Here is a 72,089-nt window from a genome sequence, read left to right as displayed (position 1 = left end):
TCGTCCTCGGGACTATAGAATGAGAAAATTTTGGTTTCCTTTGGATATCCCACAAACAGGCACAATTCTGACCTACTAGCCAACATGCTAGTCTTTTTCCTTAGCACATGTGCTGGGCAACCCCAAATTGGGATGTGGCCTAGATTTACTTTACGGCCATTCTATCGTTCGTAAGGAGTACCAGGAACCGTTTTAGACAGAACTTGGTTCAGAATGTAAGCTGCTATTTCGAGGGCATATCCCCAAAAGGAAAGAGGGAGTGATGAGTAGCTCATCATCGATCTAACCATCTCTATTAGAGTTCGGTTCTCTCTGACACTCCGTTTTGTTGAGGTGTGCCAGGTGATGTAAGCTGAGAAGCGATACCTTCTTCTTGAAGAAAGTCATCGAACTCTCCAGACATTTACTCACCACCTCGATCAGATCGAAGGGTTTTGATCTGTTTGCCAGTTTGCTTTTCCACTAAAGCCCGAAAGACCTTAAATACGTTTGTGTTTGAGCAAATAGACAAAACTGTATCTTGAATAATCATTAGTGAAGGTATCGAAGTATTCGTATCCTCCCTGTGCATGTGTACTGAGCGGACCATATACACACTACTACAAACTGGGGATTCCACAACGGTACAGTACCGTTGTGGAATGGTTACAAGGTACACTGCTTGGTCTGTTAATGATTTTACTTTTTACACCAAAGAAAGAGACAACAAGCATCCCGTTCAAAATAGTGGTGTTACATTACTTGCTGAAGCATTACACGTTTCTTCGGCAAAGGATAAAAATCCAAAAAAAGCTTTCATGAACTATTATGGGTACATTGAAGATATTTGGGAACTTGATTATTGTGGGTTGCGAATCGCTTTGTTTAAGTGCAAATGGGCAGACAACAATCATGTTAAAGTTGATAAAGACAGAGTTACGATTGTCGATTTTCGACGTACAAGTTACGAGAATGATTCATTTATTTTGGCCTCACAAGCAACTCAAGTGTTTTACGTATCAGAACCCGTCAATCCAGATTTGTCATTAGTGGTTCACATGAAAGCGAGAAATATTGAAGAAGATGAAGACGACAACATGTCTAATATCCCCCCATTCACATCCGGCTTACCACTTGTTGATGAAGAGATCGAAGATTTTGATGATGATGATGTTTCTCATTTACATCGTTCGGATATCAATCCAATTTTAGTGTGAAAACAAAAAAAAAATATGTATTTTAAGTTTTAGATGATGACCGTGAAGTTTATTTTATGATATATACTTTATATAGTTGTTATATTATTGTTAATATCTTGTTGATAAATACTAATATGGCCGAAGCCAAGACTATAAACCGCCGCGGCCATAAATAAGTGATGCCGCAGCCAAGTAGTTACGCCCCAGCGAGCCTTACACTTGGCCGCGGCGAAATAAGCTCCAGAGCATATGTTTTTTTAGGAACACATTTTACCGCGGCTAAGTACGTAACACGCCGTGGCCATGATGTCTGGTCGCAGCCAACAACACACGTGGTCGTGGCAAAATAAGTTCCAGAATCTATGTTTTTTTAGGAACCCATTTCGCCACGGCCAGGTATAAACCACGCCGCGGCCAGAATTTTTGGCCGCAGCCAACAACACACGTGGCCGCGGTGAAATAAGTTCCAGAATCTATGTTTTTTTAGGAACCCATTTCGCCACGGTCAGGTATAAACCACGCCGCGGCCAGAATTTTTGGCTGCAGCCAACAACACACGTGGCCGCGGTGAAATAAGTTCCAGAATCTATGTTTTTTTAGGAACCCATTTCGCCGCGGCCAGGTATAAACCACGCCGCGGCCAGAATTTCTGGCCGCAACCAACAAGAAACGTGGCCGCGGAGAAATAAGTTCTTTTAGGAACCCATTTCGCCGCGGCTGTATATATTACTCGCCGCGGCTAACCTACCTGGTCACAACCAAAGTAAAGCTTGGCCGCGGCTATATGCTGCTTGGCTGCGACGATAATGTATGCTTTTGAAATTTTTTGAGTTTTTTAACTTACAAATAATCTAGTTATTACTTTTTATCTTAAGTAATATCAAACACTATCAATACATAAATTTTAAATACTCAAATCATCCATACAATACCATAACAATACCATAACAAGTCTTAAACACAAATTCATACAATACCATAACGAGTCTCAAACACAAATTAAAAACTACTGAAACAAGTATCAAACAATCTCGGAAGACACATAAAAACATAAATATTTAAGTCTCACACACATAAAAAAAAAACTTGAAAACAATAATTAAACTTAGAAGGTTTCAAAAAAACACATAAATTTTTTTTTACTTGTTGTCGTCGTTGTCATTCCTAGGTGGTTGTGGTGGTGGTGGTGGTGGACCGGGGTACTGAGGAGGTGCCATATGCGGTGGCCATTGCGGTGCTTGCGCCTGAAAGTATGTGTATTATGGATATGGAGGAAACCTGTATTGATTCTCATGATTGATGTCCCATCGACCTATCAGCTCATTCAATCCTTTGAAAGCCGCGGCGCCATATTGTCCTTGTTGGTACATGTAGTCTTGGGTGTGTTGATACCCGCCAACGAGATAGTGGTTACACCGAGCAATGTACTCTTAGGTGGCGGGATCATACCCCGGAGGTGGTTGTAAACACAACAGTGGCTCGTTGAGTGACGGTTCATCCTCCTCTTCTTCATCCTCTTCCGGCTCTTTGACAATGTATCTCTCGATCGTCTTGTCATTAATAGGCGCCCCACACTTCTTGCTTGTGTCGTGTTTTGCGCCTCCAACACCGGCATTCAGACACAAGCCGTAGATGATTGACGGATACGGCAACCCATTTTTGATATTCTTGTAGTCGATTCTCTTCATCCAATTGTAGATGAATCGACCGACGTTGATGGTGTTACCACGAATGACACAAAACAAAAGATGGACATGTTCCTCGTCGAGACGGGTGAAGTGCTTTATCGGAAAGAGACGGGAGCAAATGAAATAAATCCACGTTTTTGCGAGCTTGTAAATTAAACACCGTTATATTCAAAAGATGCAATAGACAAAATAAACACCGTTCTATTTAAAACATACAATAGACAAAATAATACACACAAAAAAGAAGAAAGTCTAACCTCGTCAATGATTTACGGAAAAGCTTTCTAACTCCTTTGTCCATGACCCAATTCTCTCACGGAGTAGTCAACAAACTCAACATTTCATCGAGATTAGGATTTCTCAACCATTGTCGGTAACCCTCATTCTCGAATTCGATGTCCGAGGTTCCTAGCAATGCGTTGATGGCTCCGACACTACAATCGATGTCTACACCACGAACCGTCAACACATCATCCTCGTGATCTGGTAAGTTCGCGTAGAATTCGTACATGAGAGTGACATTTGCTTTGTGCTCGGGTGTGGCACAAAATTTTCTCCAAGAGAAACCTTCGATGGTGTTGTTGATTTGAGCCCCTATAGGCGTGCTTGAGCTCACCTTCAACCCTCGTTCAAAGATCGGACTTCATTGAACGAGGATGTCGTAGCGATCTTCTGCGGCATTGCTAGTGAATACCCGACTATTATAATCCACTTCGGGTTCGGGTTCGGCTTGACGAGACCTATTTTTTGTGGGGGGCCTAGAAGAGCTAGGGGCGGCTTCTTTGTGACCGGCCCATTTTCACATAATTGAACAAATCATTTCAAACTCAAATTCAACAACATTTTCAAACAATAAATCATTTTCAACACAAAATTCAACTCAATTCAACACTAAATACATATAAAAACACATTATATTCAAATAAATAAAACATAAAACTCATCACAAACACAAATTCAAACTCAAATCCGAACTCAATTTAACCACAATATCAAAATACAACTCATTTTCAACCTTAAATAATATTATACCCAAAATCATAAATTACAACAAAAAAACCCAAAATAGACACTAGTACAAAAAATAGCAACAGGTGCGACTTTTTTCGCACCTGAAAGTCAATTGTCGCACCCAATGATACCTTTGGGTGCGACTTTAGGTGCGAATTTTTCGCACCCTAAAGTCCGCACCTAAAGGTCTTGGGTGCGAAAAGTCGCACCCAAAAGTCATGACTTTCGGGTGCGACATTTAGGTGCGACTTTTCGCACCCAAAATCGCACCTAACTTTACACAAAACATAGTTGAAAAGGCGGGGGAAAAACATCGGGTGCGAAAAATCGCACCAAAAAATTTGGCGGTAGAGCTTTGGGTGCGAAAAGTCGCACCCAAAAGTCATTCCCGCCATAAATTGGTGAGAGTTAATTTATTGTAATAGTATTTTAGACGTCGCTCTTTTAAAAAGCGACGTCAAATTTATGAAAAACATAATAAATATCAGTATTTTGGATGTCAGTTTATTTAAAAGTGACTTGAATTCCTATTTCGGGTTTGAAAAAAATAAGGCAAAGCATCAATTAAAAATATAATTTCTCAATATAAAAATATAAAAACAATAAGGCAAAGCATCAATTAAAAATATAAGTTCTCAATATAAAAAAATAATTAATTCATAATGCTTTAATTAACATGAAATAAATATCTCTTACATAGACGAAATAAAGAAATAAATCCCTGAAACTATAATGTATTCATTTGCAATAACATCATGCTCACATTTGCTGACATCGATAAGAACAGAGCTTCATCGTTCAGATGGAGAATCACAACGCAACCACCGATAAGACTAAAGCTCCTAACAATGATCTCCGACACCCTTTTAGATTGAGTTATTCCACACGCTGTTTAAGCCACAAACACACATACAAGCGATCACATAAAGACACACTCGAGTAACTCACATACATTAACTATTTTGTGGTCAATACACAATTAAGAAACAATTATCGAGTTAATGATCAAACATTTTTTATAAAAAAATATAAAAAGTCAGAAGCTATCTCAATAAATGCACTATAAGTCGTCATGGATTTGATCTCCCAGTTCATGATATTTCAAAAGCAAAAAAAAAAAAAAAAAGTCTAGGAACTTACTTACTTCATAATCAATACAACATATTACCATCATTCCCTTGTCATTGAGAGACAGAATACTTACTTAATTATATAATCGATTTGCCTCCACGGACTCGATTTGCCTCTGAGACTCGCTTTGTTGCTGCCTCAGCCTTGCGATCAGAGATCGGAGACTGCCGTGGTCGTGTTTGATCGGAGACTATCACAGACCCACACAAACAGAGCACACAAAGGCTAAGAACCGGATCTGTGTGTGGAGCAGAGAATCTACAATTTAAAAAAATTATTAGAGCACACAGTAAATACACACACACACACATACTCAAAGACATGAAAGAACATGAAATATCCAAATATCCAAATATCACAGACTTCAACCTGTAGGTGTGAGCAGTGATGGTTTGAAGCAACTGGGGAGGACTCTTGAGGCAGGTGAGGATCACAGACATGACTTCCTCGGGCAATTTTGCGTCGAAATCAAAGCCCAATTTAGCGGTGGCTTCAGATTCAGGACTGGGGTGCACGCCGAGTCCTTCATAAGCAGGGAAGGAAGTTCGAATCTTGTCGAGCATGTGGTCGGCCAGAGACTCGTAGGCCTTCCTTATGTTTCTTTCGCGGGTGGTCTCGATGAGGATGACTTCGTCCGCGGACTTGCTTCCGCTGAAGCTCACGACTTCGGTCAAACTCAAAAATCAAAATCAATTGTCCAAATATCCAAACACGATCCATTGTAAACACAATTTTGAGCATAATTGCAATCCGAGAATCATCAAAGCACGTCCAAATCAAAACCCCAAATTTCAAATGAACAAACCCTAATTTTCAGCCAAAAATTTCAAGGAAAAACCAAACAACAATTTCAATCCATGAATCCGAGTTCTAATCATCACAACCAAGCTTAAACAATCAATCATCAAAAGCCAATCAATATCACCAAACCAAGAATCCAAAAACCCTAAAATCAATTCCAAACCCTAATCCTAAAATCTATCTCAAGTTTAATTTCTTACCTAATCTTTGTGAGATTCACTCTTCTCGGGGGTAACTCTCTCTTCCTCCGGCGTTCTTTCTCGGGCGGCGGCCACAGTGAGCTCGCGGCGGTGGCGCTTTGCTCGGTCGAGGCGCGCGGTGGAGCTCGGTTGCCGCGCGAGGAACTGAGCTACGTGAAGACGAAGAAGATGAAATGAAGGAGATGTATCGGCCGATACTCTTCTCTCGGCTCTCTCTCTCTCTCTCTCCTTCTCTCGGTCTCTCTCTTTCGCTTTCTCTCTTCTTTCTTTTCTTTCTTTCCTTTCCTTTCTTTATTTCTTTTCTTTTCTTTTCTTCTTTTTTTTCCCTTTCCCGATTCTTTCTTTCTCTCGTGTCGGTGAAAACAAATAAGAGGGAACAAAATCCCGCTAAATTTTTAGACCAAATGTTTTGGACTTTTGGGTGCGACTTTGTCGCACCCAAAGGTATGATGAACTTTTGGGTGCGACTTTTCGCACCCAAATTTAAAAAAATCAGCGAAATTTTTTGTGCGACTTTAGTGACTTTTGGGTGCTAAAAGTCGCACCCGAAAGTAGTTTTGGATGCAACTTTTAGGTGCGAAAAGTCGCACCCAAAAGTCATCCGCACCGAAAAACTATATTTGTTGTAGTGAGAAAACCTTAATTTTGGCCAAATCTACACCCCCAATTTCATAAATTACAACCAAAATCCTAAATTAGTTTATAAATCACACAAAACATTCATGAAAATTAAGATTTTGATATGAAATTGAGTTAAAAACATAACTTGAGAAAGAAAGAAAGCAAAGACACGGCGAGATTTGGCGTCGGCAACGAGGGCGGCGAGATTTGGCGGCGGCGAGATGGCGGCAATGTTTCAAGGTGGGATTGGGAGGAGAAATTGCACAGAATCGGCCCAAATGAAGGGCTTAGGCGAGAAAAAGTGAAAAAAATGAAAAAGAAATCGAAATGAGGCTTTTATGGAGAAGCACTAAAATTTTTTACGACATTTTGCCGCGGCGAGTTCAAGCCTTGGCCGCGGCGAAATGTCGTAAAAAATTTCAATAACGAGTTATTCTCCCGTTGTGGAATCAACTCGCCGCGGCGACGATAAATTTCACCGCGGTGAGACCTCTGACTTTACACCTCTCCCACAACGGTATAGTAGAAGAGTTTGACCGCGGCGAGTTGATGCCTTGGCCGCGGCGAGATCCAACAACGGTTGACTGTCCCGTTGTGAAAAGTCCGAGATTCCACAACGGTACCACTGTTGTGGAATCCCGGGCTTTTCACAATGGTACAGTTGTACCGTTGTGGAATCGCAAACATTCCACAACGGTACAACTGTACCGTTGTGTAATATCCGTTGTGTAATCCAAGATTTGTAGTAGTGACATTAGAATGTACGAGTTCCAGCAATTCAGTCGCTCTTCGACCTTTAGCTAAGAAAGGTCGCTTAGTTATTTTTTCCTTCTATACAAGATTCACAAGTAGGTACTGAACCTATTGTAGAGGCTTGGAGTGGACCGTCCCTTACAAGTCTCTTAATCCTATCTAGACTGATATGACAAAGTCTTAAGTGCCAGAGATATGTTGATTTTATTAGATCAGAGAAATCAGAAACTTTGATCCTCTTTGGCTCCCTAACTAGATCATTATCTATTTCAGTGTCTAAAAGAGAAGGTTGTGTAGGATAAATGTAGAAAAGAGCATTCTTCATACATGCATCAGTGACGAAAGAATTATTGGAAAGAGAAATTCTAATTCCATTCTTAATCAACTTTAAACAATAATCTTGCTAAAAAAGTCGAACAACAGATATTAAGTTCTTCCCGAAGGAAGGAACAAAATAAACATTATTCAAATTTAAAGTTCGATCTTCAAAAGATCGCGTCACTGATCCCACGACCTTTGCTGACACCGAGCTCCCATCACCCCACTTGAAGCAGAAGTCACCTTCCTCTAAGCTTTTGGTTTTCTTGAAACCAGTCAAGGAACAACAAATATGGTTAGTAGCAGCGGAGTAAAGAATCCACGTTGATACATTATCAGCTACTAAGCATGCTTCGGTAATAAGTACATTACTATTTTCCTTTGCTTTGAGGTAGGCAGGACAATTCTTCGTCTCGGCCTTGTGAGGTCTCTTCTTAGATCTAGAGGTGGAGGCTTTGTGCTCAGTAGCATGTGCCTCTCCTTGGTTCCTCTTTCTCTCAGTGAGACCTTTAGCAGTGTGAAGCTCCTTCATTAGCTCGGTAACAGTGTACTCTAGCTTGTTCATGGAGTAGTTCAGCTTGAAAGTATCAAAAAACTCGGGGAGAGTTTCAAAGATCATATCTATTTTGGTCTCCCCGTCAATCTCAGATCTTAGGATTTTCATCTTATTTAGGTAACTAATGATCAGCATCATATGATCCCTGATAGGAGTCCCAGCCTTCATGCAACAGTTCATAAACTGTCGGACTGCTGGCTGTCTGCCCTGACGCCCTTGCCCTCCAAACATCTCATGAAGATTTTAGAGCATGTCGGCCGCTGTCTCTATATCATGATGTTGCTGTTGCAGCACATTTTTCATCGACGTCAAGATATAACACCTCGCAATCTCACCGGATCGGAGCCAGGCCACCAAGGCATCCTTTTCCTCTTGTGTCGAATCATCATTCGTTTGAGGAGGACACGGGGTGGTGAGTACCCATTTGTGCTTGTTAATGGTGAGGACGATGTTGAGGTTACGTTTCAATCTACGTAGTTCTCGCCTTCGAGTTTGTTGTCGGCCAGTCTCGGACCGACGAGGAAAAAGACACCACTTCGACCCGTGCGACCGGCGCGAGGCCTTTGACGGCGGAGCCTGGCCTCAGCCATTGGCCGGCCCGATCCAATGGCCGGCCCAAGTTCCAGCCGGCCCATGGCCGGCCCAAGGGTGTCACTCGGCCATTGGCCGAGTCAAAGCCTCAGCAGGCCAATGACCGGCCCAGTTCACTCGGCCATTGGCCGAGGCAAAGTTTCAGTCGGCCAATGGCTGACCCAAGGGTCTCACTCGGCCATTGGCCGAGGCAAAGCTTCAGCCGGCCAATGGCCGGCCCAGTTCACTCGGCCATTGGCCGAGGCAAAGTTTCAGTCAGCCAATGGCCGACCCAAGGGTCTCCCTCGGCTGTTGGCCGAGGCAAAGCTTCAGCCGGCCAATGGCCGACCCAAGGGTCTCACTCGGCCATTGGCCGAGGCAAAGCTTCAGCCGGCCAATGGCCGGCCCAATTCACTCGGCCATTGGCCGAGGCAAAGTTTCAGTCGGCCAATGGCCGACCCAAGGGTTTCACTCGGCCATTGGCCGGGGCAAAGCTTCAGCCAGCCAATGGCCGGCCCAGTTCACTCGGCCATTGGCCGAGGCAAAGTTTCAGTCGGCCAATGGCCGACCCAAGGGTCTCCCTCGGCCGTTGGCCGAGGCAAAGCTTCAGCCGGCCAATGGCCGGCCCAGTTCACTCGGCCATTGGCCGAGGCAAAGCTTCAGTCGGCCAATGGCCGACCCAACATGCTCACTCGGCCATTGGCCGGCCCAACCCTTCAGCCGGCCAATGGCCGACCCAACCTTGCTCCAGAGCCGGCCTTGCCTAGAGCCGGCCTTCCTCCAGCGCCGGCCTTGCTCCAGCGCCGGCCTTGCTCCAGAGCCGGCCTTGCCTAGAGTCGGCCTGCCTCCAGTGTCGGCCTTGCTCCAGCGCCGGCCTTGCTCCAGAGCCGGCCTTGCCTAGAGCCGGCCTTCCTCCAGCGCCGGCCTTGCTCCAGAGCCGGCCTTGCCTAGACCCGGCCTTCCTCCAGCGCCGGCCTTGCTCCAGAGCCGGCCTTGCCTAGAGCCGGCCTTCCTCCAGTGCCGGCCTTGCCCAGAGCCGGCCTCCCTCCATGGCCGAGTCAGAGCCGGCCTCCAAGCTCCAAGGCCGAGTCAGAGCCGGCCTCCCAGCCAAGGGGATGCCCAAAATGCCCCTTGGTCGCCTATAAATGCAAGGGTCTCTCCCTTGACCCAGGTAATCCCTTCTTGAGCACTGAAACGCTGCCGAACTCGTACCTCGCTCGTTTCTCTCAAGCTTTGGCCTCTAAACACCCCTAAAACCTCTATACTCCACCTCAATCCCACTAATGTTGAGCGTCGGAGAGGTAAACAGGGGCACCCCCCCTGTTTCCCCTTTGTAGTTCACGTATTCTCTACTCCTTTTCAGGTACTCTGACGAACTCAAGGGACATCCACAGCTAAGGGACGACTTGGGATACCAAGTCCGACACGCTCGAGTCAAGACGAGACCACTTGGTCCGGCCTTGGGTCTAACCGTCTTTGGCTCCTAAATAGTTGTCCGAAAAACAGCGACAACATTTTGGCGCTAGAAGGAGGGGATCTCTCGACCTTGGCAACACAGTCTTCTTCTCATTTCTACGACTCTCGAGAGATGAGTCGTAGCCCCGCCACCTCCGTGGGCGCCCGAGCGACTAGCTCGAGGCGCGACGTCCAAAGCTCTGCGCACCGTCTCGAAGGGCAACCTCATGATAATGAGAGCCAGCCCCGAGACCCGGCGAATGACCCCGAGGCCGCAGTCCGAGAGGACACGGCTCGAAGGCTCGCCGAACTCCTAGACCGCCCCGGCGTTACCAACGCGCTCATCGCCGACCTCCTCGACTCTAACAACGTCGATGACATCAACCACGAGACCAACCTCGACCACGCTATTCGCGAAAGTGGACACACGCGCACGCTTCCAAGGGGACACCCTCGGGCGGCCGCGTCGAAACGTCAACTTTTTGATGAGCACGCGCACGCGCCCTCAAGGGGACAAGCGACCACACCAAGGCTCCAAAGCTCACGCAATACCCGAGGACGCTCGGTCTCGAGGTCCTGGAAGGGACGCTCCAAGCTCACCGTCCGCGTCCAAAACCCTTGTGAAGGTGACAACGTCGATGGTCTCGGCCTCCGCCAAAGGTGTCGCCTGAATGACGCGCCCTTAACAAGGGTGATAGGGACGGCCTCCGGAGACTTGAGAGACCGCCTCAACTCTCAAAGAGAGAATCACGAGTTCGACTTGAGAGAAAAACTCGACGCTCAACGTGAGACCGCGATCGTCTTGGGGCAGCAACCACCCAACACTGATCAAGCACCCAACCAAAAGTGCGCAGCCACGCTTGTGATGCCGGCCGTTGATCCCGAGTCACGAAGGAAAAGGCGCCGGAAGGGTCAAGTCCCTAACGACCACCCTTCTCCAGCCCTGAAGCGATCCTTCGTCCCGCTCAACACAACGCCCGACCGGATCCTGCGCTTACGCCGCGATGAGCTGGGAAGCCCCGCTCCACTCACAAAGGACCCCGCGAAGCGAGATCGAAGTCGGTTCTGCGAATACCACAAAGATCACGGGCACGTGACGATCGAATGCAAGCAGCTTAAGAAGCGAATTGATTCCCTAATTCGAGGTGGGGATTTCAAGGAATTCGTCGCGTCTGCTAACAAGCCATGAGTATCGTTACTTCGACCCTTAAATTCACGCCCGAACTCGATCGGCTTCGTGGTCACTTTCATTTCGAAAATGTAATTTCCTTTTTTCAAAGAAGGCCAAGTGCCATGACAAACTGTAACGACCCCCTTATTGCAATAAAGAGTTATTTCACACATGAAAAAGTGTAACGCACACTATTGTATACCTCTAATACGAGAGTTTCTTGGCCTTCGTCTCAAAAACGCAAGAAACTCGGGGGGCTAACAGGGATCAATGATCAATAAAAATAACTCAACAACAACTCAAAAAAAAAAAGTATATATATATATATATATATATATATAATAATAAAGTCTCGAGGGGCCGATGGTTAGGCCGGAGGTCCCAAAGAAAGACTTCTCACGTAACTCCTCGAGACGAATTCATTTCTCGAGTCGAGCTACGAGTCCGCGAGTCGACCGATGCTCCTCGCGCCGACTCTTCACGAAACTCCTCGTGCAGGCTCTACGTGAGTCCTCGAGTCGAGTTCGAGTCCACGAGTCGACTGATACTCCTCGTGCCGACTCTTCGCATGTCTCCTCGAGATGAGTTCATTCCTCGAGTCAAGCTTCGAGTCCGCGAGTCGATCGATACTCCTCGCGACGACTCTTCACGAAACTCCTCGTGCAGGCTCTACGTGAGTCCTCGAGTCGAGTTCGAGTCCACGAGTCGACCAATACTCCTCGTGCCGATTCTTACGAATTTTCGGGATTTCGAGCTCATCAGCTCGCCTCGCCTGGCCGAGCTCATCAGCTCGCCTCGCCCTGGCCGAGCTCATCAGCTCGCCTCGCCTGGCCAAGCTCGTCAGCTCGCCTCGCCTGGCCGAGCTCGTCAACTCGCCTGGTTGATTTCGCCTGGCAGAGCTCGTCAACTCGCCTGGTTGATTTCGCCTGGCCAAGCTTGTCTGGTCGAGCTCGTCACCTCGTCTGGTTGAGTTCGTTACCTCGCCTAATCGGGCTCGGCACTTCGTCTAGACGAGCTGGAGCGACTTCTGCGCTTCGTCCAAACGTCTTTGGATTCGGTTCATCAGTTCGCCCAACCGTGGTGGGCTAACTCTCTCAAAAACAAAAAACAGATAAAAGCATAATAAAGTCCCAAAGGGCCTGTGGTTAGGCCGGAGGTCCCAAAGAGAGACAATCCTCACATATCTCCTCGAGACGAGTTCATTCCTCGAGTCGAGTTTGAGTCCACGAGCCGACTGGTACTCCTCGTGTCGACTCTTCACATATCTCCTCGAGACGAGTTCATTCCTCGAGTCGAGTTTGAGTCCACGAGCCGACTGGTACTCCTCATGTTGACTCTTCACATATCTCCTCGAGACGAGTTCATTCCTCGAGTCGAGTTTGAGTCCACGAGTCGACTAATACTCCTCGTGCCGACTCTTCACATATCTCCTCGAGACGAGTTCATTCCTCGAGTCGAGTTTGAGTCCACGGGCCGACTGGTACTCCTCGTGTCGACTCTTCGCATATCTCCTCGAGACGAGTTCATTCCTCGAGTCGAGTTTGAGTCCACGAGCCGACTGGTACTCCTCGTGTCGACTCTTCACATATCTCCTCGAGACGAGTTCATTCCTCGAGTCGAGTTCGAGTCCACGAGTCGGCTAATACTCCTCGTGCCGACTCTTCACATATCTCCTCGAGACGAGTTCATTCCTCGAGTCGAGTTCGAGTCCACGAGTCGGCTAATACTCCTTGTGCCGACTCTTCACATATCTCCTCGAGACGAGTTCATTCCTCGAGTCGAGTTTGAGTCCACGAGTCGACTAATACTCCTCGCGCCGACTCTTCACATGTCTCCTCGAGATGCGTTTATTCCTCGAGTCGAGTTCAAGCCCACGAGTCGACTGATACTCCTCGTGCCGACTCTCCACACGTCTCCTCGAGATGTGTTAATTCCTCGAGTCGAACCCCGAGTCCGCGAGTTGACCGATACTCCTCGTGCCGACCCTTCGCGTAACTCCTCGTGCAGGCTACATAAGCCCTCGGGCCGAGTTTGAGTCCACAGGCCGACTGATACTCCTCGTGTCGACTCTTCACATATCTCCTCGAGACGAGTTCATTCCTCGAGTCGAGTTTGAGTCCACGAGCCGACTGGTACTCCTCGTGTCGACTCTTCACATATCTCCTCGAGACGAGTTCATTCCTCGAGTCGAGTTCGAGTCCACGAGTCGGCTAATACTCCTCGTGCCGACTCTTCACATATCTCCTCGAGACGAGTTCATCCCTCGAGTCGAGTTCGAGTCCACGAGTCGGCTAATACTCCTCGTGCCGACTCTTCACATATCTCCTCGAGACGAGTTCATTCCTCGAGTCGAGTTTGAGTCCACGAGTCGACTAATACCCCTCGCGCCGACTCTTCACATGTCTCCTCGAGATGCGTTTATTCCTCGAGTCGAGTTCAAGCCAACAAATCAACTAACTACTCCTCGTGCAGGCTCTACATGAGTCCTCGAGCTGAGTCTCAAGTTCGCGCTCGCCGCCCAGCTCGTCGGCCGATAGGCAACGAGTTACAAATGGGTTCAAGGCTTGCGTCCGCAGGGCGTATCTGGTCTGGCCAGCGTCCACGGGAAACCTCGCCACACAAATGTGGCATCGCGCTCGCCGCCCAGCTCGTCGGCCGATAGGCAACGAGTTACAAATGGGTTCAAGGCTTGCGTCCGCCAGGGCGTATCTGGTCAAACCAGCGTCCACGGGAAACCTCGCCACACAAATATGGCATCGCGTTCGCCGCCCAGCTCGTCGGCCGATAGGCAACGAGTTACAAATGGGTTCAAGGCTTGCGTCCGCCAGGGCGTATCTGGTCAAGCCAGCGTCCACGGGAAACCTCGCCACACAAATGTGGCATCGCGCTCGCCGCCCAGCTCGTCGGCCGATAGGCAACGAGTTACAAATGGGTTCAAGGCTTGCGTCCGCCAGGGCGTATCTGGTCAAGCCAGCATCCACGGGAAACCTCGCCACACAAATGTGGCATCGCGCTCGCCGCCCAGCTCGTCGGCCGATAGGCAACGAGTTACAAATGGGTTCAAGGTCTGCGTCCGCAGGGCGTATCTGGTCTAGCCAGCGTCCGCGGGAAACCTCGCCACACAATTGTGGCATCGCGCTCGCCGCCCAGCTCATGGGCCGATAGGCAACGAGTTACAAATGGGTTCAAGGTCTGCGTCCACAACAAAGACGCGCAAATCGATTATGCCTTCGTTGGCAAATCGAGAAAATAAGACGCGCACAATACAACAAAGACGCGCAAATCGATTATGCCTTCGTTGGCAAATCGAGAAAACAAGACGCGCACAACACAACAAAGACGTGCAAATCGATCACGCCTTCGTTGGTAGATCGAGAAAATAAGCCGCACACGATCAACCCGAAAACCCGAGAGCGTTCATCCCACATCCGTATAAAAGCGTAGATTTTGAGTTTCCACTCGATCTACGCTCGACCGGAAACTCGGGGGGCTAATGTTGTCGGCCCGTCTCGGACCGACGAGGAAAAAGACACCACTTCGACCCGTGCGACCGGCGCGAGGCCTTTGACGGCGGAGCCTGGCCTCAGCCATTGGCCGGCCCGAAACAATGGCCGGCCCAAGTTCCAGCCGGCCCAAGGGTGTCACTCGGCCATTGGCCGAGTCAAAGCCTCAGCAGGCCAATGACCGGCCCAGTTCACTCGGCCATTGGCCGAGGCAAAGTTTCAGTCGGCCAATGGCCGACCCAAGGGTCTCACTCGGCCATTGGCCGAGGCAAAGCTTCAGCCGGCCAATGGCCGGCCCAGTTCACTCGGCCATTGGCCGAGGCAAAGTTTCAGTCGGCCAATGGCCGACCCAAGGGTCTCCCTCGGCCGTTGGCCGAGGCAAAGCTTCAGCCGGCCAATGGCCGACCCAAGGGTCTCACTCGGCCATTGGCCGAGGCAAAGCTTCAGCCGGCCAATGGCCGGCCCAATTCACTCGGCCATTGGCCGAGGCAAAGTTTCAGTCGGCCAATGGCCGACCCAAGGGTCTCACTCGGCCATTGGCCGGGGCAAAGCTTCAGCCGGCCAATGGCCGGTCCAGTTCACTCGGCCATTGGCCGAGGCAAAGTTTCAGTCGGCCAATGGCCGACCCAAGGGTCTCCCTCGGCCGTTGGCCGAGGCAAAGCTTCAGCCGGCCAATGGCCGGCCCAGTTCACTCGGCCATTGGCCGAGGCAAAGCTTCAGTCGGCCAATGGCCGACCCAACATGCTCACTCGGCCATTGGCCGGCCCAACCCTTCAGCCGGCCAATGGCCGACCCAACCTTGCTCCAGAGCCGGCCTTGCCTAGAGCCGGCCTTCCTCTAGCGCCGGCCTTGCTCCAGCGCCGGCCTTGCTCCAGAGCCGGCCTTGCCTAGAGTCGGCCTTCCTCCAGTGCCGGCCTTGCTCCAGCGCCGGTCTTGCTCCAGAACCGGCCTTGCTCCAGAGCCGGCCTTGCCTAGAGCCGGCCTTCCTCCAGCGCCGGCCTTGCTCCAAAGCCGGCCTTGCCTAGACCCGGCCTTCCTCCAGCGCCGGCCTTGCTCCAGAGCCGGCCTTGCCTAGAGCCGGCCTTCCTCCAGTGCCGGCCTTTCCCAGAGCCGGCCTCCCTTCATGGCCGAGTCAGAGCCGGCCTCCAAGCTCCAAGGCCGAGTCAGAGCCGGCCTCCCAGCCAAGGGGATGCCCAAAATGCCCCTTGGTCGCCTATAAATGCAAGGGTCTCTCCCTTGACCCAGGTAATCCCTTCTTGAGCACTGAAACGCTGCCGAACTCGTACCTCGCTCGTTTCTCTCAAGCTTTGGCCTCTAAACACCCCTAAAACCTCTATACTCCACCTCAATCCCACTAATGTTGAGCGTCGGAGAGGTAAACAGGGGCACCCCCCCTGTTTCCCCTTTGTAGTTCACGTATTCTCTACTCCTTTTCAGGTACTCTGACGAACTCAAGGGACATCCACAGCTAAGGGACGACTTGGGATACCAAGTCCGACACGCTTGAGTCAAGACGAGACCACTTGGTCCGGCCTTGGGTCTAACCGTCTTTGGCTCCTAAATAGTTGTCCGAAAAACAGCGACAACAGAGTTTGTTTGAGGAAAAGATGGTTGAGATAGGGTTGACAGACATCTTGCTGAAATTAAGTTTAAATAAGTTTATGATTAGTCTTTTGGTTTAGGATCTAAGTTTGTTTCAGTTTTTAGGATGAACAAGACATGAAAAATCCAAAGGTGTTATGAACGAAATGACACTCTACTCCTTCGAGGGAAGGCCGCAAAGAGTCTCCTTTCATAAGTATATGACTCATCATTAATGCATAGCCAAGATGTCAATTCATCATATTTGACTAGCCACCTTATGAAAAAGTTTGATCACTCATATCCTTTCGATGGACCTCGAGGGAGGATTACTAGGGATAGAGTCTAAGTGTGTAACCAACCACTTAGTCCAAAAGATTGACTTTGAAAAACAATCCACCGAGGGGAGGCCTTGTCTCATTGTCTCACTCTCAGACGTAGCTCTTCAAGCAATGATCAGAGTAAAGCACCTATGAGTACTCTCATTTAAGAGAGGGCCACGAGGGTGACTCTTAGTCTGGCGACAATTGCACTTTTCATTAGTGTTGGGGATCGTGGTTGCCAACAACGAGTATAACCCTCCCACTTAGTTTTTAGAGTTGGCACATCGTCTCTTATAAGTTCGGAAACACATTTCCTAGTTATAGAGCGATAGAGTGGAAATCTAAAAATTGAACCTTAGATGGTCATGTTTAAGGAAAAGCAGTGTTAGTGCATAAAGGCACAAGATACATACTTGGACACTTTCCTATTTTCTATTCAGGAAAGTGCATGAGGGAAGTGTGAACTTCAACTCACTCAAACACTTGAAAGTTTGAGATTACACATCTTTATTTTTTCGGCTTGCCTTCGAGGAGACCTCCCACTCAAATTTTCAAGAGCATATAGATTTTGAACATATTGATATAGATATAGTTTTGAAAACATTTTGAAAACTTATTTGATTTGGATGAAAAATATTTTCAAGTTTGAAAGTGAAAACGGTTTTTCAAAATTCAAACTAGTTTTGTAAGAATTCGATTTCAATTAAATTTTCAAATCAAAACATTTTAATCTTTCACATTATGTTTATTATCTTATGAAAAACAATTTTGCTCAAGGAAATTTTCTTATTAGAGTACTATAACTCATGGAGTGGGGTTCGAAATCCGGAATTCAAAAATTCTAAAAAACTGGACTTTCGGAAAAGCCACGGACCTCAGAGTAAAATCGCCATAACTGGCGGCACTGACATCCTTTTGACCTAAAACGAATGGCATTGGAAAGAGGACAAACAAACCTTTAATTTGATTTAAGAATCATTAAATTTCAAATTCTGAGCAGAGATTTATGCCACTTTTACCATAGGTTTTTCTCGAGCTCGAAGAAAACTTGAAATAATTAAAGTTTGGATTTGAGTGCAAAAGAATTGAGTATAACGGAATGTTTTAGAGAGTTGTTAAAGCTTTTGTATGTATTTTTATTAACATGGTAATAGCAATCACCAATACGCCCCCCAGACCGACCTTTTGAATAAGCTACTTGCGGGTGCTACGGACTCAACGGACTTGGTTGGTTATGGAGGCGATTACTTCCTTCTATCTTTTTTTTCGTCAGCATGTACTACCCCTCGAGCGGATCCAGCCGCTCAGCTGGAGATTTAACTATGATGTGAACTCCGAAAGAGACTCCGAAGATAGTAACTATTTTATACCATACGAATGAACAACACGTCACAACAATGCAAAGAGTTAATAGAACAGTAATATACCAGTATATCATCCATCATTGTTGAATTCATGATATCCTAATCGATATGTGAACTCCGAAAGAGACTCCGAAGATAGTAACTATTTTATACCATACGAATGAACAACACGTCACAACAATGCAAAGAGTTAATAGAACAGTAATATACCAGTATATCATCCATCATTGTTGAATTCATGATATCCTAATCGATCATCAACTATGAAACGAAAGATATAAAGTGGTTCGTCCATCCAATAGTATAAAAGTAAATAACAATAAAAATAAAACGAAACGAGTAAACAAACAAAACTAGCAAGACAATATAACTACTCACGAAATTACCCGAAATTTCTCAAACTTAATAAAACACGTTTTTCATTATGAAAAAAATAAAAACTTTTAGAACTGATTCTAATTTGTTTTAATAACATCCCAAGGTCATAGAAAATCAACATGATTTTTAATTTAAGGACACGAGCAATAAATTAAAAAAAATCTAAGAAAACAATTCTAACTTGTAAAAAAATGAGTAATCTTTCGAAAACGATTTTCAAGCTCATAGTTTTAATCACATGTACATGCTTAACTTTGACCATAGCTATGATACCATTTGTTGGAATAGATCTAGGATTAAGAAAAGTTTAACGCTTCTTCAAGCGGCAGAATTTAAAAATTTCTTTAAAACAAGTAAAAACGATTTTTACTAACCTAGACAAAGAGCAAGCACATGTTATATCAAATTAAAACTATCTAAAAGGAATTACTCATTTACTAACTTTTACGTAGCTTGATCGTTGAGAAGCTTGTGGTGGTTGAATCACTCGTCTCCCCACGCAGCTCGCCTTTCTTTGTTCTTCGGGGATTCGAGTAACCACGAAAGTTTCTATCACATGAATCACTCAAAGTAAGAAGGATTTAGTGTGTGGGCACTTTTAAACACGACGACTCAAGAACCAGTCTTAGAGTCGAAGAGCTAAAATAAAATGATAATGTGGACCTATGTGCCAAAACAAAGAACAAGAAGGGTTAGAGAGAGAGAGAGAGGGCGGCCAAATTCTAGAGAGAGAAGCTCTCAATCTCTAAAATTGTGTGTTGTGAGTTGTGAATGAGGTGAGGTATTTATAGGACGAGGTTTACCTTCAAAAGGTAGTTTTCTCTTTTCTATAGAATATCACATATTCATGAGAAAATCTTATTTCCTCTTTTCTATACCCTTGGACGTCCAACCTAGCCATCAAGGCTCTTGGATTTGTTTCCTCATTTGTTTGATTCTCTCCTTGGCTGAAATTCCCTTGCTTCTAGAAGCAAATTTGTTTCCTCTTTTTCTTTTGGCAAGTATCTTCATACATTAATGCACAAAATAAACTCTTATTCTCTCCATAGGTTGGACAGTCAAGGGCTTCTAGAATGAGCTTCTAGATGTTTCTTCATTTGTTCATGACAACATAAGAAAAGTCCATTAAGAATTTTCAAGTAAAATTCCATGAAATGAAATTACTGATTAATTAGCGCTTGGCGTGCCGTTTGAGATTATTTCTGAAGGAGGATCGTCACAGTTAATTGGATTAACCTTCACAGTTAATCCGATTAACTATTACAGTTAATACGCGAAGAGCTCGCATCGAGGTTGAAGTGGCCGGATCGGCGCAACCGCTGTGACTCGCCGATGTTCGAGATCGTTTTCGGAAGAGGATTATCACAGTTAATCAAATTAACCTTCATAGTTAATCCGATTAACTCTCACAATTAATATGCGAAGACCTTGCGTCGAGGTTCGAGGGGCCAGATCAAAGCAACCGCGGGGACTCGTCACTATTCGAGATCGTTTCCGGAGGAGGATCGTCACAATTAATCATATTAACCTTCATAATTAATCAGATTAACTATCACAGTTAATACATTCGCAATCTCCGATCAGAACCTAAACCAGACGTATCGGAACTCGAGTTTTGTCGTACAGCTTAAAGAGAACATTACGAGGAGCGAGATCCGAATCCTCTCAGTGTAGGACCGTCCGGCAGCGACTAGAGGGATGGTGGAAGTTGAGGCAAGAATTATGGCGGTGGTGGTGAATCAAATGTGAATTTGGGGAAAATGGTTTTTTTGGTAATTGTGTGGGTATAAAAATAAATTTTCATTATTTATTGGGCTTTAGTTTAGCAAAAGCCCAATAAGTGATTCAGTCCGGCTCCAAGTGAAAAGCTCAAGCCCAGCTCACTGAAAGGAGAACAGGTCGCCCGCGTTGGTCCAATCAAGGAACGAAGTCGTAGTCAAACTGAAACCTCGCCGATAAGACCGGATCTAAGACTTGACCAGTCTGCGACGTGGCGAGGACGAGCTGATCAACATGTGTCAAAGAGATTACCTTTTCTTCGCCTATAAATAACAACTGTTGTATTCATTTTCGCACACACAAGCTTTCACTCTGTCTCTCATTTTTATTCAAATTCTCTCAGTCTTTTGTTGAGTTTGCCTTCTTGAGCTCGGCACTTCGTCCCTTGTAAACGATCATTATTAATAAAGTTCATTTCTTTTATATTTCGTATCAATATTTCTTTTGAATTAAATCAAGATTTTATTTTTGTTTCTTATACGAAGTCTTTTGAGACCTATAATTAAATAAAACAAATGTATCGTATATTTATTTGTGATTTTTGACGATCTTTCCGAAATCGACATCAACAATTTGGCGTCGTCTGTGGGAAACTTCAGAAAGACCAATATCGAAAGAAACAACTCTCCCAAAAGAGAAATATCATGTCTTCCACCCCAACTCATTATGAGTTAGGAGAGGAAATCCCTCCGGGGATCAGGGCAATCCTAAATATGCTGAACAAAAAGTTGGAAAATCAGGAGCGAGCTCTCAATGCTAGGCTGGACTCCCTCACGACCCTCTGAACACTCTAAATCCACGATCTGGGTCCGGCATAATGACCACCTCTAAGTCGGCTCGTAATGCGGCGTCAGCTGCACAGACGGGCCAAGCTCTTCCTCCAGACATCCAACTGGACTTTACTAACATTTAGGTCTCCCAAGGGTTAGACCAGACCCCCTGTCCGAGCTTCCAGCTCGGCAGGACTTCAAATAAGGCTGTCCCGGAGGCTCGAAATGATTTGATCGGGCTGCCCCTATTGTCAATGGTGCCTACAAAAAGAGTAGTAGTCTTTATTTATGTACATTTGATGTAATAAAGTCTCACGAAGACTCTTGCTTGTAACTCCTGAATTATTAATAATAGTTAAAACGTTCATTCATTGTTGCTTGTCTGTTTGAAGCTTTATGATAAACTATAGTCTTTAGTCCTTAAACAAACCTAACAACAAATGAAGAGTCAAATATAGATTTGCATGAACAAACTCTTCATGGTTTGCTTAAAACAGTATATTCGCAATCTAAGGGTCAAAGGGCTATTGATCCCAGTATGATTGAGAATCTATGATGTCTGGTTATGAGACATTGAGAGTTGGAGACTCTATAGTTCTTCTAGGTATCTTCTGAATGTACTGAATTGACTAGTGCACTTCTAGAGACAGAATAAGAACAAACCATTTAACCTCTTATGTCTCGAAGTCACTACGTATGAATTGCATCATGCTTACCTCAATCCTGAAATGAGACATGTCATTTCATAGCTTACGTATTCTCATTTGAGAAAGTCAGAGTTCGGACTCACTATGTGATTCTGAATAGGACCTATTGGTGAAGTACTAAGTTATGAAGATGTCATGAGTAACTTTGTGAAAATCTCATAGATATGGAATTCATGTACAAGATTGTTGAAATGCAATGTATATCACCTCATGCTTTGTTCCTTTGAATGTGAATAAATGAACTGGCCAGTGTCCAAATTGAGTCATGACTCTTTTAGATTAATCAATGTGACTTGTTAGCTCCTCATCAATACATTGTTTCTAACTTATTCACAAACGACAAAAGAGTTGAGGAAATAACAGCTAGAAGGGTAAAATGGTAATTTTGTAAATCCCATCTAGTTGATGATATTCGTGAAGGGTAAACATAGATAATATTCAATGGATCCATTCATCACAATTAAGTTGAATTATCGAGTAGAAAATAAATTCATTTGAACCGAGAGATTCTCAGTGTCAACTCTTTAGTGGAGTCAGTTGACATTAAGCTAAACTTGGAAAAGGTTTGTGAACTTTTGAGTCCAAGTATGTTAGCTCAAGCTTTGTTCATTTGGATCCGTGAGGTCACTGTCACAAGTCATTTCGAGTAGGATTAGTCAAACGAGAAGCTAAGTCAAAACAAGAACTAGACAAGTTTTACGAAAATTGTCTAAAATGTATTTTTGTCTTTTTGGTCATAGGATTGAATGAATGTCAATAAATAAGTTTTTTTTTACATTGTCATATGATGACAATAGATTATTCCACACGGCCATATTAGAGTAATTGGTCCTTGATACAACGTTCGAATCAAAGGCCTCTTGGTCGGAACGAGGTGATCGCCAATCTAAAACTAATATATCACTATGTCTTCAGGATTGTGATGGAAGAGGCCATCAGATGTCTTCCATTTGAGCCTTAACTATGGCTCCGACGAGCCAACAGAGAATCTCAAGCGCTTGTCGGTGTCATCGTCGTCCTCGGATTCGTCTTCGTTTTCGTTGAAGAGGAGAGTGTCGAAATCGAGGTTTATCAATCCCTCCACGCAATTGTGAGAGGAGATTGTCTTCGTCTTCGTTGACGACGAGCATATTTCAACGACGTGTCTAAGGCTTCGGAGATCGGGGAAGATAGGAGATAGGTGACTATGGAGTCCTTGAAAACGTAGAGCTTTGAAGGTGGGCGAATGGAACATTGAATCTATGGTCCGAGCGAAGCTTCTGGAATTGGAGGAATCGGAGGCGACGAAGTGGAAGGACAAAGACTCCGGACTTCGTGCAAGAGACATGGGCTAGGAATGATAAAATTGGAATATTTTAATGTTAGATTTTAGTTTGGGGTATTTACTTAAAATAAATTAATAATTAGATTATTATTTTAAATGAGATGAGCTGTTTAGACTAGTTTTTTAGCTTGCATTTTATTTTTTATTACATTAAATCCGAATTAGCAGGTAAACACCGATAAAAGTGTCAATCACAAGATTAATTTTTTTTTTTTTTTTTTATAAAGTTTGTACATTTCGATAAGACGCAAAAAAATCAACCAAAAAATTAATGAGCGAATACTTTTTCAATATGAATAAGATGTAAAAATAATTTAGTTTCACTTGAAATGAAATATTTTTTTCACTATTATATTAATTACTACTTTGATAATAATTAATGTAGTAGGACAGAGAATAGATTCTTGAACAAAGGAGCAAAATAAAGAGCAGGTTGCCATCGCTATTTTTTCTGTCTTTACAAAAATCGTTTATTAGAAAAATATAAAACCTCTTTCTCTCTACTTTGCCTCCATATTAGCTTTTCCTTATTCATTTCACTCTCTCTCTCTCTCTCTCTTGTGCGTCACGGACTCGCCATTTCAACGCCATATTCGAAACCAAAAAAGATAATAAAAAGTCCCTCTTTTCCAGCTCCCGCTCGATCAATGGCTTTTCCGACGGAACCAGCAATTCCGTATCGGTTATTGGGCGAGGAAAGCCTTGCGTCGGCGTCGAACCCTACGGACGCGGTGATGTTTTTCGGGTTGAGTCTGGTGCTTGGAATCGCTTGCAGGCACGTCCTCCGAGGGACCAGAGTTCCTTACACTGTTGCCTTGCTCGTTCTCGGCATCGCTCTCGGCTCCATTGGTTTGTCTTCTTTCTTACAGTCCCAATTCCACTTTAACTGCTATTTTAGCTTTATCAACCTTTGAAGTAGATCGGTGATTAATTCAATGCCTCAATATCTGATTGTTTTTTTATTAGCAAGAGAAATTCTAAGAAATATTCATACTTACTTGCAATGTTTCGAAGTCAACAAACAATTTCAGTCATTAAAAATTAGTTGCTGAAAAAAGCCAACTCATGGATATTAAGAATATCTGCGCGATGTTAATTTTTAATTTTTTTTAACAGTGTCAATGTTTATTATTGTTACAGAAATGACAATTGTTTTTTGACTTATGCTGGATTAGTTTTTTAATCATGAAAACTCGAAGGATTGAATTTGCTTCGTTGTTATATTCTATAATATATTTTCCCGTGGAGATATTGACCCCTTTGAAATTGAGTAGAGACGTGTTCTACTATTTTACTGTGTTTTTCTTTGTTTACTTTTTTGGGCTTGTTTCGGGTTTTTCCCGTAGCCACTTAATCGGTTTTCGCATGTTTTTAATATAATGATGTTATCGTTTAAAAAAATATTTTCCTGTGGAGATATTGACCCCTTTGAAATTGAGTAGAGAGGTGTTCTACTATTTTACTGTGTTTCTTTTTGAGTATTTTATTATATATTATATTTTAAAATAATATTTTTTTATTGCTGTGATGGGGCTGGCGACAACTTGTGGGACACCAGATTATTTATAAACTCTGAAAAAGTTTGGAAAGTTTTGGAGATGCGTGGGACCAAATTATAGTGTTAGATTGTTTCATTTTTTTTTAGAAGAAACTAAGCCGTTTGGTTTAGTTTTCTAAACTCGTTTTATGTTTTTAAATTCTGTTTTCCGATTCTAATTTTTAAATTTAAAAAACAGATTTAGAATTACGTTTCAGAATATTTTAAATGTTGTTTGGTTATGTTTTTCATTCAATTGTATAGAGATAAAACAGAAAACAACTTTTCATTGTTTTCTGTTTTCTAAACAAATTTCAAAGAAAACAGAAACATGATTCTAAATCTGTTTTCTGAATTTATAACCAAACAGTTTTTCTAAAACTGTTTTCTAGAATTTAGAATCAGAAAACAGAAAACAAAAATAGAAAAGTTAAGGGGCCGTTTGGTTTAGTTTTCTAAACTCGTTTTCTGTTTTTAAATTCTGTTTTCTGATTCTAATTTTTAAATTTAAAAAACAGATTTAGAATTACGTTTCAGAATATTTTAAATGTTGTTTGGTTACGTTTTCCATTCAATTGTATAGAGATAAAATAGAAAACAACTTTTTATTGTTTTCTGTTTTCTAAACAAATTTCAAAGAAAACAGAAACATGATTCTAAATCTGTTTTCTAAATTCATAACCAAACAGTTTTTTTAAAACTGTTTTCTAGAATTTAGAATCAGAAAACAGAAAACGGGAACAGAAAACATAACCAAACGGCCCCTAACCAAACAGGGGCTAAGGGACTTTTATTGATAACGATTTCTTCCTTCAGGCCGTTGACTACTTTGGAGATTCTATGGCAAACAACAAAAACCCTTTATGGGTTTTTATTGACTTCTTTTGAAGCTGTTAATAGATGATTGTGAGTTGTTTGAAATCAATCTCTAAAAGCAACATTAAATAACTTGAGGAAATTGTCTTAACAGTAGTAAGAACTAGGTATCAGATTCAATGTTCTTGGTACTACTAGAACCCCAGATAATATTCACATATGATTCGCCAATTAACTTAGTTTTTCCTTTGAAGAGAAAAATGCTACTAAGTATGATAATAGATTCAACGATTTTTCCTTTCAAGTTTGTTTGTGATTTCATGCTCGAGAATATTATATCTGCTATAAGGTTCTGGCAGGGGTAAAATTAACTAAAGTAAAGAAAGTATGGTGTGTAAGAGTTCTGAAATAGAAACTTTGCCGTATTTCAGTAAATAAAGGTCTCTTACAACTGTTCTCTAAAGATCACCTCAGGAAAGTTGCATAAATTCATTATTCCCTTTTAACTCTTAGATTGAACTAGATAAGCCAGTCTCAAATTATATTCAATAGCACCAATTCCGGTAGTAAGCTTATATATCCTCTGTTATTTTGTAAGTTACTGTGGGACTTCTACTCCGAAAAACACTTTTCATACAGTTACTTGTTCGAAAAGAAACCCTCTTCAGAAAGATTCACTACTTCAGTATTGATTAAAATGAGTCACATTGAGAGACAAATAAAGTGTATGCACATTTTGGGCAATATCCTAATGTCTTGCTCATCTCATCTCATCTGAAATCAATGATGTCTTAGTAGTTTTATGATGTATGGTATGTTTTTACAGAATATGGAACTCATCATCGCCTTGGCAAGATTGGTGATGGTATACGTATCTGTAAGTCAAAGCTACTTTAATTTTATGTAGACTTACAGGCCTTCTCAATTATGGGCTAGTTAAATGGTTCAAATTTCGGAATTTGCAGGGGCTAATATTGATCCTGATCTTTTGTTGGCTGTTTTTCTTCCTGCCCTTCTTTTTGAAAGCTCATTTTCAATGGAAATACACCAAATAAAGGTATATACTATATTGCCCATCTACTATATCTTCCTGATTGTGAGATACTGGTGTTTACTAAGACTATTTTCTGCCTTCTTTTCCATTTCACTAAAATGTGACACTTCCCCGCTACAGATTTATTTTTGAAGGTGGTGTGGTGAAGCAAGCGGATTAGTAGCATTGATAAATAAATAAATAACTTAAATTTCTATGGATCTAAAAGGTGAACAACATGATTAGAATAACCGGTTAGATTTTTATCTTGTTATAGGAAGAATAGAAAATTTGAAAGAAGACATCTATATTAATGTTGTAAGAATCAATATTGGCTGCATTTGGCGTAGTTTTGCCTTTAAAAAAAAGTGATTTTAAAATAGCTGTACGAAAAAACTGTTTTAAAAAAAAGATGGATGTTTGGTAAACTATTATAAAATAGTTGTAGCTGTTAGCAAAAACTGATTTAATGTTTGGTAAAATACATTTTAATATTTATAAGTAATAATTATTTATATAAAATGTAATTAATAATAGTAAGATATATTTTGGTATATAAAAAATATATCAAAGTGGGTGTCTATAGATTGTAAAAAATAAATTATAAATTTCGGTGACTTCAAAAAATTATTTGATAAAAGCGTATAAAGATAATTAGAATTAAAAGTTAGGGTAAGAGAAAAAAAAAGGTTAAGGGAGAGAAACGAAAAACTAAAGTTACGTACAAAAGCTTCAAATTGTAGCTTTTTAGTTAAAATATTCAAAAGCACTTCTTAGTTTTTAGAAAAAGTAATTTTACCAAACACTCAAATATGATTTAACTTTTATAAAAAGCTAAATCAAGCTTAATAAGCTGAACCAAACATAGCCATTGTTTGTGGTGGTAGTACTACCATTTACGCCAGTCATTTTTTTTTTTTTTTTTTTTTAAACCAAGCACTAAAATCTCTTTAGAGGACTTGGCTAGGGACTGGTCTAACGCTTTGTAATTTTTCCTCTTTTCGGTTTTTCTATTTTTGGGTTTTGGCTTTCGGGTTGCAGGGTGGTAGTTTCAGCGTTTCCTCCGTCCTTTAGCCTTTCTCGTTGACATGCTTTGTAATCTTGTTACGGTTTTGCCGTTTTTTATATAAAGACCCGTTGTTTCTTTAAAAAAAAATATCAAGCACTAAAATAGTAGACAATGAAAATATTTGTTAGTAGTTTGGAATCCTCCAAATAATAGATGAATTAATAGCGATTTCCATTATATTGGCAGAGGTGTATGGTACAGATGCTTATACTGGCGGGTCCGGGTGTTATGATATCAACTTTCTGTCTTGGATCTGCTTTGAAGGTATTGTAAGCCAAAGTTTTTTCTTAAAAGAAACAGGGACGGCTGTATTGATGGTGAGCTTGAAATTTTAAGACATGGGAATACAGAGATTGATCCCCGGGAATGTCACGATCACTGGTTGAAAAAGATTTTCCCAGGGATAAAAAATTAAAAATTACAAAGAGCTAGGCCAGAGTTATGTTACACTCCTTGTAAGCCAAAGTTGGGTGAAGTGATTATAAATTTCCTATATTAATAGTCAAAGTCAACGTTTCAGCTTACTTTCCCTTACGACTGGAGTTGGAAAACATCGTTGCTACTTGGAGGGCTTCTGAGCGCTACTGATCCTGTAGCTGTTGTTGCGCTTTTAAAAGATCTCGGTGCAAGTAAAAAACTAAGTACAATTATTGAAGGAGAATCGCTGATGAATGATGGGTAATTACTTTCATTAATCTAGCGGGACTCCTTGTCACCTACCAATAATTTAGCATGCTTTTATGCTGATTCAATCAGTCTGTGTTTTTAATATAGCAATAATTTTTATTACTATCACTAGATCCCCAAGTTTTTTCTGTTCGTTTACATGTGTTCTTTCTGATATATTGAACTTTATTCCAGGACATCAATTGTGGTCTACCAGCTGTTCTTTCAAATGGTTATGGGGAAGAGTTCTAATTGGGCTTCCATAATTAAATTTTTATCCCAAGTGTCACTCGGAGCGTATGTCAAATGAAATTAAGATGAGTATTGATTATTGATCTTAAATTGTCATTTGATTATCTATTTTATGCTTCCAGTGTAGCCATTGGCATTGCTTTTGGGTTGGCATCTGTTCTGTGGCTGGGATTTATTTTTAACGATACTGTGATCGAAATTTCTCTAACACTAGCAGTGAGTTACATCGCCTATTTCACGGTATGTTACACTCCTAACTTGTCGATCTTTTTTTTAGTAGCTACATGTTGCTGAAAGTGACTGGTCTGACAATCACTCAAAAAGACTCACAAACAGTAGCTGAGGCCTTTTGTAGACTTAATGGCTAATATCTTGTTCTTGGAGTCTTTTTGGGACAGGCACAAGAGGAGGCTGATGTATCTGGAGTTTTGACGGTGATGACTTTAGGAATGTAAGTTTGAATTCTATGAAACTTAAATTAGAGAAATGAAAACAACACTAGCTTCATTTTTCTTTAAATTAGAGAAATGAAAACAACACTAGCTTCGTTTTTTTTTTCTTTTAAAAAATAAAATACATAAATAACATTGCTAAATCATACAGAAAGATGAGATCATGACGCCACTGAAACGTCTTATCCATGGCTGCTAGTGCACTTGCGCGTGTCTGATACCAGCTGTAATTTACTTGGGTTTCCTTACGATCCTAGTTGATTCCTACATTGTTAAGTATGTGATTGACATGTAGGAGTCCACATCACTAAAGTATAGGCTTAGTGTGTGTGAGCTTATAACCTGTTGGGTACCCTCTCTTTAATAGCTAGCTTTTGGGGATGAGTTCTGCCCGAAGGATTGTATTAGGTTTTCTCTTCTATGATGCGCTCAAGTATTCTTGATTGGAGGCTTATCATCATAAAAAAAAGTGGCCTTGAAATTTGTATCCTTAATTTTAAATGGAAACAGTTTTACTTGAAAGAGAAGGCTTATAGTAAATATTGGAACAGGTTTTATGCTGCTGCAGCGAGGACAGCTTTTAAGGCTGATAGTCAGCAAAGCTTGCATCATTTTTGGTATGTCAAGCTCTCGTGATTTTCCTTATATAGATCAAATACATGGTTAGATCTACTTTAAAACAGATTTTGTTTTAGCATCTTTACAAATTGTGATTACAGAAATTGTCAAAATGTAACAACTTAAATTACTTTACCTATACATCAATTGTGCCTCTTACAGTTCATCACCTGGAATTTTGAAGCTGTCGAAATAAAGAACTATGTATCATGCAGAAAATCATGGTCATTATCAATGAAGTAACAATAGTTGTATTTGAAATGTCCTATGTCATGTTGCAAGAAATTTGAAATGATATCTTCCTTACTGTTTATTTGATGTTTGTTGCAGGGAAATGGTCGCTTATATTGCAAACACATTGATCTTCATCTTAAGGTATATCATTATTTATGTTTGTAATTTTTTTTTCTTCCCTTGCTTATAAAGAAAAATTCATCAAATTTATTGTAAATTTTCAATGTGATGTTTGTGGTTCACTTGACTCATCGTGCATGCATTTTGTACTAGAAATCTTGGCGAAATCTAGAGCTATGCTTGTACAACATTTTCTTCTATTTTAATGTATATTTTTTATGGAACAGTATAATTATAACATACAGCTGTGTTTACTATTTCTTTAATATTTGAAAATTTGGGCTATAATTATAATCGAAGGTAGCCATCAGACTATTTCATACAGTTTTTATTTTTTATTATTTTAATCTAGCTTTGATAGATTATACAAACGATAATGTCTACAGCTGGCTTTACAACACTATTGAAATTCTTAAAGCCACAACAGAAACCTATCAATATCATGAGTACTGGGAGTTAAGTTCTATAAAAAAAAACTTGGCGTTGGACATGGTTACTAATATATCATATGGTTATATCTCAAGGTTTTATTGATTAAGGGGTCAGATTTGACTTTCTTTAGGTATGTCTGACCATTGATCAGTAGCACTGTAAAGATGTCAAGTCTTGGGCGATGGATTTGGGTCTTGTCTAAGTATTTTCTGCCCTATGTACTTTACTGTTCTCCAATTTAAAATGCGCTTGCTATACTATTCAGTTGTTTCTTTGGAAAGTTGTTGGTATAACTTGATGATATAATTCTCGTAGCTAGTATATCTGATACGTGGATCAGGTCGCCCAGATTTTGCAGTACCACTCGGGCCTTGGCGCACCCCTCCTAAAAAAAATATTATTCTCGTAGCTAGTTCTCAACCGATGAGAGCAACTATGCTGTGCGCATTGTATATCTCATGTTTTGCGTTTCAAAGTTGGTCTATTTACTTTCTTCTCTGTATTTCTTCTGCAGTGGAGTGGTCATAGCTGAAGGAATTCTGAGTGATAACCATGTCTTTCATAATGGTATGTCTTGAAACTTTTACAATTTTATCGTGTGTGGATGAATTAATGCACGTTTTTTAGTGATGTGGTACTGTTATGTTGAAACTGGACATTGTCAAATGTATTTTTAATAATGAATGATTTATTTTGAGTCTGTACTCTATATATTATGTTATTGTTAAGAAAACTAAACGGTATTTTTATTTATTATAAATATTCTATCCTTTGTAAATGAGGTCATGCAGTTTCTTTTGTTAATCTTGTTTGTTGAAAAGGACATTGTAGAATGTATCATCTGTCAACAACTCAGGTGTTTAATACTTTATGAAACTGATTAAAAAGAAAGAAGAATGGTATAATTATTTTTTCTTCCCAAAGAATTTCGTCTGATTCTTATGCACTTGAAATTGGGTTTATTTTTAGAAGAATAAATCTATGATATGTCAAGTGAAACATCAATATAATTAGGGATTCGGGTTTGGAGAACACCCTATTTTTGTTGTTGTTTATCATATCCCTGTACCTTTAAGGGGATATGATCTTGTCCATAATGTTGGGGCATTTTTTGGGTTCCCTGTGTAAATAGGTCTATGCCGATAGTAGTGGCTGATGTTTCGTTTGTGGTTTGTTTTCTGGGGTTCGCGTGCTGGATTGACGTTGGATCCTAAGGATAGGCATCTATCAACTCATATTTTTGTGTTAATCAGGCTGTTGCCTCTTAATATAATAAAGTTATTGTTTCAAAAAAAGAAAAGAAAAGTGTAACATCCATTTTTCGTCTGTCTTTAAAATTATTCAAGTATCTTTCAAATAGTATCCATCTGTATAGATACAATGATAAAAACACTCGTATTTTTATTGTTTCAGGAGCTTCATGGACCTACTTAGTCCTTCTCTACGTTTATGTGCAAGTGACTCGAGTAATTGTTGTTGGAGTTTCATTCCCATTTCTGAAATACTTTGGCTATGGCTTGGACTGGAAAGAGGCTCTTGTTCTTATATGGTCAGGTTTGAGAGGGGCTGTTGCATTAGCACTTTCCTTATCTGTCAAGGCAAGATATTTTGTATATTCTCACTTCTCTTGTCTTAATTTTATCAACTGCCTACTAATAGGGAGAGTGTTTTTTTTTTTTTCAGCGTACAAGCGACAACTTGAACTCTCCACACCTAAGTTCTGAAACTGGAACAATGGTATGTTTGTTTTAAAATATCTCTTGGTCATACATTTGAGAGTTTTACAATAAAGATCAGCCCTTAATCAATAAGAGCTGCCAATTTTGTTCATAAAGCTTGATTCATTCGTATCTTTGCTAACAGATTAATGTTATGTTCTTGGCAGTTTGTTTTTTTTACTGGTGGAATTGTTTTCTTGACACTTATTGTGAATGGTTCAACCACACAATTTGTTTTAAGCTTTCTGGGTATGGACAAGTTATCAGCAGCAAAGGTGGGGATCGTACTGGTGTTCGGAACATATTACTCATTTCTTTCTATTTCCTTTTTCTGATCATAGAATGCCTGTTTTATCCTCAAATAGCTTATTTGCTATTATATAAAGTTAGCAATCTACGGAAGAGAACGTTCTTCATGATCCCACTCACTGTGAAAAAATGGCTAGATTAAAGTACATAACATAGCTGATTTTATTTATTTATTTGTTTCAGATCCTGGTAAAATTGTTGTTCTTAGTTGAAGTCCAGTAACCAAGTAGAGTCACTATTTCCTTTTTTAATAACTTTGTTGCCGATTTCCCCCTTTTCCTCGTTGTGCTTGTTCTGAGTGCAAAGCAATAGAAAGCATATTAACACATAAGGGGATAGTTACTCAGTAGTAATGTACGGTCATTTTTTTGCAAGTTTCTGATTCTGATGCTGATTAGTTTAACATGATACACGCTAGATATGCTTGTGTCTGTGTGTGCTTTTTATTTTTTCAGCATGTGATACATCTAATCATCTGCTCATGAAATTTATTTCTTTAAGGTTCCCGAATATTGGTATATCTGTCATTGTTCTTCGGACTTCAATTCTTTTTCGGATTTGACTTTCAATGCATGTATTTTGTATTGGCAGACACGCATATTGGATTTCACAAAGTACGAAATGCTGAATAAAGCGCTCGAGGCTTTTGGTGATCTTGGAGAAGATGAAGAACTGGGACCTGCTGACTGGGCCACAGTGAAGCGATACATCACCAGCTTGAATGACATTGAAGGTGAACCTGTGCACCCACATAATGCAGATGACAATGATAATAACTCAGATCCACTCAATTTGACGGATATACGTGTTCGCCTCTTGAATGGTAAATCAGTGTCTTTGATTTATTTGATTCATTTATAGGGTATTGATAACTCATCACTAATACTGCTCTTAGGAAGGTAATTTGATTGTATTTCTATCCAATTAATAGATGTGCATTCGACCAAAATTCACACAATTCCTTCAATTCCACGGAACCGGTGGTGGTATATATCGTCCCAGCGCATGATTAATGAATAAACAAAAATCTTAATAAATGCAGCAACGTGGTTTATAATTTAAGTCTGAGGGGGGACAGTCAACTTGGCAATTCAGTCAAGGCTTTACCCATGTAACTATTTTATTATACATCTCTTATTTTAGTACCTCGAAAAGAAACCCAAGGGATTGGTCTAGTGGTAAGGGCGATCCTTGTTACCTTATCCATCCCCAGTTCCATTCCCTCTGGATGCAATAATTAAGGCCATTGGGGTAGTCTCTCGATCAACAATGTCACTGCCTCGTATGTTTTAGTCGGGTTTAAACTATACACCACAAAAAAAAAAAAAAAAAAACCCTCCAAACATAAACAAATTAGCTGAATAGTAAGATACTGATAAGCATCAGCCAATTACGTATAGTAGAAGGCAGAAGGGGTTTGGAAGAAGCAAAGGTCTGAAATGGCCTTGTCTGGCTGATTGGAGCTACAAGGGCGAATAAAGAAAGTTCTAGGAAAGTGCTAGGAGGTGGGAGACACTTTGTGTGATTGTGCCTAGTCAGCAAAGTTAGTTAGAGGCTGAGAGAATTAAAGGAAAGAAGAGAGTACGTGGGTGGTATCTGGAAATTGTGTAATAGAGGGTAGAGAGAGACAGATCTGGGAGGCCATCTTGTACCTCCCGTAGCTCACTTTCCTGTAACACAATTGTACTGTAGTATATCAATATAAATTTATCTTTTCTCTTATTCCGGTAGTCGCGTTCTTGACTGTTTGATCTGAATTATTCAAGTAATTCATATCAGATTCGAAGAGTAAATGGGGTAAAAATTGGTCTCGAATCTAAAGTGTCTATCGATTGTGAAACCTTTGCTGTTTTGCAAAAGCTTAAGTTTCAAATCGTTAAATTGCTCAATTGACTTTTCGTTCTGATTTTTGTCTTTTTCTTTGTGCGGTCTCTGCCTAAGATTGAGCTACTATCGGTTGTTTCCTTGTGCGTGGTTAATGCACTCACAAGATTCTCATTTATTGGTACATAATCTAATTACGTAAATAGAAACAGCCATTAAAAAGTTTAAAAACGCTACATACTAGAATTTTGATGATGTTGCCAATTCTATGTTTCCTCATATATTCTTGAGCTACTTTTACTGATTAGGAACTTGATGTGATCAGGTGTTCAAGCTGCTTACTGGGGTATGCTTGACGAGGGAAGGATTACGCAATCTACTGCAAATATTTTGATGCAGTCGGTGGATGAGGCACTTGACTTCGTCTCAGACATGCCGTTGTGTGACTGGAAAGGTTTAAAGGCTAATGTTCACTTTCCAAATTATTACAAGTACTTCCAGAGAAGCATTTTCCCACAAAAGTTGGTGACTTATTTTACCGTGGATAGACTGGAATCTTCATGTTATATATGTGCTGCCTTTCTTAGAGCTCATAGAATCGCAAGACAGCAACTCCATGATTTTATAGGTAACTACTTCCTTCCCTACAAACTTATCTTTTTCCAGCTCTCCAATTTGTACTTGGAGAAGTTTGTGTCTTTTACGGTGGTGGATGTTTTATGAATTTGTATGGTCTTTCAATTATTGTTGCTCTTATTGTCTTTTTATTTTTCATATTTTTATTAAAACATGTATTATATAGGTGACAGTGAAATTGCTTCCACTGTCATCAAGGAAAGTGAGACTGAAGGAGAAGAAGCAAAGAATTTTCTAGAAGATGTCCGTGTAACGTTTCCTCAGGTTTGTATTTAATGGCCAATTTGTATTTATCTAGGTGGACTTTTTCTGTCACTTCCTCTCACCTTTCTTGTATACATAGATAATCTTGCATGAGAATATTTTCAGTCAGTGAATATGCATTTTTTTCCCTTGAACATATCCATAAAAGTATGTATTTCAGGTCTTGCTTGCTGTTAAAACCAGACAAGTAACATACTCAGTGCTGAACAATCTGATAGATTATGTCGAAAACCTTGAAAAGGTTGGCTTGTTGGAGGAAAAGGAAATGCTTCATCTGCATGACGCTGTACAGGTTAGCATTGCCCTTTTTTTTCTTTTTCTATTTTCCAGCTACACAGTTTGTTCATACCACATAACTTTTGAGGATTCTCGGTGCAGACCGATTTGAAGAAGCTTCTGAAAAATCCTCCATTAGTAAAGATGCCGAGTATGAAAGATGTGATCAGAGTCCATCCTTTTATGGGGGCTCTTCCTTCTTCTGCTCGTAAACTACTGGAAGGTTCGACCAAAGAAATCATGAAAGTACGAGGCTCAACACTCTACAGAGAGGGATCGAAGTCTAATTGCATATGGCTTGTTTCCAATGGGGTCGTCAAGGTAATAAAAACGTATATAACTTTATTTTTCTTCTTCTGATTTTGTGAATGGATAGCCGTGCAGTTAGATAGTTACTTATTTTCTTTGTTTTTTTTTTCAGTGGACGAGTATCAGCCTTAAAAACAAGCATTCGCTCCATCCAACTTTTACTCATGGGAGTACTTTAGGCTTGTACGAAGTGTTAACTGGAAAAACATTCATGTGTGACATGTTAGCAGAGTCTGCGGTTCTCTGTTTCTTTGTCGAAACTGAGAATATACTTTCTGTGCTTAGGTCTGATCCTTCAGTTGAAGACTTCCTGTGGCAGGTAATGACAGGACCTGGAATGATTTACAGTCAAGAATCACAGCATTAATGAAAGTCACGGGAGCGTCGAGTTCCCATGATTGTTATATTATATAAAGCCGAAAATCACAATATGGTTGGCCTTTCCTTCAAAAGCAAGACCTACAGCGCTCCTGGGAAGTAAATGGCAAAATTAAAACTCCGCTAACCCTAGAGGCCGACAGCAATACTTGTGGCTTACTGCTAATTGCATAATTAAATCCATGAATGATCAAACATATAATTTATGACCTCTTAGTAATAATTGAATGATCAATGACTCTTTTGCCCCAGTGTCTTTGGTACGTCAATATTGCAGGTCTATCAGCAAAAAAATTAAGTTGCTGATGTGAATGACATTGAAAGAAATATGACACTACTCTGGCATGGCTCATATTCACTTTGCCTCATTGTATTCTGATTCTGCAGGAAAGTTCTATTGTACTCGTCAAATTATTGCTCCCCAAAATATTTGAGAAAAGAACAATGCAAGAACTAAGAGCTCTTGTTTCTCAAAGGTCAATCATGAGTATATACATCAGAGGGGAAACTATAGAAATTCCTCACCACACGATTGGTGTTTTATTAGATGGATTTATCAAAACCCAAGGCAGTCAAGAACTGGTAGCAGCACCAGCAGCTATTTTTCCCTCGCAAGTACATCAAAGCTACCAAAATCTGGAAACAACAGGTGATTTTAAGCCCAAATAAGTCGATATGCTTTTTAGAAAATATTCATAATGTTACTAACATGTGAGTCACTTGATTTAGTGTTTGAATAATCTTTTATTATAAAGTATGGCCATTAGAGGGTCTTCAGGGCTGCATGAGATAGTAACCATTTCTTGTAATGCGTTCAAGTCTTTCTCTTTAGCAGACTTGGCTAGGGACTGGTCTAGCGCTTTGCAATTTTTGTCTTTCTGGGTTCATGTTTTTGTTTTTGGCTTCTTTGTAGTCGTTCTTTTTTCCGGCTTCGCCGTGATGAGTTAATAAAGTCCCGTTGTTTCTTTAAAAAAAAAAAAATTATATCCTGTTAGTAGTTCACTCAGAAGATACTGCTTTACCCCCGAATCGTGAATCGCTTATCTTAATTATTGCGATTCTATAATGTATATTTACACATGACTCGACATTCATTTCCAACTTGCTTATTTCTGCAGCTACTAGAGGAGCCAGCTTTTCTCAGAGAGGATCCTGCTATCTAGTTGAGACACGGGCAAGAGTGATCATCTTCGATCTTGCCGCTTTTGAATCGGACAAAAAAATCCCGAGACGATCATCATCAGAGTCTGTAGATCAGACACACAGATCTTACAACCGAGAACTCGCCGGGCTTATGCGTTGGCCCGAACATTTCGACAAGCCAAGAAAACATATCCAGAACTCAAAAGGTGTTGTCCGAAACACTCACAGCCTGTCAGCTAGAGCAATGCAGCTTAGCATTTATGGCAGCATGGTAATTGTTCCGAGCATTGTTTATGAGAGTCGGTGTCATGCTTTCATTTCAACTCATTTTTTTTTTCCGCAAGGTAAATTTACGTAGAAGGTTTCAAAGTTATCCGGGGAATAGTTCTGTGAAGCCGTTGCATAGCTTGTCACATCCGGAAATCCCATCACACGCAGACGTAGCTCGTCCCCTTGCTTCTGTACGCTCAGAAGGGTCTGTTTCTGTTCGTAAGAGTTCAGACACAAGAAACGTCTCCAGAGAAAGCCTAACGGGACAGTTGCAAACTACAAACCGAATGGAGAGCCACGGGCTTGAAGATTTCAGCGATGAATCCGGAGATGATGAGGTCATTGTGAGGATTGAATCTCCGAGTAATCTCTCCTTTCGATAGGGATTTTGAAAGCCATAAGTCCCAAACAGAATTATCTTTTCTTTTTTTTTTTTTTTTTTTTTTTTTTTTTTTTTTTTTTCATGTGAGAGTGCTTTGTATGACAAATGGAACCCCTTGTATTATTTTTGCCTCACGGGTTTGTAGTCCTGGAATGAGAATAAGCCAATTACTTACGCCCATAGATGCTTACTTGCAGAAATAAATGCACGGGAAACATATTGATTTATCATGGCTGGGATGGTTTCGAGAAGATAGTCTATATCTTCATGCCTGCAGAGAAAAACTACCAAAGATTTTTATTTATCAATAATAATAGTAACTGACAGATGCTTTTGTATATATATACACCATAAAGATCTCATGCTTATCCTGTAATTTGTAGACACTAACTCAAAAGTTATAAAACAATAGACATTTTTTCATCTTACACAAAATACTACCACAATCTAAAGGTAGACTAGAAGCACCCCTACGGTCCCACCCCTCAAATGAGGAGAAGGCTTCTTTTTTTTTTTTTTTTTGAAAGGCAGCTGTGAAGTTCAGCAGCCTGCCAAGGCACTACTGGCCCCCATTACAGCCAAAAAAGAGGACTCACAGTCCTTAGTGATACAAGAAAAAAGCCACACCGGGCAAGACAACAGTTCAACGTCAACAGACAAAGACTCTCGACGGTATTTCGCGACCGTATGAGCCGCTTCGTTGCATTCCCTTGGCACCCACACCAGCCCACCATGGATAGAAACAATCTCGAGCTCCGAAAGAATATCCTCAATGATCGCCCCTTGGTGGCCTAGCGTGTGCTTCCCGTTGACGAGTTGAGAAGCACGCAAGCAATCCGACTCGACTGCCGAAATGGACCAGCCACGCTCCTTAGCAAACCGGAGACCCTCTCGAATCGCAAAACATTCCGCTGAGAGCGCGGAGTCGACCCAGCGGATTCCCCTCGCCAAAACTCCCACCACGTCCCCGTTGTGGTAGCGCACCACACATCCGATAGAAGTGAGCTCCTCCCCTGCCGACCACGCCGCGTCCACATTGAGCTTCAATCGTCCTCTTCCGGGCCTCGACCAGCTCTTCACTACAGCCCCGCTGCCTTTATCAGCTCCTTCCACCGCCAAAAAATGGGTCTTGAAATTGTCAACCCATCCCGCGACCTCACAGACCCACGTTTCCGGCGTCTTAGTAGCATGCTCAAACGTACGAGCGTTCCGGTCCGACCACGCTGCCCACACCAACCCACAAAACAGCTCGAAGTGCTCTTTCGTGAGCGAGGACGCAGCCCGAAAACAAATCTCCTTAAAGGAGCAAGTTCCCGTCTTGCCGACCCACCTTTCCAACACCGAAGCCCGCCAAATACCTTGGGCTCGGTCGCAGCCCCACACCGCGTGCACCGCGCTCTCCGGAAGCTCGCCACAAAAATCACAAAAAGGAAGGCACTTGATCTCCCGCTTCCTCAAATTCCCCATAGTTGGCTTCTTTTATTGCAAGAATAATTTGCTCAAAAATAAAAATTTCAAAAAAAAAAAAAAAAAAACTCTCAAATTTGCTTGATATTTTTATATATCCATTAAATCCTACTCAAACCATCGTCACGAACAAATTTTTTCACTTTAATATTTTCTTTTACAAAACCATTGATTCCCATGTATGTAATGAAAGAGAAATTTCATAATATATAGACCTAAAAAGTCTAGAACTATCTTCTCTAGGCCTCATATATTTAAAATAACTCAAATCGGACTTTTGGCCATTTTTCGGACAAAAATACCCTTAAAAGTCTTTTAAACACATTATTCTCTTTTTTTTAATTACCAACTTCTCTCTCTCTCTCTCACTCTATACCTCGAATTCTTTAAAAAAAACGATGATTTCGTGGATCGAAGTTCAAGAGAATGGGTAAGTTCACTTGTTAAATACTTTCGAATTAGTTTATTTTAGATTAGCTTGGTATATTTTCTTCGGTTAAATCCAGCGTTCAAAATCTGGAATTTTGTGAACATTTGCGATGGGTAAGATGAAATTTAACAAAATTTGCGATGAAATGTAAGGAGTTTTTAAGTCGGTTTAAGATGGTTTAAGATACTTAAGTTTAAGATAGTTTAAGACGCTTTAAGAAAGTTTGTGATAGTTTAAGATGGATTAAGACGGTTTAAGATGATTTATGATGGTTTAAGATGGTTTAAGAGGGTTTCATACGGTTTGCGACAATTTAAGATGGTTTAAGATCCTTGCGATAGTTTAACATGGTTTAAGATAGTTTAAGATTGTTTTATAATGTTTGCAACAGTTTTCTATTGCTAATTTTTTTTTTTGGTTTTTCAGTGTTTGTCTTATTTAGCAGGTCTTGGAAGAAAGAAGATCATAATTGATTGCTTACAGATGCCATGACCTTCGTATTTGATGTTTCGAAAGACATGACTTATGTGCAATTAGTGGATACGTTATACGAAACGATTGATGTCGACAGATTTGCGTTTCACTTGAAGATTGAAGTTCCTTATGCAATGAGGACTATTCCAATGGCTCCCGCCTTAGTCAAGAACTATCTCATGTTTCTTATAATATGAAGCACAAACATCGAAACAGATTTTCATTGTGTGTAAGCTTGGTGAAGAAAGAAATTACAGCGATAGGAGTTTCATATCGTAATGTATGTAGAGATAATGTGATGATGTTCAGAGCATTGGGCTCATTCCCAAGTGTATCTTTTTTTTTTTGTCCGAACGTGGTATGTACATGGTTGATGTCAAGAATCGAACTTTCAACAATCACGAAGAAAACTATATATATTAAAGTATTTGTTCGATTTATATTTAATGGGATCTCAAAAGACATAAATGGAACATAATTAAACGTAAAAATAATGAAAAGAATAGAAGAGAAAAGCTGTATCAAATGAGCTTTTTATTTCGAGCGAGGTCGCCAAGCGTAAAGGTACTTAGCGAATGCAGGATAACAATTTGAGCGTAATTTTGCGGAATATGAAATACAAGGATGTATGCGTAAGGAAAAAAATTATCCATTCTTCTCTAAAGAAAAAAAATTATAGACTAGGCGAGATGCGGAATTCTCGGAGACGCGTGGTGAAGACTTCATCCGCCTCATGACACGTCACCTAATCGTTTGAACGAACGCTGGTTGAAGTTGTCTCTGATCCGGTATTTGTGGTGAAGCTTGTGTGTTGACTACCACTTCGTCAGGAGATGGTTGGCATGGATTCGTTGAGATCACATAACATTATTTGGGCCGAGCCCAGATAACTTGTCGGGATGAAGTGCGTGGAGAAAGATTTCTCGCATTTATTGGGCTTCGCGAGGCCCAATAAATAATTCATTGAAGGGTGGTTTTTAACCCCCACATGCATCACCAACACACCCAATTACAACACAACAAATAAGTCAAATTATGAAATAACTAGGACACTAACAAATACATTGAATTAAAAAAACATAAATACTTATCGATTTTTTAATGAGATGCCTCTCGACGTCAATTTTCATAACATATTTTTTTTCCCTTAACTGTGAATGCATCTTCAGTACTTGATGCCCCAAAAAAAGTAGCGAAAGCTTCCCTATGTCGATGGTAGCTTCGTACGCCTGATGCTGAATGTCATGCAATGTTTTCTATCATGTTGTACTTGGCCTCCTTTTGCTTAATCTCTGGGTTGGCCAACTTCTTTCTGCAGTTCTCATGATAGTGGTTCATATTGACTGAGAGCAACTCAAACGCCACATCATAGCTTATATGGCCCCAAGCTTGCTGTAGAAGAACAAAATGTCTTTACCTATGCTCAACCACTTCTCGAAGATGTTCTTGATGCTCTCTCTGCCCACGCAAATACCCTTCAACGAAAACAATGAGCCTGAGCTTGAAAGCATCCTCGGGCTCAATATATGTCAAGAATATCGCATAGATCTACGTACTTGACTTTATCCTAGCCATTCAAGTACTCTAGTAGTGGCCTCTTGCTCAACAATCACTCATTCTATTCTTCCTTTGACGGTCTAGCACCCATGCTCAATCTAGTGATTAACGAGTACTTGAGCCGCCTAAATCTGACTGCCTCAACCCCCAACCCAAAGTTGGTTTCACCTTGGTATGTTGGCTCTGTCTTACGTATGAGCATGGCATGTAGGAGAACCATTGCGAACTCGAGATCAGGCTTGGTAAAAAATTGTTCAAAAAGAGTCCCAAAGAGACGATCTATGTTGTTCAAATATGTGAATCAAGGTATATACAATTTTCACTTGTATATTGTTGAAACTGTTGGAATAGATCTAGGACTAAGAATAATTTATCGCTTCTAGCAAGCGGCGGAATATAAAAAATTCTTTAAAACATGTAAAACGATTTTTACTACCTAGACAAAGTGCATGAACATATAATTTAAAATTAATAACTATAAAGAGTTTTCACTCGGTACCAACCTCGTTAGAAGCTTGAGCGTTGAGAAGCCTTTGGAAAGGTTGAATCGCTCGTCTCCCCACTTAGCTTGTCTCCTTCGTGTCTTTTTTAATCCGAGTTTAGAAAGAATTTAGTGTGTGGGCACTATTAAACACAATGAGTCAAGAACTAGTCTTAGAGCCAAAGAGCTAATACAAAACGCTAGGTCTAATGACGACCTAGGTGCCAAAACAAAAGAGATAGAAGAGGAGAGAGAGGGACAGGGGTCAGCCAAGCTAGAGAGAGAAGCTCTCAATCTCAAAAACTTGTTTCAACATTGTGAATGAGGTGTGGTATTTATAGGAGAAGGGGTTGCCTTGAAGAGGTAGTTTCCTCTTTTCTATTGGATATCACATATTCATGAGCACAATCTTTATTTCTCATTCCTATCATAATAATACCAAGGTTGGAAATTTGTTTCCTTTTTCTCTATGTTGGCCGTCCATCACATATAGCCTGGTGCTATAAATTTGTTTCCTCATTTCCTTTTAGCAAGTATCTTCATACATCAATGCACAAAATAATTTCTCTTTCTCTTGATGATGGCCACGGTTTTGTCTTCTAGAACAAGCTTCTAGATGTTTATTTATTTGTTCATGACAGGACAAGAAAAAAACCCATGTGGAATTTTCACATAAAATTCCATAAAATGAAATTCAATCTTCAAGGCCCAATTCTCAATGTTGGGCGTGTGGATCCATTACATTGTCACCACATGACAATGTCCAAAATCTTATTTTGACATTTATACCATCTTATTCTTAGTCAATATTCGTAAAATTTGTCTAGTTCAACACTTGAACTTGTTTTGACTTAGCTACTAGTTTAACAAATCATACTCTAATGACTTGTGGTAGTGACCTCATGGATCCAAATGAACAAAGCTTGAGCTAGCATGCTTGGACACAAAAGTTCACAAACCTTTTCCAAGTTCTAGATTAATGTCAACTGACTCCACTAAATAGTTGACACTAAAAATCTCTCGGTTCAAATGAATATGTTTTCTACCCAAAATTCTACTTAATTGTGCTGAGTGGATCCATTGAATATCATCTATGTTTACCCTTCATGAATATCATCAACTAGATGGGATTTATAAAATTACCATTTTACCCTTCTAGTTGTTATTTCCTCAACTCCTTAGTTACTTGTGAATAAGTTAGAAATAATGTATTGACGAGGAGCTAATAAGTCACATTGATTCATCCAAAAGAGTCATGACTCAATTTGGACATTGGCCAGTTCATTTATTCACATTCCAAGGAACAAAGCATGAGGTGATATATATTGCATTTCAGCAATCTTGTACATGAATTTCATATTTATGAGATGTTCACAAAATTGTTAATGACATTTTCATAACTTAGTACTTCATCAATAGGTCTTGTCTATATCACATAGTGAATCTAGAACTCTGAATTTCTCAAATGAGAGTATGTAAGCTATGAAATGACATGTCTCATTTCAGGATTGAGGTAAGCATGATGCAATTCATACATAGTGACTTTGAGACAGAAGAGGTTAAATGGTTTATTCTTATACTGTCTCTAGAAGTGCACTGGTCAATTCAGTATCTTCATAAGATATCTAGGAAGAACTATAGTGTCTCCAACTCTCTATGTCTCATAATCAGACATCATAGGTTCTCCTAATAATCATACTGAGATCAATAGCCCTTTGATCCTTAGATTGTGAATATGTTGTTTTAAGCAAACCATGAAGAGTTTGTTCATGTAAATCTATATTTGACTCTTCATTTGTTGTAAGGTTTGTTTAAAGACTAAAGACTAAGGTTTATCATAAAGCTCCAAACAAACAAGGAAGAATAAATGAAAGTTTCAACTCTTTATTAATTATTCAGCAGTTACAAGCAAGAGTCTTTGTGAGACTTTATTACATCAAATGCATCTAAGTAATAACTATTACTCTTCTTGTGGGTACCAATGCCAACAAACTCCCACTTGATTTAAAAAAGATGTGAGTAGTCCTTCATGCCCAATCCCTCCCGATGTTGGTCGAAGACTTTGCTGGCTAAAGCCTTGGTGAATGGATCTGCCAAGTCGTCCACCGTTGAGATCTTCTTCACCTCCACGTCTCCGCGCTGCACGATCTCTCGAATCAAATGATATTTCCTCCCAATATGCTTAGAGCGCTTATGGCTTCGAGGTTCCTTTGAGTTAGGGAGAACCCCACTGTTATCACAATAAAGAGTCATGGGCTCGTCGACTTTTGAAACGACTTCCAAATACTTAAGGAATTTTATAAGCCATACAGCCTCTTTGGATGCTTCACAAGCAGCCACATATTCTGCTTCCATTGTGGAGTCAGCAATGCAAGATTGTTTGATTCTCCTCCAAACAACAGATCCACCATTTAGGATGAACACTGATCCTGAAGTGGATTTCTTGGAATCCTTATTTTCCTGAAAATCGGACTCGGTATATCCCGTCATAGTCAGGTCAGTACCTGAATATGTAAGCATCAAATTCCTAGTCCTCCGAAGATACTTAAGAACATGCTTAACCGCAATCCAGTGATCGGGTCCAGGGTTGGACTGAAAACGACTTACTACGCCAACTGTGAAGCATATATCTGATCTAGTACAAATCATAGCATACATGAGACTTCCTACGGCTGAGGCGTAAGGAATCTTTCTGATGTCCTCAATGTCTTGTGCAGTCTTGGGAGACTGGTCCTTAGAGAGTGAGACTCCGTACCTAAAAGGTGTTTGGCCTTTCTTGAAGTCTTGCATCGAGAAGCGATCCACCACCTTATCAATATAAGATGTTTGAGAGAGTGATAGATTCCGGTTCTTCCGATCTCGAAAGATCTGAATCCCCAGAATGTACGTGGCTTCTCCAAGATCCTTCATATCGAATTGCTTTGCTAGCCAGATTTTAACCTCAAACAACTTACCCATGTCATTACCTATGAGTAATATCATCGACATACAATACCAGAAACACAACTTTGCCCTCGTGCATTAACTTGTAAACACAAGGCTCATCTATCAACTGCTCAAAACCGAAGCTTTTTACAGTTTCATCGAATCTAGTATTCCATATAGATGCTTGCTTTAATCCATAAATGGACTTAAGAAACTCATAAACCTTGGTCTCTTGACCTTCTTTCATGAAACCGTCTGGTTGAGCCATATAAATGCGCTCATCAAGATTGTCATTCAAAAAGGCAGTCTTAACATCCATTTTCCAGATCTCATAGTCGAGAGCTGCACCAATGGATAGAAGTATGCGGATGGATTTAAGCATCGCGACTGGCGAGAAGATATCCTCATAGTCAATACCTTCCTTTTGGGTATAATCCTTAGCCACTAGTCGTGCTTTGAACGTCTCAACGTTCACATCCGGACCCTTTTTCTTCTTGTATATCCACTTACACCCTACGGATTTAATCCTTTCGGGAAGGTCTACAAGTTTCCAGACTTTGTTGACGTACATCGAGTGCATCTCAACTTTCATGGCGTCAAGCCAAAGGTTTGATTCAGAACCAATCATTGCTTGGCTGTAGTAAACAGGGTCATCCATGTCAGAGACGGCTACGAGAGTATCTCCGTAAGACATGTACCTGTAAGGCTTTTGAGAAGCCCTCCCACTACGTCGAAGTACTACCTGACGAGATTCTGATGACTTTGGTTGTGTTTTAGTAGGGGTAAGAATAGTTCTTACAAATAAGGTAGAAACATCCTTACCCAACTTTTATTCAAGCACATTTTGCTTCTAGGTTTTACATCTTTCATAAAGTCCTCCTCAAGGAAACGAGTGTTCGTGCTAATGAATTTTTGTTGTCCTCAGGACTATAGAATGTGAAACCTTTGGTTTCCTTTGAATATCCAACAAACAGACATAATTCTAACCTACCATCCAACTTGCTAGTCTTTTGTCTTAGCACACATGCAGGGCAACCCCAAATTCTAATGTGGCCTAGATTTACTTTACGGCCAGTCCATCGTTCATAAGGAGTACCAGGAACCGTTTTAGACGGAACTTGGTTTAGAATGTAAGCGGCTGTTTCGAGGGCATATCATTGATCTAACCATCTCCATGAGAGTTCGGTTCCTTCTCTCTGACACTCCATGTTGTTGAGGTGTGCCAGGTGCGGTAAGCTGAGAAGCGATACCTTCATAGAACTCTCCAGACATATACTCACCACCTTAATCGGATCGAAGGGTTTTGATCTGTTTGCCAGTTTGCTTTTCCACTGTAGCCCTAAAGACCTTAAATACGTTAAAGGTCTCGGATTTGTGTTTGAGCAAGTAGAAAAAACCCTATCTTGAGTAATCATCGGTGAAGGTAACGAAGTATTCGTATCCTCCACGTGCCTGTGTACTGAGCGGACCACATACATCAGAATGTACAAGTTCCAGCAACTCAGTGGTTCTTCGACCCTTAGCTGAGAAAGGTCGCTTACTCATTTTTCCTTCTATACAAGATTCACAAGTAGGTAGTGAACCTATTGCAGAGGTTATGATTGGACCGTCCCTCACAAGTCTCTTAATCCTGTCTAGACTGATATGACCAATTCTTAAGTGCCAGAGATATGTTGATTTTATTAGATCGAAGGAATCAGAAAGTTTGATCTTCTTTGGCTCCCTAACTAGATCGTTATCTATTTCAATGTCTAAAAGCGAAGGTTGCGTGGGATAAATGTAAAAGAGAGCATTCAAACAAAAGAGGTTAAATGGTTTGATGTAAGCATGATGTAATTCATACATAGTGACTTTGAGACATAAGAGGTTAAATGATTTGTTCTTATACTGTCTCTAGAAGTGCACTGGTCAATTCAGTATCTTCAGAAGGTACCTAGGAAGAAGTATAGAGTCTCAAACTCTCTATGTCTCATAACCACACATCATAGGTTCTCATAATAATCATACTGAGATCAATAATCATTTGATCATTAGATTGTGAATATACTGTTTTAAGCAAACCATGAAGAGTTTGTTCATGCAAATATGTATTTGACTCTTTATTTGTTGTTAGGTTTGTTCAAGGACTAAAGACTAAGGTTTATCATAAAGCTTCAAACAAACAAGGAAGAATGAATGAAATTTGCAACTCTTTATTAATTATTCAACAGTTACAGGCAAGAATCTTCGTGAGACTTTATTACATCAAATGCATATAAGCGTCAACTGGTATTCTTCTTGTGGGCACCAATGCCAACAATCCCCAGTTTGTGAGACCCCATAGCCCATAGGTCAAGGCGATACGTACTCGGTCTCGGTCTTCAACTCTGTTTCCCGCCTACGAGCTTTTCTGTTATATATATATATATATATATATATATATATATATATATATATATATATATATATATATTACCAATGGTCATAAAGCTATAAGTCGAATGAGTCACTAAGTAGGAGTCTATTGCTGGATGGGTTCGCTCTATGTGGCTGCTCATTGCTGGATGAGTTCGCTCGAGGCGGTTGCCTATTAGCATTGGGTTCGCTCGAGGCGGCTGCCTGTTAGTATTGGGTTCGCTCGAGGCGGCTGCCTGTTATCATTCGGTTCGCCCGATCTAACTTATCCACTATAGTTAGCAGAGGCGTCCAACTAGAACAAAATAACATCATGGCTGGTTCAAGTTAGCGTTTAAACCTAGCGGGTGAAACCCGAATCTATATTTTCGAAAAAGACGGCCGAAGCCTTAATCTTATTAGTGTGTTCATTTTAAGGCTTCCACCTAGTCTTGTTTACTTGCACATAGGATGGACATAAAATATATTATTCCCTTAGTAAGTAATTGACTTATGTCTCCATACTTATCCAGAATCCATGCTTATAGCCTCCTGATCTCGACGCTTGACCTTGCGCGGTTCCTAAGATTCTTGATAGATCATCTAGCACATCGAGCGAATTAGGACTCCTGATCGAAATCACGCTAATCACCTACTCAGAAGAATCGAAGAAACTAGTGTTAACTTCCGGGGATAACGAGTTTCGGATTGTGTTCGACAATCTAACGCTAACTCCTCGAACCTTGGAAATTTAGTTCTTATTTAAGACCTGAGGTATTCGTACCAACCACGGTACCATACAGATTTCCGCATTTTACTTGATAATACACTCAAATCGAACACTTAACGGTTTATAAACTTCAATTAAGGTCTAAATAATTAGATTTAGAAATTCTACAGTACAAGATTTCCATATAACCTTTTATCGAAAACTAAATCCCCGAACAAAATTAAACCAAATTTCATATTACTTAATCCGAAACAATCAAGATGTCTACGAAAATCTCGAGAGTAACTAGACGCTAATGAGCGACTGTAACTCACTATTTAATGTCGATTTCTTCTTTTTCTTCTATCATCAACTTCGTTGAGCCTGAGCACATCGATACTCGCCTTGTATGTCTCGGCTCGTCTATATACACACTGCGAGTTTCAAACATGAAATAAGAAAATCATACTCGAGTTCGATAACGACACCGATCACTCGGTTACTCGACGGGATCTGAGAAAACTCGAGATAATAAAACAACTTGTATCCATATTCAAACACAAGGCATACCATATTCTCACCGAGACCAAACGTACGCAAACAATTACACAATCTCGACTCAAGTCCCGGATTCAAACACATAATCAAAACTTAAAGCACATAACCGGATTGATTCGGACATCGACTGAAAAATGCATCATAACTCGAGCTATACAATTTGAAATCAAACGATTCCAAATCCATATGAAAGCTAAGTTTTGTATCTTTCTAAATATATTATCAAATTGAACCAAAATAACTACCTCAAAACACCCCGTAAAACAGTCACACAGATTCGGAATTTCAGTTTTTACTACTCTGAAACACCATTTTCGAAAAATCATAACTAATTCAATACTCACTGGATTTATATATTCGTTACCAATCTGTCCAGTTTCCGTTCATAAAACCAAAACGAAAAATCTCAAGAAATCAACATCAATCCAATATGAACAAGAAACAATCCGAACCCAAACACATAGAAAAACATGAAATCAATCCAAGAAACAGAAAGCCTAAAATCCGAGATTACAAACCCTAATTTTTTGGGTGAAAATTGAGGAAATACTCGAATTCTTCACCTGACCATATGAAGCGACGAACCCAGACGAGATTACTCTTTTCTTTTCGGTCCATGGATCCAAGGAACCAGAATGACACGCACGAGATCGAGCCAAGCTCAGATTCAGCAAAAGATTCACGAACAAAAAGAAACGGGAAAGAAAGGAAAAAATAGAGACGAAGAAGAAGAGAGGACAGAGGAGAAGCTTACCTTATCTCCGGCGAATTCTCGGTCTCTCTCACTCTTTTCTTCTCTCTTCCTCGCGAGCGCTCTTTCTCTCTCTGGTTCGCGTCTCTTCTCTTTTTTTCCTGTACGGTAGGCCTGTACATTACATTGGGTTGGGATATTCGGGTTTGTACATTTTATGAATCCGACCCGAAATCTTCGGTTTGTCATTTTTATAACCCAATCCAAACTATTTATGGTACTGAAACCAAACCAACCCGAACCGATATTAATCATGTTGGTTTGGTTCGATTTATTTGGGGTGCTTTAAGTCGGGTTGTTCGGGTCAATTTGTCACAACAAAGGTACAAAATAAAATCGTTGAATCAAATTCATATAAAAAACCATGCAAATAAATTATGTCTCATCTCAAATTTAACACTCCATAAAAATCTAGACGTCATGAAAAATCTGTAAAGTAATAAAAAAAATGAATTGTTGAAACTAATATAAATAAGTCTTTATGATCATATTGAGTCTACTTATATTATCTATTTGTCAACTGTCGCGAGCATAAAGATACACCTACAAAATAATTAATTAATTTAAAAATGCATTTATATTCTTATTTTAAAACCATAAAGCATATGGTGTATTTTTTTATTTTACCTTGATAGTATTTTTCATTTTTTTAGAGAATTTTTTTTTTATTTTTTAACAGGATCGGGTTGGTTTGGTTCAACCCAATCTCATGACAATCAAAAACCAAACCAAACCGAAACACTTGCGGGTTGGGTTGGTTTCAACCCAAAAAATTTCGGGTTAGTGGGGCGGGTTAGAAAAGAGTACGGTTTGGTTTGGATGATCGGGTTGTTTGGTTTGTCGGTTCTCATGAACACCCCTACTGTATGGTTCGTGTTGGTTTGGTCGAATGAATAGGAAGAAGAAGCTCATGGGTTTCAATTGCAACATATACATAATTGCTCATTTAACTTCTCTACTTAACCACCGCCGCAAACTAACCCAAACACTAGATTTTCTTACAAATGGGTCGGTCCTCAAAATATGTTGCAAATGGGTCCTTTGAACATAACTTCTTATTCAATCCATAATTAAATGGAGAATAATTATAGATTTTAAATCGAGAATTTTCTCATTCGGTTTTAATTAATTTAAATATAATCAAGGTGTCTCGAAAATAATTGTCGCTCTTGAAAATTTATTTATAAAATTAATCTTCCGGAATGTCTCTTCGGAAATTAATTTATCATTCGAGTTGAACTCGAGATTTCATTTACTCGTTCCGAGATTACTAATCACCTTAATATATTTTAAATTAACTCGATAACTCATTGGACCATTGTTTACTCAATAATTTCATTTGCAACAATGAAAGCTCGTTTATTGAATTCAAATTACAATTCGGGTGATACAAAAGTTTATCTTTACACGATATTTTTTTTAAAAAAATTTATTTTGTGCTCATACCATCAGAGCACTATCAGGAAAAAAAAAATTCGTGGTAGCTCTTACCTAATGAGCTAACACTTATTCTTTAATGAAATTTCATCTATGTCTTTTTGCTCTTGACTTATGAGCAAAGACGATACTTTTGAAATTTCTTTTATGTTGTGCTCATATCATCCGAGCACTAACTTGAAATTTCTTTCGTAGTAGCTCTTACCTTATGAGCTAGCACTTATTCTTTAATGGAATTTCATCTAAGTCATTTCTCTCTTGACTTATGAGGAAATACTTGATATTTTTAAATTTCTTTTATGTTTTGCTCATACCATATGAGCAAAATTTGAAATTTCTTTCGTGTTTGTTCATACCCTTTGAGCTAACACTTATTAATTTATTAAATTTCATCTAGTCTTTTTTTCGTGAATAATGAGCGAAGAATTAATATTTTTTGATTTTTTTTATGTTCTGCTCATACCATCCAAGCACTAACTTGAAATTTCTTTAGTGGTATAGTACCTAATAATCTAGCACTTAGTGTATCGAAATTTGTTCTAAGTCTTTTTGCTATTTACTTATGAGCAAGACTTGATATTTTTTTACGAAATTTCTTTTATGTTGTGCTCATACCATCTGAGCATTAACCTTAAATTTCTTTTGTGCTTGCTTATACCCTTTGAGCTAACACTTGTTCTTTAATTAATTTTCATCTAAGTATTTATGCTCTTGCTTTATGAGAAAATACTTGATATTTTTCAAAATTTCTTTTATGTTGTGATCATACCATCTGAGCAATAACTTGAAATTTCTTTTGTGATTGTTCATACCCTTTGAGCTAACACCTATTCTTTAATGAAATTTCATCTAAGTATTTATGCTCTTGCTTTATGAGCAAAGACTTGATATTTTTCGAAATTTCTTTTATGTTATTCTCATACCATCCGAGCACTAACTTGAAATTTCTTTCGTGTTTGCTCATACCCTTGGAGCTAACACTTATTGAATTGAAATTTCATCTAAGTTTTTTTTTTCTTTACTTATGAGCAAAGACTTTATATTTTCGAATTATTTTTTATATTGTACTCATACCATCCGAGCACTAACTTGAAATTTCTTTCATATGCTTGAGATTAATTTTGTCCATACCTATAAGTTATACAAATATATATATATATCTAGACAATAGTAAATGAATGAAAATAGATTTAATGAAGTTACTTTTTATGTGTTCCTCATGGGTTAAAATTCATTCTTCACGAGCTCAGACCCTACTCTTGACACATTTGTTCATGCCTTTTTTTTTTTTATAGAAGTTGCGTTCATTTTGGTTATGGTCATCGAGCTATTTTAATGTGCTAGGCACCTTTCTTGGTACCACCGTTGACGTTTTTTTTTTTTCATAAGCTAGGCTTTTTTATTTTTGTGGTCATCCAAGCATCTAATTGTGCTAGGGACCCTTTTTGTCGTTGTTGGAGAGACAATGTTTTATTGTTCTCGATGAATCCTCATGGAGAGATATCTTTGGGCACGTTCTAAGGTGTTCTAATAATACTTGCCATGAATCTCAACGTTATCCTCTCTTTCTAGCGCCAAATTGTTGATATACAAAGATGTTACAACAATTGTCCTACGAAGAATACTAGGCTCCGAGCACGTAGTCCCCAACACATAAAGGTCCGAGCCAAGATTTTCTCTAAGTACAGACGAATCTAGTAAAAGAGAGAATATAGGTGAGACTTCTGGCATGTACCCCATTTTTTTGTTGCTTTTCTTCCCTTTTATAGTGGTGAGTTTGAAGATCATGAGATGATCAGGCCCATGATTTGGTAGTTACTTTGTAACTTCTCCTTGTTTCATGTGAGTGAGTGGTTATTTTGCATAATCCTTTCAGATTTATTTTTATTAAGGTCATTGGCGCACGTCTTCTCAGGCTGTTATTACTTAAATTATGATATGGCCATGTTTTCTTAGTTTGATTAGTCTTTGAACGTACTAGTTTCTTTTTTCTTCGAAGTTCTGTTTGATAGCATTCGTTCTTACCTTATGAACGGGTCGTTCCTTAAACTTAATGAGCCATCGGGCTTATTTAGCTCGGGCTTGATGCTGAATTCTTACTGTTCTCCTAGGGTCTAAATACATGCTCGGATTGTGCTAATTATATGAGTAACAAATATTAATTTTATAGAAAAAATTCTGTTGCAACGCGGATCCAACAACACCTGCAACTTTGAAGATTCAGCGCATGCAGAATGATTATACAACCAGGTGTTTAATAATCATCTAAGTTTGCTATTTAAACATTATAAAAGCAAGTACTTCTATTTTCTCTTTGGGGGAACAAAAATACTTATTTGGTTGTTAACCTAACTTCTCAAATCAGGTGATCTATATAAGCAATCACTAACTGCGCACTCATTTTCATAGAAACAGAAAACCAAAATAATATATATATATATATATATATATATATACACTACTACAAATTTGATTTTCTGATGCGCATGACTATCAGATGCGACTAGTCGCACCTAAATATCGCATCTAAATGACTTTCGGGTGCGACTAGTCGCACCCGATTGTCACCCAGAAGTCCAAAAAAATTCGCTAAAATTGTTTTTTCTTTTGAGTATCAGGTGCGACTTGTCGCACCAGATAGTTAAAAAAAACTTTTAGGTGCGACAAAATCGCACCTAATTGTTTAAAATTTTAAGCGGGCCAATTCTCCCCCTTCTTTTTTCATTCAGTTATGACGTGGCTTTCTTAATTAATTTTTTTTTAATATCTTCCGATGCGACTAGTCGCACCTGATAAGTTATCGGGTGCGACTAGTCGCACCGGAAAGATCCATCAGATGCGACAAAGTCGCACCTGTAATTTAGGTTTTTGTTTAAAATCAAATCTTCTGCACTTCGTTTTCTCCAGTTGTTCGGCCGGTTTTAAAAAAACTCTCTCTCTCTCTTTCTCTGCCTCACTGAGACCACGACCTCCATGCGCTTGTCCACCAGATTTTCTCCGACGTAGGCCCTACTGCGACCTCCACCGGTATTTCTCCAGTTGTTCGGCCGGTTTAAAAAAAAGCTCTCTCTCTTTCACTGAAACCACGACCTCCGCGCGCTTCTCCACCGGATTTTCTCCGCCGTCGGCCCTACTGCGACCTCCGCCGGTATTTCTCTCTCTCTCTCTCTCTCTCACTGAAATTGTTGTTGGTTATTAAACTCCGAATGTCTCTCTCTCTCTCTCTCTGCCTCACAGCCACGTCTCGAGCCCCTCCGAACCTCGCCGTGTGCTCAGCCCCTTGGCCTTGAGCCCCTCCGGCGCTGCCCTGTTCGGCCGAGCCCCGTTCCCGCGGCCTTCCAATAGCTGAGCATGCTGCCTTGTTCGGCCGAGCCCCGTTCGGGTACTTCCTCTCCGATGCAGGGCCGCTATCCCGAGTCCATGTCTCCGCCGTATTTATATATTGTATGTATAAGTATTTATATATTGTATGTATATATATATATATATATTGTATAGATTTTATTGTATATTGTATATTGTATATATGTGTAATTAGTATATTGTATATTGTATGTTTAGTTTATATTTGTTAGGAATTAATTTGTATATGGTGTTAAGTAATTTTAATTAGATTAAGTTTATATGTGTTAGGAATTAATTTGTATATGTGTAACTTAATTAGTATTAATTTGATAATTTTACATGTTTAGTAATTTTGTTAAGTTTAATAATTCCATTAGTTTAGGTTCAAAGTTTAAATTGATTGTAACTTAATTAGTATTAATATGATATCTTCAATTGTTTAATAATGTGATTAGTTTAGGTTAAAATTAAGTTTTCATTGTTTTTTGACATGTTTTGATATAGTTTGTGATATAGTATAGGTTAGTGTTTAGTTTAAATTTGTTTTGTTTTAATTAGTTTTGATTTATTGTAATTTATCAATTAGGAATTGTAATTAGTCTAATAATTAAATGAATAGGTTGTTTAGTTTAAAATTAGTTAATGAAATTAAAATTGTAATATTTGTAATATGCTCCTTTGAAATTGATTAGTAATTGTAATTGATAATGTCACATGTTTAATAATTTGATTAGTTTAGGTTAAAACTAAGTTTTATTTGTGTTTTGTGACATGTTTTGATAATTTGTGACATGTTTAGTATAAAATTAAGTTAATGAATTTGTGATTAGTTTTGTTTAGTTGATTTAACATGAAATGAAATTGTAACTTTAAATAAGAAAAATAGTTTGTGACATGTTTTGATAGTTTGTGATATTTTGCTTATGTCGGTTTTTCATTTATAAAATGTTGTGACCGAACCACAGAGGTTCGGTTTAGGGCTGAGCTAATTTGTAGGATAGTCTTGGATGGTTTGTATATGTTTTTAAATAATTTTGCAGGTCTTTGGTTTGTTAGTATAATAGGGGAAACTCTGCCGAAATTTCAGTAGAGTTTCGAATCAATTAGTCTAAAAACTCCAAACTTATTCAATCCGACTTCAAAATAACATATTGTTGGGAATATTGCGCACTTGAAGATAATGAACAAATGATTACTAAATTCGATAATAAGATTACTTTATTAGCATTATATGATTAGTGGGTTGAGTTCTAAACAATTAGAATCAATAACAACTATCTTCCATAGCCTCCGTATTAAACAGAGTCACGTGCTGGGCACCTGAGTTCGGGCGGTGAGCTAAAACGAGGTCGATGACTGATATACGCCTAGAAAGCTATATCTAAAGTCATATATGTGGAACACATAGGTGAAGGCGGATCACTATGTGGGAGCATTCTACACTTGTGGTAAGTGTACAACTTGGACAGGTCTTGGTTGTAGATGTGTCATTTAAGGACCGTTACGACACACTAACTGAGGCCACTATGATGGTCACAGTGAGACTTGATCTGAATCCTGAAGTGATCATGGACACTGGGTCATGTTATTGAGCTCTTTGACTCATTCGCTAAAAGGCTATCTATGCTAATCACAACTTATGTCTTGGGAGTCTCTCAGAGCATGATTCGAGTGGGAAGTGATTTACAGATACGGAATCCAGCCTTACTGAAAGAAGGTTAATGTTCACTCACCTAAGGGTTGATTCCAGAACCGATAGATTGCTAGCACTTTCGAAGTAAGTAATGTTCGAAAGAATCTTTCGCTGGGGAAGCAACAATGCTTAGGGCTGATATGTATCAAGAGAAGTATAACGGAAAAAATTGACTTCTCTTGACACGGGTTGAACCTGTAGGATCTTGATCACGAACTGACTATATCAGTGGACACTCGTCACGATGAGTAAATATAATTCTAGTATAAAAGAGAGTTCAGTCTTGGCTTACAAAGTGGAGTATTTGACCAAGATTAGACGAATCGATGAAAAAGGGAAAGGACTATTTCGTCTTTTTCATCGGATTTGTTAAGCTTCTATTACTAGGTCCATAGTCCCCGATTAGGCTCTGATAAAGGCGGATAAGAACTTTCGTATAATCATGTTTATCATTATTCATCTCACTTGCTGTAATTATGATTGACAGCATTAATCCTGGAAAACGGGTATTCGCAAAATTAAATAAATATTTACGGTAGAATTGTTTATTTATTGTTTGATCAAGTAAATAAACAATTATTAATTATTTTTTTTTTATTGTTGGACCAAGTAAATAAATGATTAATTGGGTTATAAGCAATTGGGCCTTGCACACATGGAAAAGTCGAATTAGGGTTTTGGCACTAAGGGAGTTGCGCAAATCACCTTGGTCGTGTGCCATCAAGTTCGAAAATTTCAAATTGGTATTTACCAATATTTTTTTCTTTAGTTGTTTAAATAAAGGAGAGAGAATAATATAAGATATTGTCTTTTATTCTCTCCTTATTTAAAGAAAAGTATTTAGGAGAATATATGAGAATATATTTAAAGGGAAATAATATATTCTCCTTTATTATCTCACTAAATAAAATATTCTCTATTTAAATAGAGAATAATATCTCATAGATATTGATCTTATGGATGAGAGAAAAAGTAGGATTCACTTGTTGAGATCCAAGAGCCTAGATTAAATCCTCTAGTGTGAACACAATAAAATGAAATAATATATTCTGGAAGGTTCCATGAATATCTCATTTTTCTACTATAAATAGGGGTTCATGGGAAGGCAAAATTAAGCAATTTATTTGTGAAAAATTTCGTGGCTCTCCCTCTTGGCCGTTCGAAATTTTCTGCCTCTCCCCCTCGGAAATTCGTTTCCATTCTTAGTAAAATAAGAGCTAGATTTGAAACACCACATTTCTCATCTAGTGAGATAAAGACTGTGCCCACTCATCTTTCTTATTCGTCTCGGAGATTACGTTTCGGAAGACTAATGTGTCATCCTCGAGTCCTTCATCAAGACGACGCAAGAAGTACGCGATTGGTTTAGGAGCGTTCTGTAGCTGAACCGAAAATCAATGTAAGTATTCGTTTTTGTTTTTTGCTCAAATTGGTTGCTTGATAAATATGCTCTCGTGAATTAAATTAATTAAACATAACTAGATCTTGTTAATTATAACCATAATTTAATTAGCTTATGATCAGCGTAATTAATTATTTTTCCGCATTAATATGGTTATATGGGAGAATCATCTTCAAGGGTGGTATCAGAGCGATTGTTCGTGTCTGATACTCGCTTGATTCCCTAACACATACAATTCAAAATCTCTCTTTCATTTTGTTCTCCGTCCTTTATCAATAACTCTTCACAACTTTCATTTTTCGCTCTCATTCAGCGAAATGTCCAATCCAAGTAGAGATTGGATCACAGAGAATAATCGAGTGACATTGCAGTATACAAAACTGGGGTTAACGAGTTTATTCGCGCTGCAAGAAGATTCCCTAACGAAAATGACAAATATCGGTGTCCTTGCAAGCCTTGCAACAACGTGAGATTGCACGACATTGGGGTTGTCAGGAATCATCTGCTGAACAAGGGGTTTACCCCATGCTACACAAAATGGTATCATCACGGCGAGCTCGAGCGTGTCGTCCTTCTTAATGAAGAAGATTCCATCGAAGGATCAGATCAGAGAGGAATATGAGGATTGCACGGTGCTGTGAAGGATATCAGGGATCACGAGGATTTTGACGATGCTACGGAGCCGACTCAGAGCGAGGTGAATGCAGATGAGCAAGTGGAAGACCTCTTCGCCGAGTTGGAAGCGGAATTGTACCCTGGATGCAAAGAGTTTTCTTCTTTGTCCTTCTTGGTTTTGTTGATGCACCTCAAAGTCACGAACCATTGGACGAACAAGTCGTTTACAGAACTCTTGCAGCTCTTGAGGAAGTCTCATCCAGCTGGTAATCGAATTCCGGAGAAGCATTACGAGGCAAAGGCAAAGCTGAAGCGTTTTGGCATGGGATACGAGATGATCGATGCGTGCCTTAACGACTGTGTCCTATTTCGAAAAGATCTCTCGGAAGCCAACGTGTGCCCAATATGCAACGAGATCAGATGGAAGCCTACTGGGAAAATGATACCGCAAAAGATTTTGCGATATTTTCCCCTAAAAGATCGATTGAAGCGGTTGTACGCGTCTCGACACATGTCGCTTCTGATGCAGTGGCACGAAATAGATCGCGTCAGGGAAGTTGGTGTTCTGCGACATCCTGCGGATGGTATGACGTGGAAAAACCTGGACGAGAGATACCCAGGCTGTGCTGTAGAGCCTAGAAACGTGCGGCTTGGACTAGCTGCGGATGGATTTAATCCGTTCGGAGAAATGAGTCTATCGTACAGCATGTGGCATGTGGTACTAACTGCGTACAACTTGCCGCCTTGGTTGTGCATGAAGAAAGAGTACCTGACGCTGGCGCTTTTGATCCCGAGGCCTCACTCACCAGGAAAAGGACATAGACGTGTTCTTGCAGCCAGTTGTTGAAGAGCTGAAAGAACTGTGGGAGACCGGATTCCGCGTTCGAGATGGCGCCAATGATGAAGTGTTTCGATTGCGTGCCGCACTACTCTGGACGATAAACAATTTTCCGGCTCGATCATATTTATCGGGATAAAGTGGCCAAGGGTATCTCGCTTGCCCTACGTGCAACCTTGACACACCGTTTTTGAAAGTCAGAAACAGGATCGTGTACTACGACCATCGTCGATTCTTGCGTACGCGTCACCGATTGAGGAAAAGCACCGATCACTACAAGGATCGCCACGAGAAATGCAGTAAACCCGAGAAATTGACTCCGTAAGACATACTCGCTCAGTTGGCTAGTGTGTCTTGCACATCAACTGGCAAACACGCTGGCTCCGTGGGCAGAAAACGAAAGTGAGCCGAGTGCGAACTAAATTGGGCCAAGAAAAGCATCTTTTACGAGTTGCCGTACTGGTCAGATTTGGAATTGAAGCATAACATGGACTTCATGCATATAGAGAAGAATGTGTGCGAGAATCTTCTCGGAACCATGCTCAGCTTAGAAAAGAAGAACTACGACACCGATAAGGCGAGGTTTGATTTGATGGACTTAGACATCAAGACCGCTCTCCACTTGAAAAAACAAGGGGATTCTTGGTACAAACCGCGAGCATCATACACCCTAACCCTTGATCAGAGGCAGCGATTTACCGAGTTCCTACAATCTGTCAAATTCCCAGATGGGCTCGCTGGGAATTTGAAGAAAAATGTGACTGCTGACGGAAAACTCACAGGTTTGAAGTCGCACGATTGCCACGTGATCTTGCAGAGGTTGTTGGTTGTTGGTATTCGTCTTTTTGTGCCAAAAGAAATACAGCAGACGATCTCCGAGCTTTGCAACTTTTTCAAGTTGATAAGTTCGAGAACCTTTAGAGTAGAAGATCTTGAAAATGCGCAAGAGTCCATCATCGAGATCTTGTGTAAGCTTGAGATGATATTTCTACCAGCTTTTTTTCACGATCATGGTTCACGTGGCGATTCATCTACCAGAGGAAGCGTTGTATGGCGGCCCGGTGCATATGCGGTGGATGTACCCTTTTGAGAGATACCTGTGGACTTTAAAACATTTTTCAAAAATAGAGCTAGACCAGAAGGCTCTATTGCGAAAGCTTATGTTGTAGAAGAAGCTCTAACGTTCGTTGCAAGGTATCTTGAAGATAAAAAAAAAGTGTCGATGAAGTTCAAGTGCGAGAGCTCTCTGTATTTCGATCCGAGATGTGTGTGCCTTATGGGATGATGAAGCCGATAGTATTAGACGATGAACAGAAAGAGAATGCGGAGTCGTACATCTATACCAACTGTCTAGAAGTGGATCCATATTTGACGTAAGTTATCGTTGAGAATGTGTTTCAATTCATTCTTGTATATATTGCTATTTGAGTAATGTTTTTAACAACAGTGAGCATTTGGATCTCTTGAGCCAATCTAGAGTTCACGATATTGAAGCGGAGCATAGAAAGAGGTTCAAATTTGGTTCCCTTCAAGTCGCCTATCAATATCCGAGCTGCTTTGTAAATGGCGTGAAGTTCATCACTCGTCGTCATGATAATCAACGAGTCACTCAAAATAGCGTTGTATGTGTGCTTGTGGATGATTTCACTTACTATGGTCGAATGGAAGACGTCATCGTGGTGAACTATAGGCATAACTGTAGTGTTGTATTGTTCAAATGCATTTGGTACGGTGACAAGTATCATGCAAACCGACTAGTGCACACCGATAAGATTACTGGAGAAACGAGTGCTTATATTGCGAAACAGTGGTTTAAAGAGGAACCGTACGTACTCGCGACTCAAGTGAAACACGTTTTTTACATCGAAGATCTTGTTAAAGGCGGCGACTGGGAAATCGTCCAGGAATGCAATCATCGAGGGATTTGGGACATTCCTGAAGTTGACCCCTCCAACTCAGCCTCGATCCCATTGACTATAGAGTTGTCAAACATCGAGCGTTTGAATCATGGACACGAAATCGATGAAGCTGAGTTAGTGACTGCCGTTGACGATGATGAAGAAGACGATGAGGAAAATGAGAGACGTGTCATTTTTTAGGGAGAAGATGTTGATGTCGATATAGAAGATGATATTTAGTATGTTTATTTACTAGTATGTAACCACGGTTTTCCTCCGCCATATGTGAGGTTTGTTAATAATGTTTTTTTTTAAACAGAAAACTAATATTTATTTACTAATATTGTTCACATCTTACAGGATGTCAGATCTCCGCTACACCGTTCAGGAGCAGGTGGAGATGAGTCTCCGCTAGAGACACCGGGTTCACAAGGTCCTAAGAAAACAAGGGGACCAACGACCGGCTCTACTTCGGCTAAAGCAACGCATGGGGTACCCGATGCGAAAGTTGTTTGGTGGGACCCAATCAACCAAACCTTCTACCAGGATGTAAGGAAAACAATAGAAAAAAAAGGTAGGAGTATTCAAAAACCGTGTCGGCGCTTTGGTGAAAGTCCATATCCCGGTCATAGTTCGTGATTGGAATGAAGTGACGCCCCAGATGTTGGGCAATATTCTGAGCGCACTTCATTCCGAGTACACTTTCATTTACAAGGATGATGAGACCAAGGAGCTGCTTCCGGCGGATTGCTTTCGTCATCAGATTGACCAGACTGTCATTCACAATGCAAAGCGAATGAGGCGCAACCAAAAGTCTAGATTATCAGGGACTTTCTTAGGCAAATGTTGCGGGCAAAAAAATGTCGCCAAGAAAGAAATCCCAAAAGGATATCAAAAAGACGATTGGGAGAAGGTGATAGAGGAGTTCGCAACTGACGATTGGAAGGTAGGGTATAATTCAAAAAAATTATGTTATCTTCTATCAAATCGAATTACAACGCAATTTAATATTTGCAGAAAAAGTCTGATCTCAACAGGGACAATTCAAAGAACAAGAAAACGAAGTCCACACAATGGTCGATTTCTTTCTTGGCTCATCGACATTTGAACGTAAGTTTATTCTAATTTTGTAATATTTATTACTCATATTTTGATAAAAACTGCAGAGTAGGGAAGATGAGACTTTGGCCTTGGCGTTAGACACGTGGGAGAAAAAACATCAAGATGATCAAGGCAACTGGACGACAGATTGGGCGAAACAAGCATTTGTGAGTTACTTGTGTTAATTACTTAATAATCAATATTCGATAATCTTAATAATTTTTTTAACATATGTTTGAAGGCGCGAATTAGGACTCAAGTCGATAATATTCAGCGACAAGCAGCGGAGTATGGCCAAACGTTTGACATAGACCAGGCGGAGTAGTACGCGATGGATACTGTTCTCGGGCAACGTCAAGCATCCCGAGATCCTCGTATCTCTTGGCTCAGGCTCAGGACGAGAAAGCTCGTCATCGAGGCGCGTTCCAGATCCAGTGGTAGCGAGCTACAAGCAGCGTTGGCCACACAACCATCACAATGGAAGAGATGAGGCGTGAGCAACGAGCTCAGATGGAGGCCTTTCAGTGACAACTCTTTGCCTACACACAGCAGCATCCGTCTCCCATGGAGACATCGCCCACGACGCTGCACCCTGGGACGACGCCGCCATCAGCTTCAATGCCGAATGTTCAGACGCCGTCATCCGCTTCAATGTCGAATGCTCAGACGCCGCCACCAGCTTCAATGCCGAATACTCAGACGCCAAATTCGGTAGAGTTTCAGCGGCATCGTCCGAGCGGCAGCGCACCAGGACACCAAGGCACACGAGGAAGATCTGGCGAAAGTAGAGGTAATGCATTGAAGAATTGGAACCCTCCGAGTGAAAAAGGGAAACAAAATGAATAGGTTGTAATTTTTTTAATTTATTGAACGTAAATTATCAAATTTTATGTTGTTAATATTAGAATTTCTATTAAATGATTTATATAATTATTATATGAATCAACATATATATAATTATTATTCTAATTAATATTATATAATATTATTATTAAAATTATTTAATTAAATTTACAAAAAAAAATTGATTCTAACAGAATCTTTTTATTTGCTGATTCTATTAGAATCAGCATTAAAAAAAAAACTAAAGATCATCAGATGCAACTAGTCGCATCTGATACTTTTCGCGCGAATGTTTCAGATGCGACTGGTCGCATCTGATTGTATTTTATCCCACCAAAATATTATCTGGTAATGAGTATCAGATGCGATTAGTCGCATCTGATACTTTTCGCGCGATGGTTTCAGATGCGACTACTCGCATATGATAATATATATCCCGCCTTAATATATTATTTTGGAGTACATTTAGGTGCGACTTTTGGTGCGAGAAGTCGCACCTAAAATGTCGCACCTGATAGTGATGACTTTCAGGTGCGGAAAGTCGCACCTAAAATCATCAGGTGCGGACGTTCAGATGCGACTTTGTCGCATCTAAAGTCGCACCAGATAGGGTCATCAGGTGCGACTTTTGCACTTTCAGGTGCGAAAAAAGTCACACCTGATGCTATATTTTGTACTAGTGATATATATATATATATATATATATATATATATATATATATATATATATATAAACAAAAGTTAATTATATTCTGTTTAAAAAAAAAAAGCAAAAAGAGTAAAGTGATAATGTTAGGAATTATCATCAGCACATGGACTGGGCAAGAATCAAGGAATCAAATGCCAGCGACCTTCACCACTTTCAATGGCGGCGCCGTTTTCAGTCAAGAAACGATCGACCAAAGTGTGTATGTCGTTTTTCCTGTTTTTGTCGTTCGAAAACCAACGACAACGACTTGTCGTTTCCACCAAATGCGATTGGTTGTTTTCAAACCTTATAAAGAGTGGAATGAGTTAATATTCGGCGACATTTGCAGAGAATCGGGTAAAACGGCGAGGATTGGATAATCTCGGACCCAGCGTTGAAGACGACCAGATTTCGGCAACTTTTAGTCGTAATCGACAACGATCAGACGTTTGTAAGTTAGAGTCCACAATTTTTCGATGGCGCTTGGCGATAATCGGCGACGGACACCATTGTTACCGATGAAAGCTTCATAGTTGAGAGGCTCTGTGCTTCTGTGTTTTCGGTCACTGTCTATTTTTTTTTTCTTTGATCGGTCACTGTGTTTCAGAGAAGTAGAGTAGGAAAAAGACGAAGGAAGTGAGAAAGTTGCCTTAAAACAAAGGCCACACCTAAATACTAGGCCCATCATATGAGCAAACCCATTTTTTATTCCTTTTAATTTTGTTGTGGGACTAATTTTTTTCACTAAATTATGGCCTAGTTATTACTAAAAAAACTTAGTAGATTTTGCATGTAAATAATAAGTTGACATGACATGAGATGAAGACTAAAGAGAGGGTTATAAAAATACAACATGTATTAAATTCTACCGACTATATGAATAGTTTTAGTTTGCAACATATATCACATACATATATAATTAATATTTATTATTATTATTATTATAGCATGTAAACATAATTTATAAATTATTATAATATTTGTAAAATTAAACAGTATATAACAAAATAATTTTTAATATATTACAACATTATTCTACAAATAACAAAATACACTATATATAAATAAATTAAATTAAAATTGTAAAATACGTATATGTATATATGTATATATTTTTAATATATTCTACAATATTATTTTCGTTCGGTTTTCTATTGGTATGTTGGTTTTCCATCGAAAACGACATTTCATTTGTCCATTTCCACATTTTTTTCGTTCGGTTTTCCGTCGGCGTGTCGATTTCCCATAAATCAAGAGTCTCGAAACGGCATAAAAAACAGCGTTTCGAACATTGCCAAGAATATATGAATATAAGTGTTTAAGCTAGTTTCACAATCCTTGTTCTTGTTTAAAAGAAAATTGCCTTAAATTTTTTTATTTTTTTTATCGTAATGCATTAAATTAGGTTTATCACCAGCAGTCAATGTAAAAATTTAAGATAACAAACAAATTTTAAATACAATTAAAACTAGAATTCATGTTGTCTCACCCAATTTCAGAATTTGTGGGATCTCATAGAGTTTTTCACCATGAAGAGTTGTGGTGAAAAATTAATAGCATTGTTTTCAAAATTTTGGCCAAATGTCAATTATTTACGGCTACTTGTCAACCATGTACGAAGACTTGGAACATTCACTTATTAAATCTTAATTATGTTATGAATTATATTGGGATCTCTGTTAAATTTCGTGTTTAAATGTTTTTTTTTTGCGCATTTTTTACGACTTGATCATCTTAACTTACTTATGTTTGTATTTTGGGTGAAAAATTACATGTTCATAAATTTTATTAATGAAAAATATTATAAAATATTAGTGAAACTACTAAATACTAGTTACATAAAAAAAGAAAAAAAATGAGCATTGGTTTTGTAAGGCTCTAACAAATGCCAGAATGAATAGAACACAGAGGTCATTGGTAATGATGTCTAGAGATAAAAAAAAAATTAAAAAAAAATTAATGGCATAGTGGACTGTAAAATTGTATCACGCCCTACCATTATCCATAGTAAACGAAAGGTATACGCGTGTGGCAACCACCATATACACGAATTAGAATATACAACAAATCATTACATTCTCTGCTTCAAACACATGGCATTAAAAATGTATCAAAATTAAAACCAAAAGTACCTAGCAAAGCAATATTTTTGGCTTTAACTCCTAGAAGAAAAACTAGATTCATTTTATATTTGATAAAGACGTATATAAATTTCATGCATACAAATCTTCAGTCAACAACCCCTAGAAAATCACCGAGTAATCCTTCCAAAAAAAAAAAAAAAAAAAAAAAACCCCTCTAGTTAATCTCCATAACTAATAGAAATGGCTTCAATAAAGAAAAATCGTTGGCAACGTGCCACAAACACCATTTTCAAGGTAAAGAGCAAAAGTGGTCATCAGAGCCGGAGCGAGACGGGTAAAGAAGAAGCCTAAAATTCGGCCTCTGCCGCCGAGTCATCAGTAGCCAAGTCATCCACAGCGTGCAACACGTTTACATGGGCTTCTCGACCCGCAGACAAGCCGATGGTTCACGGGTTTGAGACTCAAATCCTCTCCCTGATGAAACTGCTCGGCGAGAGAGAAAATGATAGACAGTTTAAGGCTGTCGGAGTCGTCGGAGTTCGCGGGGTCGGAAAGACCACTCTTTGCCAGGAGTGCTTTTACCAAGACGACAATTCATTCTCTCCTAGAGTTTGGATGAGGGTCGCTAAATTAGAGAAGACCGAACTGCTGAGAAGAGTTTTGGAGAAACTCAGAGTCGAAAAGACGACTACCTCTTACTCGAAGAATGACGACAACACAAAGATCCAAGCACTTATGTACCTTCTTTGATGCCGATTGATCGGAAAGAGGTACCTGATTGTGCTTGATAGTGTTCCGAGTAGTGATCGGTGGTATGATGAGTTGTTTAAGGGCGCTCCGATCCGTGCATAATCCAATTCTGGTCTTCGACTGGCGTGTGGATTGCCGAAGGAGAGTGCATGGACATTGATTGTGACGAGCAGAGATGAGAGGGCGGTCGAGCAGATGGTGAAGGAAGGGCATCGCGACATGCACCGTGTTGTTCCTCTATCGGATCCTAAGAGCCTATCAGGGATATTTCAGGACGCTATTTGTAAGTTGAGCACAAAGAGACAGGGTGTGGACGTTGATATGACAAAGGTGGTTGATAGGGTAGCGAAGACAACTATCACAAAGAGTCAGCTTTTGGGGGAAGAAATCAAGACGGAGCAGACAATCAAGGATATGGTTGTTAAGAAATCCAACGGTCTTCCTTTGGCCGCAAAGTTGATGGCCGAGACGATGCTTGACCAGTTGGAAGAGATGGAAAAAAAAAGTCGACTCAGAGAGATGCGGTAAAGAAGAACGGAAAAGCTTCCCATGGGGAATCTGGTGAAATGGTCGGCGAAGAAGATATTGCTAGTTATGTGGAAGACAAGAAGCATGAAGCCAGGAAACGAGTTGAAGAGGCTCAAGGTGAAGTCGAGGAAGAAGATTTTGGTGCAAATAAAGAGACAAATGTGCTGCCAGGGACGAGGACATAGAGAAAGAATATCAGAAAGGTGCTAAACAAGGTCAACAAGAAGAGATAGTACATGACGAGAAAGCATCGACATCAAAGAAAGGATATGGTCAGAAAGAAAAGGAAACGCCAAATGATCATGTCGTACATAGGAAAGAAGAAGAAAAACATATAGAAGACAATGCAAGTGATGCCGACAATGCGGTAGAAGAAGGAGAAGAAGAAGAACACGTCGAAGCTACAAAGGAAATTTGTAAACCTGAAACTCATGGCAAAGCAAAAGAAGAAAAGAAAGATGAGAAGGATGAAGAGAAAAATGATAAAGACGAAAAAAATAAAAGACACAATGGGAGTGGGTGAAAAACCCAATCAAGGGGAAGAAAAAGGAGAATCCGAGCGTACGGAAGCTACAAAGGAAATTGAGGAAAAACCAAGTCAAGGTAAAGATGGAGAACAAGAAAACAAAGCTACCAAGGAAGTTTTTGAAAAATCAATTCAAGACAAAGAAAAAGAGGAAAAAGAAGAACACAAAGTAGCCACAAAGGAAGTTGGTGAAAAATTAACTCAAGGAAAAGAAGAAGAAGAGGATATCAAGGAAGTCGTTAAAGAATTGACTCGAGGAAAAGAAAAGGAAGAACATGAAGAACCTACTAGGGAAGTTGGAGAAAAATCAACCCATAACAAAGAAGAAAAAGATGAAGAACACAAAGAATCTACAAAGGAGGATAGTGAAAAATCGACTCGAGATAAGAGTGAAGCGAAAGTTGAAGAGAAAGTTTTGCAAAAGGAATAAGTCAAACGAAATCCGAAAAAAGTTTGAGGAAAAACAAAAGCAATACAGAAAAATCACTGCAGAATAAAGACGCCTGATTTAGTATTTGTTGTTACTTTATCTCCAATGTATGTTGAATAGAGCTGTTCATGTATAATTTATATGGTTGTAATTTACATGTTGACATTAGTTGCAAATGAAAAAACAAAATAAGTTAACGAATAATTTCTATGTTGACATAGCCTCAACATTCTAATTTCCGAAAATAAAATGTGATGTAATAAAAAAAAGAAAATTTTTATAACCATAAATTGAAGGACTTTATACATGAATTAGCTAATTAAACTAATGTTTTATCAAATGATCAAGGTTTTCAAGAGCTATTTGAATGTAACCAATTATAATTGGTCCATTAGGTAAATAATCACATTAATAGTTTACATTGCTAAATAGCCAACGTTTCGTAAATCTTAGGTAAATAGCCACTTTCATATATTTACAGATGTAAATCTTGGGTAAATAGTCAGTTCTATTTATTATGCCACGTCATTTTAATAACTATTTACTTAAGATTTACAAAACGTTGAGTATATAACAATTCCAAACATTTTAATTGGCTATTTACCTCATTTTTTTAATTATAGTTTACAAAGACAAGTATCTCTTTGATGGATTAGTTCCAAAAAAGTATGTTATGAAGTTTATTGGCTCCGGTTGAAATTAATAATTTAATGTCCTATGGAGACTTTAACACTCTGTTTGTACAAAAAAAGGGCAGTATACGACGAAACGAAAAAACAAGTCTTCGTCTGCCGACAGTGCTCAGGCAGCGACTTCGCCTGTAAATTTCGACAAATTTCTCCTCATTTAATACAGTGGTTTCATGTTCATAAATCAATTTTTTAAGGTTTTCAAAAATTAATTTTTCTTTCCAAAACTTTAATCCACTTTATATAACAAACAAGTAAGTAGCTCAAAACCAATTTCATTGTTGAAACTTGAAACTAGGAGTCATTTAGTTACAGACACTCGTCGTTACGCAACGTGATAGAGAGATGTTTTGGCATCGTAAAAGCTCGGTTTCCGATTTTAAACCATATGTCAAGTTATCCGTTAGAAAAACAAGTTCGTATAATTATGGCATGCTTTATATTACATAATTTAATAAAAATGTACGTAAACGAAGACCCTTTGTTTACAACATGGAATCAAGATGTTCCTCCAGAGGATATTGAAGGCGAAAGTTCTGAAGGAGTCGGAGTTCAAGGTGCGTCAGAAGTTGGTGGACCGTCGTACACAAGCGTAACTACACAAGCTCGATGTGCACATTCCGAGTTTAGAGATTGTATTGCTCAAGCTATGTGGAATAATTATGCATGATTTCATATTTATGATGACAAAAAAAAATTTGTATTCAATCTAAACAACAATGTCATATTTATATTTTGTGTCGTTAAATTTATGTTTTAAAAAAAGTCGAGTTAAGAAATTGTTTCCATGTACCAAACAATTTTCATTTTTTCAAAAAGAAAATGAAAACTGTACCAAACAGTTTTTCTAGTTTTTTCAATTTCTCAAAAACAAAAATGAAAACTATACCAAACAGCTTTTTGAAAACAACTGCAAAATAATTTTTCAGTACAACTACAAAAATTAGAAAACAGAAAACAAAAAACAGTTTGAGTTAACTACCAAACAAAACCTTAAACTTTCTTATTTTGTCCTTCATTTTTAGATTTTTTTTTTCTTTACTTTGGCGTTTCATGTTCATGGATCAGTTTATCCAGGTCTTTCAAAAAGTTTAAGCTTGCTTTCAAAAACTATAATTCACTTCATATAACGACGGGGAGCTCGATGGTGACTAGGAGTTTGATTAAGACTGCGGCGTGATCAAGAGCACGTTTGGACTAGGATTTTGAAGTGACGAGTCAGAGCGTGGGTGACGAGAACTTGAGAGCATTTTGTAGATTATTATTAAATCATTGGATAACTTTTATAACACTTAGCCTCACCTCATCATGCGACCCCTTCTAATAATACGGGACTCTTTGTATTAATTATGCGTCTTTAACTGATCACCTGAGCATTCAGAATTTTCATATCATTATTTAGGAAGAAAACAACTTTAAATGATGATATGGCCAACAAAAATTTCTGTAGTAACTTCACCATAAAAGAACCAAAGAATCCAAACTCACTTATTAACACACCAAACGTACTTTAAAAATTATTTATATTTCATTCAGAACATTAATTCCGAGCTTCCTCACTTCATTCCTTGACCCACACGCCATCCTCGTCACAAGGGCACAAGGTGACCAAAGGGCACTCAACCTTCTCCAAATATCGCAGCTTCGGAAAATTCCTCCGTAACTCCGTCCACTTCATCTTGATCCCAGCCAAGTACTTCAAACACAGCGTCTCGACTTCAGACCATTCACCGGCCAACGCCTCAGGGTGGCTCTCTCCGAGTTTCCCTCCTCGGATGTACAGCCTCTCCAGATTTGCCAGCTTCAATGGTCTCAACCACGTAGGGGCTTCCGAATGAGGGTAACACTGAAGATCCAGTTTGATCAGATTTGGGGGGAGATTCGCCTGTGGAAGATCATCTCCGTTGTTGTTGTTCTTGTTATTTTTTGTCCCTTCCGATGATAGCGAAGACTCCGCTCCCCAAGAGAGCGTGAGCTTCTCGAGATGAGTGAGCTTCGAGAGGGCTTCAATCTCGCCCACGGTCCTTAAATCCGTCTGGCTCACGACGATGCTGAGCTTCGTGAGGGACTTCATCGACGAGAGGCTCTCGAGAGTGCAGAACTTTCCGGAGCGGTAGTTTCCGACCACGAAGCCCTTGAGGACTTTTAGCTTGGTGAGTGACGAGAGGCCTCGGGGCATGTGGTCGATGAGGAAGCAGTTTGAGATGTCCAAGTGGGTCAGGTTCTTCATGAATGATATTTCTTTTGGAAGAATTTCGAGGTTGTGGCATGACTTGAGGTCCAAGATCTCCAAATTGGTGAGCCATCTTATGGAGTCTGTGAGCTCGTTGATTCTTGATATGCCCTGAAGGCTTAGCAGCTTTAGCTTTTTCATGTTTTTAAGCCCTTTCAAGAACTCGATCCCTTCCACTTCGATGTGATGCTTGCCTGCAATTTATATATATATCATCTTCATCTAGTTTGATCCCCAATTTTTTCTGCTGTGTTTAGTCCCTAGTTTTTGTTTTGCAGCTTCTAGTTTCCTACCCTTGGGACTGAATTGGTGCTTACAAAATTGATTATTTAAGCTATAAGTAGAGATATATAGAACAATAAATTTCCAGTAAATTAAAGTTTAGGGATGATTAAAAGTTCAGGAGGACTAAGTTGTTTGGTAGGAGGGATTATTGGAGGGATGGATTAAGTTGGAGGGATTTGGAGTGATGGATTATACATTTCCTTTGTTTGGTATGAAGAGAAAAAGATGGAGGGAAGAATTTGTTTCCGTGGGACCCACCAAAAAACTTTCCTCTCCATTTTGGAAGGATTGTAGAAATCCATAGCATTTTATTTATGAAAATTACATTTATAATATTTATTGATGCAATTTCATAGTATCTAATTATTTTATACACAATTTATTTTTTAAATTATTTTGGATGTGAAACAAAAATGAGTAAAAATTAAACATAATTTTAAAATTAATGTTATATACTTTTATTTATGTACCTTGATTATATATTTGATATGTAGACAATATAGTTATTTTACTCACATATTTTATAATATATAAATATTAATATATATATATATATATATTAAATTGTTCAAATTATTTTTGGATAAATTACACAATTTGATCTCATATAATAAAAGAGTTATTAATGTCATTAGTATAATAAAAAATAGTCATGTTTTTTTTTATTATTTATACCAAACAACAAGTTGATGAATTTTAATCTTTCCTCCTAACATACCAATCAAGTTTTGGGAAAGATACAATCCATCCATTTCTTTTCCTTCCATTTCCCTCCTCTTCAATCCCTCCTTCCATATTTCTCTCCTCTCTACCAAACAAGAATAGAAATGAATACGAAATAAACAGAAAGCTCGAGGACCATTCAGCAATTAATTCTTTTTTGTCTTTATACTGACCACGCCAAACTTTAAAAAGTTGCAACGAAATTTTGTGAAGACAGAAAACAAAATTAGCATATTGGGAAATGGATTATCAGTAATATCTCCTCCCTATAATTTTCTTGTATCGTTTATTTATTTATTTGTTAAAAAGCCTTCTGTGATTTATCTTCTTATTACT

General features: G+C 39.5%; 3 protein-coding genes and 1 pseudogene across 3 annotated transcripts in view; 1 reads left to right on the top strand and 3 right to left on the bottom strand.

Moving 5' to 3' along the window:
* The first annotated feature begins 23,747 nt into the window (after positions 1-23,747).
* Positions 23,748-38,315, top strand: LOC149404563 (sodium/hydrogen exchanger 8-like). Its single transcript, XM_089604146.1, has 23 exons — positions 23,748-24,031; positions 26,362-26,412; positions 26,501-26,592; positions 27,824-27,901; positions 28,158-28,315; positions 28,499-28,600; positions 28,678-28,795; positions 28,954-29,006; positions 29,559-29,624; positions 29,956-30,000; positions 30,926-30,978; positions 31,825-32,009; positions 32,095-32,148; positions 32,297-32,404; positions 33,030-33,261; positions 34,588-34,890; positions 35,065-35,162; positions 35,323-35,454; positions 35,541-35,759; positions 35,860-36,066; positions 36,513-36,774; positions 37,244-37,539; positions 37,613-38,315. The coding sequence occupies exons 1-23, from the start codon at positions 23,830-23,832 to the stop codon at positions 37,919-37,921; spliced, it is 3,423 nt and encodes a 1,140-aa protein (XP_089460272.1). The 5' UTR covers positions 23,748-23,829; the 3' UTR covers positions 37,922-38,315.
* Positions 38,316-38,460: 145 nt separating this feature from the next.
* On the bottom strand, positions 38,461-39,387 carry LOC149404562 (uncharacterized). Its single transcript, XM_089607586.1, has one exon. The coding sequence runs from the start codon at positions 39,385-39,387 to the stop codon at positions 38,461-38,463; it is 927 nt and encodes a 308-aa protein (XP_089463712.1).
* Positions 39,388-44,333: 4,946 nt separating this feature from the next.
* LOC149404561 (secreted RxLR effector protein 161 pseudogene) lies at positions 44,334-45,119 on the bottom strand (annotated as a pseudogene).
* Positions 45,120-70,073: 24,954 nt separating this feature from the next.
* Positions 70,074-72,089, bottom strand: part of LOC149404560 (uncharacterized) — a 3,421-nt gene continuing 1,405 nt past the window's right edge. Inside the window, exon 3 of the mRNA XM_089607585.1 lies at positions 70,074-70,939. Coding sequence (XP_089463711.1) covers positions 70,074-70,939 — 866 coding nt within the window. The remainder of the gene's footprint in view (positions 70,940-72,089) is intronic.

This window comes from Urtica dioica, chromosome 2, assembly GCF_054948205.1.
Source record: "Urtica dioica subsp. dioica isolate 48M chromosome 2, U.dioica_male_clone48M_v1_H2, whole genome shotgun sequence".
Taxonomy (NCBI): Eukaryota; Viridiplantae; Streptophyta; class Magnoliopsida; order Rosales; family Urticaceae; genus Urtica; species Urtica dioica.
Note: the sequence above shows the minus strand (reverse complement) of the source record. Positions and strands in the feature narration are given on the sequence as shown.

What these genes read in the sequence shown, in the direction of transcription:
- LOC149404563 (XM_089604146.1), top strand. Translation starts at nt 23,830, where the DNA reads ATGGCTTTTCCGACGGAACCAGCAATTCCGTATCGGTTATTGGGCGAG. An exon ending in CATCGCTCTCGGCTCCATTG is followed by an intron (nt 24,032 to 26,361) that starts GTTTGTCTTCTT and finishes ATGTTTTTACAG; the next exon opens with AATATGGAACTCATCATCGC. An exon ending in TTGAAGACTTCCTGTGGCAG is followed by an intron (nt 36,067 to 36,512) that starts GTAATGACAGGA and finishes CTGATTCTGCAG; the next exon opens with GAAAGTTCTATTGTACTCGT.
- LOC149404562 (XM_089607586.1), bottom strand. Translation starts at nt 39,387, where the DNA reads ATGGGGAATTTGAGGAAGCGGGAGATCAAGTGCCTTCCTTTTTGTGAT.